The 72,089-nt window shown below is 38.1% G+C and overlaps 2 protein-coding genes across 2 annotated transcripts; both read left to right on the plus strand.

Annotated features, from left to right (window-relative positions):
• Positions 1 to 9,750: 9,750 nt before the first annotated feature.
• Positions 9,751 to 21,853, plus strand: LOC122006909. The gene is made up of 7 exons (XM_042562600.1): positions 9,751 to 9,987; positions 10,070 to 10,741; positions 11,161 to 11,513; positions 20,440 to 20,648; positions 20,777 to 21,033; positions 21,116 to 21,294; positions 21,388 to 21,853. The coding sequence occupies exons 1-7, from the start codon at positions 9,780 to 9,782 to the stop codon at positions 21,469 to 21,471; spliced, it is 1,962 nt and encodes a 653-aa protein (XP_042418534.1). The 5' UTR covers positions 9,751 to 9,779; the 3' UTR covers positions 21,472 to 21,853.
• A 9,352-nt stretch (positions 21,854 to 31,205) lies between these two features.
• On the plus strand, positions 31,206 to 39,201 carry LOC122006910 (glutathione S-transferase TCHQD-like). The gene is made up of 3 exons (XM_042562601.1): positions 31,206 to 31,354; positions 37,916 to 38,132; positions 38,230 to 39,201. Exons 2-3 carry the CDS (start codon positions 37,924 to 37,926, stop codon positions 38,816 to 38,818), a joined length of 798 nt encoding a protein of 265 aa, XP_042418535.1. The 5' UTR covers positions 31,206 to 31,354; positions 37,916 to 37,923; the 3' UTR covers positions 38,819 to 39,201.
• The last annotated feature ends 32,888 nt before the right edge of the window (positions 39,202 to 72,089 follow it).

Genomic DNA, 72,089 nt, shown 5'->3' on the forward strand with positions numbered 1-72,089 from the left:
TCATGCCCCTAGCGAAGATCGAGGAAGAGTTAGGCTTGTCAGTCTTCGACAGATCGATTACACTACCTTATGACGATGCCTTCATGGAGCAAGTCATCACCCAACTGAGAGACACATTAACCCCTCCCCAAAACCTAAAATCTTGGATCCACCCCATGCTACAGTGCAATACCAATTTTTTGTTGAGGGAGGGGATGAATCATGCATGACGATGATTATATGAGAATAGAAAATAGAATATTAATAATGATGGTGAAATAAAAATGTGAAAGATAAGATTAAGGTGTTGGTGCAATATCCCTTAGGTTAAGGTTGACTGTTTTGACCAAGCTTGAGTCTTGGTTATAGTTTCGATGTTTGACAATACATGTAGACACATGGACAATGCAGGTGAAAGTCCTAGTGAGTGAAGCTAGGCAGTATGGAAATCCTGGTGAGTGAAGCCAGGTGAAAGTCCTAGTGAGTGAAGCTAGGCAGATGGAAATCCTGGTGAGTAAAGCCAGGTGAAAGTCCTAGTGAGTGAAGCTAGACAGTATGAAAGTCCTGGTGAGTGAAGCCAGGCGGAAGGAAAATCCTGGTGAGTGAAGCCAGGTGAAAGTCCTAGTGAGTGAAGCTAGGCAGATTGAAAACCCTAGTGAGTGAATCTAGGTGAAAGTCCAAGTAGGTCAAGAGAGTGACCGGATACTTGGCATGAAAGAAAAGTCCAAGTGGGTCAAAGGGATTGACCGGACACTTGGTGAGGGAGTCCTAGCAGGTCAAGGGAGTGACTAGATGCTAGGCATGACGTACCAACAGGTTAAGGTTGACCGGATGTTGGTTTGGGACTTGATTTTGGGCAAAAACCAAGTGCTGGATCGATCAGTGGATCGATCCAGGCTCTGGATCGATTAGTGGATCGATCCAGACCTTTCCCAGCGAACAGAAAGCCTCTGGATCGATCAGTGGATCGATCCAGAGGTCTCAATCGATCAGTGGATCGATTGGGACGCTGCTGCTTCGCGCGATAAGCGCTGGATCGATCCGTGGATCGATCCAGGCGTTTTTCCAGAGCACAGAGGAGCTCTGGATCGATCCGTGGATCGATCCAAAGCCTCCCCGATCGATCCGTGGATCGATCCAAAGCCTCCCCGATCGTTTGGGAAAAATCGAATCGATCGGGATCCGACCGTTGAGTCGTATTTGAGCCGCAGGCGAGCGTTGTCTTCAACACTTCTTCACCGAATCATTTCAGATCTTCACCAGCTCCTCCACAGCTCTTCTCAAGCTCGAGATCGCCAGTTCTTGAAGGTTCTTGGAGGCTCTTCCAAGTCAAGAGGCGGATCAAAGCAAGAAGAAGAAACTAGGGTTAGGATTTGTGCACTCATTGTAAGCTTGTAAGCTTGTATTTCTTTACTATCCTTTCTTCTTCTTATATTGAATCTTGTAGGGCTTCTCCGCCCTTGGTAGTTACCATAAAGGAGAGTTTCATTAGTGGAGGGTGTGTGTGTTGGTGTGGATCCTTGGACTAGTCACCTCTTGTGAGGTGGATACCAAGTAAACCAACCGTGTTAGCGTTGTGTGATTTGTTTCTGTATTTTCCGCTGCACATCTTCGAAGAAACAAGCAACGCCGAACACCGGGCACGCGACGAGCTATTCACCCCCCCTCTAGCTACTTTTGGTCATAACAAGTGGTATCAGAGCGAGGTCGCTCTTCACCGGAATCATCGCCGGAAGGGTCAAGCATAACAAGAAAAGCTAGAGGGTGAAGAAGTTGGAGAAAATTCTTCAAGTTCAAGATTTTATCAAGCTCAACTTCAAGATGCAATTCCAAGATGGACTTGGATTTGATACAAGGGTGGCTCCACCATACACATCCACAAGCTTCGATTCTTGGAAATCAAGAATCGAAAATTTTCTTATGATGGAGATAGAGCAATGATTTGCTCTTATGGAAGGCTTCAAGGCTCCAACAAACTCCAAGGGCAAGCTTCTCAAGAAAAGCAAATGGAGCTCGGAGCAAGTCCAAAGGTGCGAGGCCAATGACAAAGTGACCAAGCTTTTGGAAAATTTATTGCCAAGCACCATCCTTTGCAAAATTGAAGAATTTGAAGATGCAAAGGATTTATGGAGCAAATTGGCCAAGCTTCATGAAGAGATCCCCTCCACTGTACAAGAGCAAGAAGTATCCAGAGAGGGTGACTCTTTGGAGCAAGACCAAGAGGAGGACTCCAAGGTTGAGAGATGCTCAACCTACGAAGAAGAAGTCCAAGAAGAAGCTTCATCCTCAAGGGAATGCATCGAAGGGAACAAGGAGGGAGCATACTCCTTGTTTCATATTTAAGATGATGAAGCCTCCACCTCTAGGATTGAGGGGGAGCGATCCTTGGTGACGCCGGATCAAGAAGAAGGAGAAGCCTCTACATCCGGGTCAAGAGACGAAGAGGAGGAAGAAGATTCTACCTCCACAAGTCAAGAAAAATCAAATGGAGGGGAATCAAGGTCCGATCAAGAGGAAGCTTCCACCTCCGGATCCAAAGGAAAAAATGTCACCCTTACAAGCAAAGGTAAAAATATTTCAATTAATAATAAAAATCATATTATATGCTTTGAATGTAGGGAACATGGGCACTACAAGAGCAAGTGCCCCAAATTGGCCAAGAAAATGGCCAAATGACACAAAAAGGCAAGGAGAAGCTCAAGGAGACCATCCCCGGAACAAAAAAGAGCAAGGAGCACATTGTGTGCTTCCTGTGCAACCAAAAGGGGCATTACCGAAGTCAATGCCCCAAGGGGAAGAAGATGGTCAAGGCTCAAGGAGGCATTAGTCAAGGGGGGAGCCTCCAAGGTAAAGAAGAAGGTAACATTTATTGAGCCTACCCCTTTACATTATGGTAAAAAGCATGATTGGTCTAATTTTTATCATTTTAATGCAATTTACCATAAGAATAGAAAGCATGAGGGCTTTAAGGAAAAGCATGTGACCCTACATGCCAAAACTACCCAACCTAAGGTTAGGAAGGTAGATAGACACTTGGGCGGGAACACTAAGGATAATAGATACATGCCCAAGAACAAAAATGCTCATGGACCAAAACCTAAGGATTTAATGATAGAAAATCAAGTCTTGAGGTCAAGACTTGATAAAATGGAAAAGACCCTAAAAAGGATGGAAAATATTCTACAAGGGCAAAGTGAGCAATACCTAGGGCTAGGAAAATCAAAGCCATCCAATGGCCATAGAGGGTTGGGATACAAACCAAAGGCTAAGAAGGATGTGCCCTCGTACCATAGAGTTCCATATAGTTATGGAACAAACCCTAGGTCCAGTGGTCAAGCCAAGAATACTAGGGAAGTCATCCCTAAGAGTATTTTTGCGATAAATGTGACTAAGACTTCTAAGAAGTCTAAGAAAGTCACTAACAAGGTCACAAGGGAGGGTATCCCTAGAGTTGACCTAGAAAATGTGACCAAAGCTTCTAAGAAGCCCAACAAGGTCACTAGGAAGGTATCTAGGGAAGTAATCCCTAGTGAGTACCTAGAGCATCCAAGGAGCACCAATAGGTGTTGGGTTCCTAGGAGCATCTTCTCTACCCCATAGATGGGTTAGAGAATGTCAACTCCGATTAGAAGGGTAGTTAACCCAACTTTGAGGAAATTGACACTCAAGGAGCATTTTCAAGGTTTTTGTTAACCTTTGAAAATGAAATGGAATTATTATTTACTCTTTGAAAGAGTAAAATGTGCCTAATGGTGGAAAATTTGATTTTATCTTAAATGACATAAATTGAGAAAACCTAGAGAAATACCAAGTTGGGATTTTGGTATGTTCTTAGGAAATTGAAGGCATTTTAAGTCTTAATTTAAAAGTGCTACTCTTGTGGAAAAATGAAATATGCCAACATTTGAGGAATATGTTTAATTTCAATTGGCATAAATTAATCAAGGGAATTAGAAATGTCAATTTAGGTTTTGGCATTTTCTTGAAGCACTTATGGGCAATCTAAAGTTTAATTTTAAGTTAGCTAAGTTTAAGGACACCTAGATAGGTAATCTAGGTATTTTATTAATGCTAAATCTTGTCATGATTGTTTGCTCATTATATGTCATGACATCACATTTGGTTTGTATTTTGCACTCATTCCTTTATTATGAAAAATCCAAAAATACCATGTCATGACATTCATACATCATGTAGTTATAGGATATTTTCTTTTGAAAAATTAGTTCCTTTTGATGTATGTCATAACATTATCATGCATTAAGTTTAATTCCTTGTAATTAAGGACAAATGACATTTAACAACACTTATTAACAAGTGACATCCTAGGTGGATGTCTAATATCTCTAAAATGCCTAGATAGATATGCATGATCCCTAGAATAGGGCAAAACCAAAATCTCACATCTCACAAGACCTATAAGATGACTTGTATGTGTTTTAGTGCACATTATATACAAGTGAGATGTTAGGATGATGAACAAAACTCAATATGTTGATTTAGTGCATTCTTTTGAGTTTTAAGTTCATCAAAACACATAGTTATGTGTTTTCCCATCATTGGGAAAGCTAATGTACAAGTCATGTGCATTAAGCCCAAGGAACATGGTGAGAGATTGTTTTGAAAATGTTTTCAAAATGATTTTGGAAAACCTTGGTGAAGGCTATCTTTTGATAGTAATCACCATTGAATAGTTAGACACAAACTTGAAGAAAACACTAAAGTTTTTGCAAGTTTTCAAGTTTGTGTCAATCTTTGAAAATATGAAGTATTTTCATAGAAAACTATTTTTCCTTGATAGTATATGCCCTAAATAATGCCTACACGAAATTGCATGATTTTTGGATTTTTGTAGAATTTTCTAGGGATTTCTGAAGTTGGCTGATTTTGAAATTCAGCAACTATCAGAGCTCCGATCGATCCATGGATCGATTGGGGTGCCTGAATTGATCCGTGGATCGATTCAGAAGGCAAGTCTCCCGCGAGCAGAAGCTCGCTGGATCGATCAGCTGATCGATCCAGGAAGTCTGAATCGATCAGTGGATCGATTCAAAAAGGTTCAATCGATTGGAACCCAACTCCAATCGATCCAAGTTGCTGATTTTGGCTGGGAAAGCCTGATTTCAGCATCTTTAAACCTATTTTAGTCTTGGTAACCATTCCAAACCCCTCAAAATACATTTGTATACATAAAAAGGGTGTTTTCATGTTGAAAACAAGGATGGATTGGTTAAGGAAGACTATATTGAAGTCTAGGGGTGAGGTTTGTTTCAAATTTTGAATATTTGAACCTCAAAGCTTCTAATTTGGGTTTCCTAAAGGATTAGGGATTCCAAGTCATTGTTGGTGCAATGACAGAAGTTACCACCATGTCTTTAGGGGGAGGGACTCTTTAAAGGCATGAAAATTATTTTTCATAAACCTTGGAAGGTGGTTAACCTTCCGTTAAGTGAATAATGCTCAAGGATGGACATTTGCCTACATTGAGGAAGAATGTAGGGTTAAGGATAAATGAAGGGTATGGGACCTTCATTATCGTGTTGGTCACAACGAGTGAAGTTGTGAACAACGATGAGCAACTCTTCAGGGGGAGAGTTTTCAACAATGGGGCATTTGTTGAAGTATGTCCAAAATTGAGGCACGGGTTTATGTGTGCTCAAAGATGGGTTGATGTGTGTCAATAGGGGGAGAATGTGTGGTTTAAGTTAGGCCTTCATTACCTATGGGGAAGGTTATAGGGGGAGAATGAAGGGAACCAACATTCATACATTGGCATGAATGGAGTTAAGACTATGGGATTAGCTTAACTCAGAATGGTCCAAACTTAAAGGTATTGTCAAACATCAAAAAGGGGGAGATTGTTGGTGCAATATCCCTTAGGTCAAGGTTGACTGTTTTGACCAAGCTTGAGTCTTGGTTATAGTTTCGATGTTTGACAATACATGTAGACACATGGACAATGCAGGTGAAAGTCCTAGTGAGTGAAGCTAGGCAGTATGGAAATCCTGGTGAGTGAAGCCAGGTGAAAGTCCTAGTGAGTGAAGCTAGGCAGATGGAAATCCTGGTGAGTGAAGCCAGGTGAAAGTCCTAGTGAGTGAAGCTAGGTAGATGGAAATCCTGGTGAGTGAAGCCAGGTGAAAGTCCTAGTGAGTGAAGCTAGGCAGTATGGAAGTCCTGGTGAGTGAAGCCAGGCGGAAGGAAAATCCTGGTGAGTGAAGCCAGGTGAAAGTCCTAGTGAGTGAAGCTAGGCAGATTGAAAACCCTAGTGAGTGAAGCTAGGTGAAAGTCCAAGTAGGTTAAGAGAGTGACCGGATACTTGGCATGAAAGAAAAGTCCAAGTGGGTCAAAGGGATTGATCGGACACTTGGTGAGGGAGTCCTAGCAGGTCAAGGGAGTGACTAGATGCTAGGCATGACGTACCAACAGGTTAAGGTTGACTGGATGTTGGTTTGGGAGGTTTGAGACTTGGTTTTGGGAAAAAACCAAGTGCTGGATCGATCAGTGGATCGATCCAGACTTTTCCCAGTGAACAGAAAGCCTCTGGATCGATCAGTGGATCGATCCAGAGGTCTCAATCGATCAGTGGATCGATTGGGACGCTGCTGCTTCGCGCGATAAGCGCTGGATCGATCCGTGGATCGATCCAGACATTTTTCCAGAGCACAGAGGCGCTCTGGATCGATCCGTGGATCGATCCAAAGCCTCCCCGATCGATTGGGAAAAATCGAATCGATCGGGATTCGACCGTTGAGTCGTATTTGAGCCACAGGCGAGCGTTGTCTTCGGCACTTCTTCACCGAATCATTTCAGATCTTCACCAGCTCCTCCACAACTCTTCTCAAGCTCGAGATCGCCAGTTCTTGAAGGTTCTTGGAGGCTCTTCCAAGTCAAGAGGCGGATCAAAGCAAGAAGAAGAAACTAGGGTTAGGGTTTGTGTACTCATTGTAAGCATGTAAGCTTGTATTTCTTTTCTACCCTTTCTTCTTCTTATATTGAGTCTTGTAGGGCTTATCCGCCCTTGGTAGTTACCATAAAGGAGAGTTTCATTAGTGGAGGGTGTGTGTGTTGGTGTGGATCCTTGGACTAGTCACCTCTTGTGAGGTGGATACCAAGTAAACCAACCGTGTTAGCGTTGTGTGATTTGTTTCTGTATTTTCCGCTGCACAACTTCGAAGAAACAATCAACGCCGAACACCGGGCACGCGACGAGCTATTCACCCCCCCTCTAGCTACTTTTGGTCCTAACATAAGGGGGTGTTTGGTTGATGGATTTGAGAATGAGGGAATGAAATAATAGTAAAATATAGTGTTTAAATTATGGGTTTGGGATGATAATTTGGAAATAATTTCTAGATTTATGGGAATAAACCAAACTCATATAACTAGGTGGGTTTCATTTTCATTTTCATTCTCATTCCACCTTACTATCAAACTCATACCCATAGTCATTTCCATCATTTAACCAAACGTCATCTAAAGTTGTAAATGAATCAAACGTTCGTGAATAAGTTTGGTGTTTGGCTTGATAAATGCTTGTTAATATTAGTTCAATATATACAAGATCAATTAAATGAACAAGCTTGAACACATATTTGTTGTCCCCTCGGGACGGTCTAGTGGCTAGCACATAAGGTGTTACCACCATGAGGTTTGGGGTTCAAATCTCGGTAAAGCCTTGGTAAATGCTTCCCTTATGTGCAAGTCACTATTCCAAAAGCTAGTAGTCATCTGTGATTTACCTCCTCCGTGTTGGCCCTGGGACGAGTTGGCGGAGGCGCTGGGGGTGAGCGTATTCGTCTTTTGCCACCGTGAACACATATTTATTCATTTATATTTATAAATTATGTTCATTAATAAAAATCTTATTAATATGTTAAAAGAATAAAAAAAATTTCAAGACAAACAAACAAGTTTGTATTATCAAGTTCAATAATCAATCAAATAAGTTTAAAACCTAAAAGTTTCAAACAATCAAACAAGCTTAAATTGAGAGCTTAATTACATCTAAATGAACTAATCCCAAGTTAAATTTGAATCAAACTCAAGCTTAAAAAAAACCAAACTAAGCTTAAAGAATCATTTCAACGACTTAATTCATTTTACGTACAGTTTGACTTAGTTATCTTATTAAATAAGTTTTAATATCATAAAACTTAACTCAATTGAACTCGTTTAAGATAAAAGCAAGTAGGTGAAGGATGTCTCCTTTAATATCAATTGGTGCAGTATCAAATTTGAAATGTCGAATTAAGAACTAAGTTAACAAAACTAAGAAGGAAATATTTAAAAAAACTTGATGCAAATTAAAAATTGTATTAATTCAAAATTATTAAAATACAAACTTTACACTTCTTTTATATAGAAATAAATATTTTAAATAAAAATAAGTTAATATTAATAGAGATTATAATTATTTCTTATTTATTATCAAATTAAAAATATTAATACTAAATAATAAAATTTAAATCTTTAATTTATTAGAAAAATATTAAATATTTTTAAATTTATTTCGATTTATTATAGATTCGTTAATTTTAAATATTTTTTATTCTCAGATAATTTTAATTTTTTCTTTTTATAAAGCAATTTAAAATTTATCTTTAATTTATTTTGTTTAAAATTATTCTTTCTGTGATATTTATTTCGTTATATAGCATCGCGATAATTTTTTTAATAATATTTTTACCAATAAAAATAAATAATAAGTTATGATAGAAATAAAAAAAAAAAGCCTTTTAAATACAATTGTAATGGGAAGATTTAATTGAATTATGGATGACGAATATAATAAACTGACAAGATTAAATAACCTCTCTCCTCTCTAAGAAAGAATCGGCCGATTCCTAAGGTCTTACTGTTTATATTTAGTGGATTGCTTGTGGTAAAAGGTGAATACGTTCATCCCAGTGCCTCCGTCAATTCGTCCTAAGGTCAATACGGAGGAGGTAAATCACGGACGGCTACTAGTCTTTGGAATAGTGACTAGCACATAAGGGAGGTATTTATCTCGGTTTTGTCGAGATTTTAACCTCAGATCTCATTATGGCAACACCTCATGCGCTAACCACGAGATCCATCCGAGGGGACCATATATATATTTAGTAGACTGATGATACTAAACTAGTTGGGATGAATGATATTGTACTCTAATAAATAAATGAATATATACCTTCACAAGTTAGCATAATTGGTATTAAAATATTTTTATGATTTATCTATATATATTTAGATAGGAATCAGTGATACTGGACCATTTGGATGAGTCTCATAGATAAAAGAATACAAGTTGATACAATTGATATTTATATAAGTATTTACTTAAATAGATTTTTAGAATCAGTTTTTCATAGGTATAAAATATTATATTAGGTGTCTGAATCCATGTAAAATCACTATACTAAATAAAATATTCCTATGATTTATCATGAAATTGACGATAGTCTTAAAAAAATTTAATTATATATATATATATATATATATTATAATAATAATAATAAAATTAATCGTCCACTGCCAAAGATAATATTTTAAAAAAGTTATTTGGATAAGTGTATTTGGGGATCTGATTAGCATCGCGATCAAGGGATCAAGGGACGAAGGCGACGCACCGGCGGGGGAGGAGGGTGTCGGCACGAGTGACTCTGGAAAAAAGACTCGGGCAAAGAAAGTATCGATTAACCCAGCTCGGGTTCAGCCCCGTTTGAACCGTCGGTTCGCTCCAGTCTGTCCGGTCAGTGCCGATTCATCGACCTCCGGACAAGGGTATAAATAATGAGAAGGCAAAAAATTATGATGAGGTGATGGCTCAGTATCGTCAATCGGGCGCGGACCGATTCGGCGTCCGGATCCATGCTGACGCCGCCGACCGGATCCCTCACCGGCCAGCGCGGATCCGACGTCCCAGCAAGTCCCACCGCCGCCTCTCCTTCGTTGCCCTCGTCGTCGCTCTCACCCTCGTCCTCCTCGTCGCCCTCGCTGCCTACAGCCACCTTTCTTCCCCTCGAAAAGGTGCTTGCTGCCTTTCCCCCATCAACACTACTCTCTCCACTCTAGTCCAGCGACCTTTGCCTCAAAGTTACCATATTCGCAGGTTTTGCAAGAGATTCGGGGCAGGATGATGACGGGACGAACGAAACCGAGTTTCGTGTGGCATCCAACCAGTCGAAGCGGCTCAAGTTCGGGCGTGGCTCCGGCAAGATCGGCCGCGATTCGAGGTACTGGGATGGGGACGATAGGAACAGGGGTGGGGGTTTCGGCGGGAACGATTTTCCAGCAGATGAGCAGCAAGCGGCCCAACGAGGTCAATTATTGGAGAGTGGGAAGCGCCGGCGTGGGCATGTATCTGCTCACGATCGCCAGGATAAAGTGAACGAGAAGAGAAGTGCAAAAATTGATGGGGAATTGTACAATGAGGGTGGGCGGGAGGAGCTGGATTCTTACAATGAGGATTATGAAGCTTCTGCCACGGATGAGAGCAAGCTGAAGCAGGGCGACGAGGACAATTTCGATGACGAGTACGACGATGGTATTGATATGCAGCATTATGATGATGAAACTCATGATGCTGATGGAGTCCGGAGGTTGGATGAGGATGATGGAGATGAACCAGAGAAAGATGTATCTATCGACATACACAACAATGATTCTCGGGAGATACAAGGTGGTTCTATTGGTGACTTAAAATCAACGAAGGATCATAAGCTTTCTAGTTCTACAAAGAAGGCTGGCTCAAAAAGAAAATCAAAGCGCCACAGAGTTTCTAGTAAGCTATTAACATTTTTGTTACTCATGTTCTATGCTGTATGTGGTTATCATATTCTCTAACAGTATCTGTGCCTAAAATGAAATAGTGCAAGATACACATGCAATTTTACAAACAGTCATGACAATTGAATGTTGAATATTCTCTACAATGTGAAACTCATGGAGATAGGTTTTATCAGTTTTCTAAAAAAATATGGTGGAAGCAAATTCGTGTCAAATATTAACTTCTCTTCCACTTTTTATACATTTTGTATTAGATTGTACCAGTGAAAGCTTTCAGTAGTTTCACTTATATTGCACTAGGAATCATGAACCTTATGTGCCTAAGACCATAGTATGTGCTTGTCATACAATATTTAGTTATTACTGAGGTCATTTTGCTTGTGTTGATTGGTCTGTATGTTATCCATTGAGCAGGTTCATCCTGTGCAATAAAATTATTGAATTCAACTTCAATTGTTGAACCTTTAAGTGGAAAGAAGTTTGCAAGATTCTCTTTGCGGTATACACTTGGAGAAAAGAAGCCAAATGGATCAGAAACTTGGGAGCCAAAATTTGCTGGCCATCAGACACTGGAGGAAAGGGAGAGATCATTTTATGCCAGTGACCAAACAATGAATTGTGGGTTTATCAAAGGGCCAGGCAATTCCCCAAGTACTGGTTTTGATATTTCCGATGATGACCGAACATTCCTGAACAGTTGCCATATAGCTGTTTCGTCTTGCATCTTTGGAAATTCAGATCGTTTGAGATCACCTTTTAGCAAAACGGTAATAACTTTATCTTACACATCAATAACGATTTCATGCCTTAAGATAACTGTTTACTTCAATCTCATTGGACTTCTACAATTGAATTTGTGGCTGTTAGGATCTTGATTCCGCTGGCTAATTTAGTTTTAAACAACTGTGATATTTATCACTAATCTTATGGCTCTGAGACACTGGCTTTTTGGCTTGTGTTTACCATGAGCAACTGGCTAGGCAATGTAGCATTTTGCTTCTCCTCAACTTGTCATTTAAGAAGTCCAATGGACATCAATGGGATGCAATTTCTTTTCTCAAGTTCAATTAATCTGAGAAGAAGAATCCTATTCAGTAGATAGGACTTTAAGCTTCATATGAAGTCAATACTTTCTTGTTTTGCCATGTATTAACAGCTAAATGTAGAGATATGAAGTGATGTATTATGCTTGCCATATTCACAACCTGGTTCATATACTTTGCACAATTCTATTGCTTGGAATCCATTTAAGTTGCGAGTTATGAGCCGACATGGACTTTGCTGACCTTGACTAGAAACATGCCAGCCTGTTCATTTTCATGGTATATGGGTACAGGAAAAGCAGTGAAGACAGTGAAGGTTGAAGATGGGAAGAAGGATAAATGTGTAGTCAAGGGAGAAAAGCAATTTAGATGTGCAGGAGATTTTGGGATTATCTTACTCTTCTTTCTTGGCTCACTGTTAGTGTGTTGCATATCCCTCTTTTGTTTATGAAGTCATGGAAACCTACAGTAGACAGATATGTAGTCAAGTGCAAAAGCAATTTTGGATGCTGGAGTTTTCCTACTCACTGTAATTTCTTGGCTAGGTGTTAGTATGTTGTATCTCCATTTTTTTGTTGATGAAGGGATGGTAACCTATAGCTAATTACCAAGCAAGTTCTACTTCTGAAGAAATTTCTGGCCCATTAAGTATTATGGTTGCTCCTAATTTTTGTCATTAGTATTAATGTATTTTGCTTATACAAGTTATAAAATAAGACAGCATTTCCTGAGCGGTTGTAAACTAGTAAAAGAGTTATTTTTATCTTGCATAGCCAAAGTTCAATTCGTCTTTGACTATTTGAAATATGAAATTGTAATATTTAAAAGCAGCTAAAAATGAATCAGAAAACTGGGAGCTGGGAGTTGTAGGCCATCAAACACGGGAAGAAAGGGAGACATCACTTTATGCGAAACAATAAACTTAGCTTTATTAAAAGCTCAAAGGATTACCCAAATGGAAAAAAGGGTTGAGATGGTATGAACATGTTAGAATGTGATCAATAGATTTTATAATTAAAAGAGTTCAATCTATTAGAAGGAAAGATATAAGGGATACAGAGAAACTCAAGTAACAGTAGTCAATGTAAATGAAAGAAATTGATTTTAATATTACTAGTGATGTAGTTGTGCATAAACGCATTGGAGGTATAAAATTCATATAGCCCACCCCAAATAAATAGGATAAACACTTGATGACATTTCTGATGACCTAAAATTCACCAGAAGTTACCACAGCTATGCCATCTGGCAATTAATTTAAAACTACTGTGATATCGACTAGTAATCTTTCGGTTGTGTCATTGACTCTTTGACTTGTGTTTGCCATGAGCAACTGGCTACACTGTGAGGTTTGTCACTGTTTCCCATCTCGTTGATCATTCAAGAAGGCCAGTGAACTCTAGCTGAGTGCTCTTAATCTCAATTTACTAACAAGGAAAATTATATTCTGTAACAAGGGTCTTATGACTCGGAAACAACATCTTGAAAAGTAGGGTAAGACTGCATACAATAGACCCTTCCCCAGGACCCGTACTAGCAGGAGCTTCGTGCACCGAGCTGCCTCTTTTTTAACTGTGGTCTTACGTTTCATATCAAATTGATAGTTTCTGATCTTGCTACACATTAACTTCCTGATTTAGTGAATCAAAGTGATCCATTAGCTATCAACTTCGCCATCTAGTTCATCTACGTTCATTATTCTTTGGCTCTGGGCCATTTAAGTTACAACTTGTGAGTTGACAGAATCTGCTGAACTTGACTAATACTTAATTCCATGTAAGCCTATTCAAGTTCACTGGCTTGGCATATGGGGAAAAGAGATGTAGTGAAGAAAGACAAGGTTAAGGCGAAGAAGGTTAAAGATGTAGTTAAGTATGAAAACAAATTGAGATTTGTTGGAGATGGAGTTATCTTACTCTCACTCTATTTCTTTGGCTCCATACCAATACGTTGTATCGCCATTATAGTTTGTTGATAAAGTAATTTGAACTTAGAGTCTACTCACAAAGCAAGTTCTACTTATTGAAAAACCCCTAGCTTATTTGGGCCTTGGAATGGTTCGTAACTTGTGAATAGTATATTTTATAATTTTTTATATGAGGTATAAAATAAAACAATGTATGTGTTCAACAATTGTAAATTAGTTATATATTTTTTTAAAAATTTTGAATAGCTAAAGTGTAATTCTCTTTAGGACAATTTGAAATATTTATTCGTATTTTTATTGCTATTTGAGAATTTTCTTATGTAGTTACTAATGTCATGACCTTACATTGAGTGCATGGCGAGATAAGATCCATGTAGTCAACCATAAATAGTTTGGTCATACAACTTATATCATGTCAAAAGAATGGAGTAGTTGATAGGGATGTTTTACATAAGATACAACTAGGATGATTGAATTGAAGTTTATGATTGTAAGACACCTCTAAAGCTTAAAAGGAAGTTTTATAAAACAATGATAACCTGCTATGTTATATTAAATTGAATCTTGGGTTATGAAGTGAACACACAAACAAAAGATGAGAGTCATGGAGATGAGAATGTTAAGTTGAATATGTGGACATCCAATGGACAAGATAAGAAATGAGAACATAAGCATGAAAGTAGGGGTTATGCCTATCGAGGAAAACTCTAAGAGGTTTGTTTAAGATGATATGGATACGTAACATCCAATAAAAGCCCTAGTTAGGCTATGCGAGAGCATGACAAATACCCACATTAATAAGGGAAGAAGGAGACTAAAGAAGATTTGGTTAGCAAAGATAAATTAGGATAAAACTCATTTAAATATAGAAGATAATATAGTAGGGAATTAAGCTCAATGGTATCGGAGAATTCATATAGCTGACTTCACTTAGTAGGATAAAAGTTTTGGGTATTGTTGTTGTTGTATGATATCATACCATGATTTTCTTTTTTATTTTAATATTAGTCCATATTGCATGTTTGTATTTTGTTTAATATTATATCCCTCAAATCAACATTCATATATGCATATAAATAAAGCTAATGCTAGTAGACTCTTGATCTATTGTCCATGTTGGTCCTTTGGCAGACTACTGCAGTACGATACCTTTTATAGACACTTGGTATGCATCATATGGATTGTCAACTGATGGTTACTTGTTAACCTCTTCATTCCAAGTGTTTGTTTGACTAGTGCAACAATGAAACGGTTAATAAAATTTTTAAGTCAGTATAAAACATAAATGTAATGTGATAACAGTTATCCTGTTTACTTCATTTGCTTTTGTGTTGGATTATTTTAAACTAAACTCACCCAAGCTTAGGAGGAAATGCCCTCAAACTTGGATCTGCAACAAGAATTAAATGTTAGGTCGAGTGAGCTAAAGGCACTTTGAGTGCAACTGCAAAGTAGGATTGGTCTTATTTGGTCTCTTTGTAGGTTGGTGGCTCAGATTCTAGTATTTTGGTTTCTTTACATGTTCTACTTGTATTGACCGCTGTATTGTATGCATGAGTTTTCTCTTGCTTTTACGCTTAACCATAGAAGCATTAAGGTAACTTCCATTTTGAGATGGTTGACTTAATTTCCATACCCCTAGCACTGGTTCTCAGCAAATTGCCCAATTGTCTTCCAATCATGCTCCTATCCTTTCTCATATTTTAAGTTTTTAGATATTTTCAGCCAACTTCTGCTTGAAAGCTAGTTCGATTCTTGGAGAAGTGTTTTTTTGCATTTGTCATGCCAACCACCAATAATTTGTTGCTCAGTGCATATAACACCTCCACTTTGAGCAATATATTGGTCGTGAATTTTTGCCCATGGTTTTGCTCCAAATGTCACCCACGTTACCATGCATGACCAAATCTGTGGCTTACACGTGACGATGAATTTTGGTTAAATTTGGTTGAGAATGGAAACTAACAAAGAACTTTGAGTGAGTTTGGAGTTTGAGATGTTGATCTCTAGGTTGTGACAAATGAGTGAGAATAAAACAAAGAAAAAAAAAGATCCCTTTGTTCGATCAGTACATATGACTCATACTAGGCAGTATGATAGGACCAAAATTTTTTCCTTCTGAACTAATGCTCTTTATCCAAATTCACACTACACAATACTTCGTAAACTTATATGACACTAATTTGTGCAGGCAGTGCTGACCTAGAACTTGGTTGATTGAAAATAATCATTTCAGTTCTAATGCTAGTTCAGCCTCCATTTTGTATTGATTCTTCAAGTTCTGTTCTATTCTGATTACATGTCTGATATCATAATTGATAATATCTTCTAGAACTATGGAACTGTTATTTTCTGAACAATTATTTAAGCCATACCGCTCAAATAAACATTCAGCGTAGTTTATTGTCTAGTGACAGTTTATCCAACAATTCTTGTAATAGTGTCATGATTAATTTGACCAAAATAGCAAACTATTCATTAGAATACTATTCAGGACAATATGGTCATTGATACTATCTTAAATCTTAAACATTAATACTTGGACTTGAAACTGATTTCAATTTTCCTTCAAACACTTATGTTTTGTGTTCTATTCACAATGGCTTTATCATTAACAATTGCTTGGAGATAGGTATTTTTTAATTAGAAATACTTTTTTGTGCAATGATAAAGGGCCTGATTGAAAGTAATTGCATTATGTGTTCATGCTGGCTGCACTTCTCACTTATTCACTTTGTATGCATTCTTCAAGTTTTATTCCATATGTGATTATGAATTCATGATATTTTAGAATGAACTGTTTTCTCTCCCTAATGTTACACTACTCAAAGACAGCGTAGTTTATTGTCCACAGGCATTATATCCACCACATTTCTAGTAGCCGAACGATCACTTATGCAAAATGTTCATTGATGACACTCAATTTTATTGGAACTGTTGTCTGACAATGCTAAGTCTTCAAACAATATGATAAAGTGAGCCACCTTTGTGGTTTTTCATGCTAATCACACCATAACAGGAAATGGTCTGTCCTTAATGTGCTTATTTCTTTATTTTTTTTAGTTATATTGCGTGTTTCTTTCGCTCCATATGGTGTATTTGTAAATTTGAAGCACTAATTGGTTGGAAGGTTAGTGAAAAGATGCTTTAACTTCATTAGGTAGTACGTTGCTAGGTCCTATGCATTTCTTGTCTTTTTGTGTTTACCTTCATTTTCTTCCATTGCCAAGTCCTTTTTGTCGACTCTGTCTCCTACCCTTCTCTTCCTTCAATGGTTTTGTTGTTAGTTCATAATGGCAAATCACCAAATGGACTTTATATTAGTCATTATTTTCCATACAGTGGAAAAAGCACAACTTTTTACAGTAATAAGTTTATAATTGTGGATACATCTTGTGAGCTTTCGTCATTTAAATTCTAGCATTACATTCCAGTCATGCATATGTATTCACATGTGGACGCACATGCAGGTGGAAGTAGATATATGCAAAAGCTAATCAGAGTTTATGATTCTTAATAGTACTAGGATGGTGCTAACTTTGATGTGTTAAAAATAAAGTCTCGATGTGTTATTTGATTCCAAAATGACGAGTCACTTGAGAGAGGACATTCTTGTAATATATAAGCGCAATAAATATTACTTGTTCATGTGGAACTATAGGCATGGAGCATTCTACCTTCAATATGTGCACTTGTCCATGTGAGGCTATTGGCACAGTGCATCATAAATTTAAGAGTTTGGAATATATCTAATAACATTAGGCATTATGTGCTTTATACAAATCACAAGTGAATTCTAACGATGCTCAGTCAAGTATATATATATATATATATATATTTTAAGTAAGCACTAGGTATCCATCTTACGTTGACTAATTTTGTGGGTGATTGACCTGACTCCATGAAAATTTTCCATCGGCCATCAGGGTAAATTGGGAAGCGCTCGCAATAGGCAACCCATTAACTTAGGTCAACCGCCCATTAAGTGAAATTCATCCATTAATTCGTCGAAATTGGATTCGATCCTTAGATGCTTGAGAACTGAGAAGGCATCTGCCGCTGCACCTTGTCCGTGGGCGAAATGAATTTATTATTGAACAATTACAGATATGTTTTTTCAATAAATTGATGCACAAACCATTTGACCAGTTAATTGAAATATTTTTTAGAATAAATGAACTATTTTTCCCATGAGGTCGAGGGAGGTAAGATTTGATCCAATGACCTTGTGGGACACTAATATAGGCTTGCTAATCTATGTTTTAAGTATCTAACTCTAATAATCTATGTATGAAAAGTGTGCACGTATGTGAGCGTGTTTGTGCATGTATGACACATGGCGTCCAAGATAAGCTTGCCAAAAGGCAAGCTTCGCTTGTTGCGCGTGGCTTACAATATTGTCAGAACAAAAACAACAAAATAAACTAACTAAAATGCATACATAAGGAGGAACAACACTAAACTTGACACGAACACTTTAATGATCAACTTGGGGGCTAACAATTTCAGAATGTGAGTACAAATTACTAAGTGGCTAATGTAGAAAGATATGCATGAATTATTATCCTAAATTAAGAAATTAAAGGAATAATAATAATTAAAATTCACATTGAAGAATCTGCATTCTACATATGCTTTCAATTTGCACATTATAAGTATTATTACCTTTTAGGATGATAAACAATATTTATTTATAGTTTTATATGTAGGCAATTGCTAATAATCATTCTATAATTATATCCGCAAGTAATCTTTTTTTACATTTGTTTTTAATAAATAAACCACTAAGAAGTGAATTATTAGAGTTGAACTCTTATAGAGTGAAGTAGTGTGATTTGACAAGTGGATAAAGTCCTCACAAGGATATGGTCAATAATAAATTGTCAAAAATAGAATAAATATTGATCCACGAGTGATTCTTCCTTTCATGTCTCTATGGTCGGGAAAGAGTATGAGCTCTCTGATAAAATGTTAGACTCTTCACTTTTTAATATTTATTTCACCATTTATAATAATTTTGATTCCCTTTTAAGGATGACAGATTTGCTACAATAGGGCAAGATCAATTTCCGACGGGTGAATGCCCTTGGAAAAAAACTCCTCCCACCTTCTAGCTACTTAACTGTCAGCCTATAGCTGACCCCATGATTTACCTCTCTTCACATAACCTGGGAACGAACTATAAGGGGCGCCTGGGGTGAGCGTAATCACCTTTTACTACAATTTATTCCCTTTATGGATTTCATGTTCAAGTATTATTTCACTTTAAATTTACACATTATATAGTAAATGTCTCACTTTAGAGTATATTTAGATTGAGGGATTAACTTATATCACCACTTATTAAAAGTTGCATTATATATATATATATATATATTAGATTGTCTCCAAATAGAGGATTTAGCATAAAAGAAACTTGCAACCATGAACATAAAAATTAATATTGAGCATGGAAGGCAAAACAATATAAAAGATAGGTGTCAAAGATGAATAACTAAAGAATCATGTTATAATTTAAAAGCATTTTCACATATGATCCCACATGATAGCCCACAAGTTGAAAAGCATAGAAAGTTATTATTTACAGCAGCTAACACTTAAATCTTAATAATCTAATTCATTTGAACCCATTGCATTAATCCAACATCATTTTTAACACATTTGAAAAGCATACGAGCAATAACTGTGTAATCCTTAAGGCTCCATTAGCAACTATAGTGAGATGTAAGTGAGAATGAATATTAGTTATGACCCCACTTTATCTAGACAAAAATCATGGTAAGAAGGTTACCTTATGCTCAAACTCCAAGAATAGGGACGATCAAAGCTTTGTCCAACTTCCTAAATCACTGCCTTAAAGAACAAGTGACCTCATATATCTACATAGGATGTTCATTTCCCAATAGAGGAAAGTGTAGCCTAGAACTTGCGGTGGCCAAGGGGGGAAAGGTTCACTCTATAGGGGTTCTCAACAGCAGTTGCATGAGAGAGGAGGCTTTGAGGGTTTCTAGCACTGGGTCCATGTGAGTTTGCTATGTGAAGAGAGGTGAAAGGAGAGGAAGAGTTGAGAGAGATTTACATGGGGAGAAAAGAGGCGCAGGATTAAATAATCCTAAGTAACCCAACACTCCACTAAAACCCAGTAAAATGCGACCCAACTGGTTTATTCCCAATGCAAATTGAGTTAAATCCTAAACTAATCAAAATTAATTCAAATTGAACCCAATTTAAACTACATACTCCTAACCACAAAACAGACTCATTAAAATCAAATTTGGCATCCAATTTAATCAAACCCATTGTGCTTGATTCAACTCTAATAAAAATCAAGCCAACTCAAATTTGATCAAACCCAGAACTAACTTATAATTAAAATCATAATTAATCTACCTCAAATAAATTAAATATAGCCTCAAAATTACCCATTACATCACAGTCATCCTTAATTGCTGTTAATTCCAACAATTTGCCCTTACTAAATTTTAGGGTTATAACAATGTGTGCTTGTTTTGACAATTACAATTATGTGTGTGTGCATATGCATGTGTTTTGACGATCATAATGATGTTACATGATTTTAGCAAAGAATACCATATCCATTTCATCAGTCATCCATCATACATTGACTGCAATACTACCTAGGTCATTATAGCGACTTTGTCAAATGGTTAACAGTATAATTTTATTTCTGATATCAGCTGGGACATTATTTAATCATTGCAGATCACTCATCTCTCAAGGAAAAATGTCTGCTTTGCCATGTTCGTGGATGAAAGCACACTGCAAACTCTGTTATCGGAAGGACAGAAGATGGACAATGGGTCCATTGGATTGTGGAAAATAGTGGTGGTCAAGAACTTACCTTATACAGACATGAGAAGAGTTGGAAAGATTCCAAAGTTTTTGACACACAGGCTCTTCCCTTCTGCCAGGTGAGAATGCAAGATTGCACAAGCTTAAAACCAATCGGTGGTCTTTTTTAATCTTTCCATCTGATGCAAATTCGAACCGTTTGCATTTCATGGAGTCATTGCTATGTTAGTTTTTTTTGCCCAATCAGGTATTCAATCTGGCTAGATAGTAAGTTGAGGCTTCAGAATGATCCTTACCTCATCTTAGAATATTTCCTCTGGCGACGAGGTTTTGAATATGCAATTTCCAATCATTATGATCGACACTGTGTTTGGGAAGAGGTGATGCAAAACAAGAAACTGAACAAATACAACCATACTATCATTGATCAACAATTTCAATTTTACCAGTCTGATGGACTGAGGAGATTTGATCCTTCTGATCCGAAAAAGCTGCTTCCTAGCTGTATGAAATCGATCTTCCTCTCACTCACTAGACTTACATTTTCTTCTGTCAATTTCACATATTTCTTTGTTTTTCCAAACAGATGTCCCAGAAGGCTCTTTCATTGTAAGAGCTCATACGCCAATGTCCAACTTGTTTTCCTGTCTGTGGTTTAATGAAGTCGACCGGTTTACACCCCGTGACCAGTTGAGCTTTGCATATACTTATCTGAAACTTAGAAGAATGAATCCTGGGAAACTGTTTCATTTAAATATGTTCAAGGTACACCGAGTTCATCTTGATTATATCTGAGTACTCCAGTAGATTTGTTCTGCCCTGTTCCATCAATTGATTCTGAACAATCTCCATGGTCAGGACTGCGAGAGGCGATCAATGGCCAAACTGTTCCATCACAGAGCAGAAGAGAAGAGGAACATCCGCACCGACACAGCAAGATGATGAGCCTTACATGAGGATGGACAGAACAAAGAGGACAAGTTTCGAAGAAGCTGCTTATACTATCGCCATGGATTGATGAAAACTGTCAATCGGTGAGAGCGGGTACACAGCATGATCCTGGATGCTGCTTTCCATGATGAATTTCAGTGCGAAGTTTTTGACTGTGCTGATGCCAAGTCCACTGCATCATACCAGACCAGCATTTTGTTTTTAGTTTGCATGGGAAGATTTGGAGAATCTGACCTTGGGACATGTATGTTGTAAATTTTCTACTAATTTTCGGGGAGGGCTAGTCTTTCAATTTAGTCCCTTTTTTTTCCTTTCTATTTGAAATTATTTTTCTGCACATTAAGGCCAAAAGGAGTACTTATTGTTTCCAGCACTTGTTGATTCTTTGGCGCTTAAATCTTCTTTCAATCTTTTCGTAATTATTTATTCTTTTCATTCAGTGTGGAGGAATAGGTTTATCATAGACTCGAAATAATAAGAAATTAGTCATGCCATGGGCTGACCCACACCATTTTGTTTTTGTTTTTAAATATTTAGTATTTTATTTAATTAAAGCTAATTAATGTTATGTCAAAATTTAAAATATATTATATATGTATACAAAATTTAATAGTTATGAAGCGATAATTATTGATTTTTTTTAATTTTTTTTTTTTTGTCTTTTTGATACTCGTAGGGTTCTTTATAGCAGCTGTGTAAAATTAGATTATTCAATTCCGTTAGAAAAATATATACTTTTATATCAAAAACTTCTTTATAAATTTTGTCAGAATTAGAAAATTTAATTAAAAGTGATTTTAAATGGTTAAAATTATTATAAAATTATTATAATAGGTGGTTTGTTATAATTGTTGTAGTCATAGGCTCATAGCGGCTAAAACAATTATAATAGTTATTTAAAGTGATTATATTTTTTTTACCATGATTTTTATTTTTTAAAAAATGATTTTGCTTGAAATTAATTAATAACGATCAAATTAGTATTTTTTTTAAATATAAAAGTGCACTATATATATTATTTTTTTGTATAAACAAAATAAAATAATAATTTAATTTTCCACTTTGTAGTAATTATGCTACTTTAAAAATAAAAGTGCTATTCTGATATTTTAAAAAAGAGAAATAATCTTCTGATGATTTTGATTTTTGCCTTATAAGAAAACTGGTCGAACTTCAAATTGACTTTTATTTTTATACTTGGTCAATTCAAATCGATTCGGAGAAAAATTTAAATTAAATAAAATAAAAATGAGAGAGAGTCAATATTATTATTAATTATTTCACCAAATAAAAAAACCTTCGTTTTTTCTCAACCAGAAGATATTCCTCGTATCATAGTAAATATTGAAATTATAATTTTAGATAAATTATGCTTGAAATAGCTGTTCCTAAATCATTGACGATACCCGGACACGCGTCCTGTGGATCAACAGAATTGCCAATAATGTTATATGAAATTACACATATGCACCTACGCTACCAAAAAGATACCTTTCTTTTACATCCGCCCTAAAGAAATCAGTATTCCACATAGACCCGACCCCGGGCCGGGCCCGTAACCGGGTCAACGGGCCGGTTGCCCATTGACCCGGTTCGCCGGGTCGAACCGGAACCGGCCCGGCAAGTTGCTGGGCCGGTTCCGGTTCATTGGGTGTAAAAACCGGCGAACCACCGGTTAACCGGCGGGTTGAACCGGCGGTTCAGCCGCAATTTTTTTTTTTTAAAACGGCTTGAACCGCCGGTTAACCGGCGGTTCATAGCCGTTGGGAGGGTTTTTTAGGTATTTTTTTTCAACGGTTAGGATCATTTGACCGTTTTTTGATCAATGACTATGATTTAGTGTCCGTTACTATCAAAACTCTATAAATAGAGAGTTTATTTCATCATTTTTCACACACATCTTCTCTACTCTTAATCTCATTTTCGTATTCTCTAATCTCTACACGCTTTCGTTTTCAATTTTCAATTACAATGGAAGGAGGCCGCGGAGGTGCATCATCTCGAGCTCGGAAGGGAAAGAAAATAATGAATCCGCGGGAGGAGGACCCCAACATTCAATCCACCGATGATGAGATCGAGCATCTTCCGAATCCGACACCCGACACATAAGGAAGTACCGATGCAATTACTTCTAAGGTTCGGGAACTTCCTCCTCTAAAGTCTTCTATTTTTACTAAACATTTTGAGAAGGTCACTCTTCCGTCGGGAGAAATGCGTGCAAAATGTAAGCACTGCAATGCTTCCTACAAATTCCAAGCCGGCGGCGACTATGGGTCGTTGAAACGACATGTAGAAACGAAGCACCCGACGGAATATGGACTCGACCGTTCTCAAACACAATTATCAAGATTTTCTTCAACTAGCGGTAGTACCGATTCCGGTTTATTTTTATATTCGGATAATAAATTAAGAGAATCATTAGCTAAATTTGTTTCCGTAGAACATCTTTCTTTTAGTTTTGGATCTAAATGTACATTTGAAGATTTTTGTAAAGAATCTCTTAATCCATGTGCTAAACGTGTTCCTAGGACTACACTTACTCGTACAATTAAAAAATTAGTAAAACAAGGAAAAAAGAATTTAATTGATGAATTTAGTAAATTAGATAATAAAGTTTCTTTATGTTCCGATATTTGGAGTGATCATTGGCAAACACATTCGTATACGGGTGTGACTTGCCATTGGATCGATAATTCTTGGAACCTCCAAAAAAGATTATTAACTTATAGAGTTTTTGATAAATCACATAATGCTCATAATATCGCACAATTATTATGTTTAATTTTAGAAGAATATGGTTTAACTCATAAAATATTTTCAATATCATTAGATAATGCTAGTTCTAATACCGCTTGTATAGATGATCTAAAATTTGTTTGTCAACCTATTATTGGAGGTTTATTTTTTCATATTCGTTGTGTATGCCATGTTTTAAATTTATGTGTTCAAGATGGTTTAAAAATTTTAGAAAGTTATATTAAACCAATTAGAATTGTAATTTCTTATTTATGGTCTTATCCATCTATAATGAAACAATGAGGTAGGTTTTGTAAAATTAATGGAACGAGACCTAAAAAATTTCCACGTGATGTATCAACACGTTGGAATTCAACATACCAATTATTACAAGATTCATTCCAATATAAAGAATTATTATGTTCATTTTTTGCACAAAACACGAATACTAATATATATTTATTTTCACAACAATGGAATATTTGTAGTAGTATTTGTGAAATTTTAAAAGTATTTAATGATGCAACCGAACAACTTTCCGGTATTTATTATCCCACTGCTCAATTAGTTTTAGAAATTTTTTCTAATATAGTATTAGTTTTAAATGAACATATTAATAATGAATCTTTATCTCCTTGCATCTTAGCTATGAAAACTAAATGGGAAAAATATTTTTATTTAATTCCTGAAATTTATTTAATTGCATTTGCTTTAGATCCTAGATTTAAATTAGAAGTTTTACAAGAAATGTTAACTTTATATTATGATGCTTTAATTCCAATTAAAGATTCTTCTTTCCCTGATCCAGCTAATATTATATATAATGTTAGAATTTATTTATATGATATTTATAATCAATATTATGCAAAATATGAAACACAAATTAATATTTCTGAAATTCAACAAACTACTAGTAGTAATTTAAAACTTACAAAAGCACAACTCTTATTAAAAGAACGGACAAAACGTCCACGGGGATCCTCAAGTTCCACACATGAACTTGAGAATTATTTTACGACTTCTTTTGATTTTAATGAAGCAGATAGCGAAAACTTCGATATCTTAAAGTGGTGGTCACAGAAGGCTCAAAGCTTTCCCGTTCTCTCCGTGATCGCAAAAGAAATTTTAGCTTGTCTAGTGTCAACTGTTGCTGTGGAGCAGACATTCAGTGCCGACGGCAACATATTAGATGAACGACGATCAACTTTGTCTCCCGACTCATTGGAAGCCCAAGCATTACTGGACGATTGGACCAGAGCGGAGAAAAGAATCCAAGGAATGCAACTTTCAGATGACGAAGTTGAAGATTTTGATACTGAAGGAACAAATACGACAGGAACAGGAAATGGAAGTGAATGAAAATGTAAAAGGATAAAAATGTAAAAGAACTACGTGAGCTTTGATTCCCCTAAAGGGATACGTAGGCAACTTAAATAAGTGCAAGCCTTTTTTTAATAAATTTTAATTTCTAATTTTTAATGTTTAATGTTTAATGTTTAATTTTTAATTTTTATTTTTTTTAACATATTAATCTTGAACCGTGAACCGAACCGTGAACCGGCGGTTCTGAACCGTGAACCGTAACCGTCTTGGGCGGTTAAGGTTAAGGGTCGACCTGCTTGGAATCGTCAAACCGGCGGTTCCGAACCGTCGAACCGTCGGTTCTGAACCGTGGTCATGTCTAATTCCACATACCTACGGACGCCCGGACAATACGAGGGTCACTCAGAAGAAGTATGCATCGAATAGATGTGCAAAATATATACACTATAACTGCACTGTGGCACCCAACATAGCTCAATTTTTTATTTTATTTTATTTTTATTTGCAGGTTATCCCAATCAAAATTTATCTTTAGAATTTAGACGTTTAGTTATAATATTAAATTAAAAAAAATTAGATGCTTTGTGCGACGAATAAGGGATGTGGCATATCCAAACACGTATAATAATAATAATAATAATAATAATAATAATAATAATAATAATCAAGTCTTATCCTACTAGGTAGGGTCGGATATATGAATCATTTTACTCCATTAAGCTCTATCACCTACTATATCATCATTTATACTTAAATAAATTTTATCTTATTTTATTATTGCTAACTAAGTCTTCTTTGATCTTATTCTTTCTCGTTTGATATGTATGTTTGTCATAGTTTCACATCACTTAACTGAAGCATTTATTAGTCATCTAAGTATATGTCTATACCATTTTAAACGTGTCTCTCAGAACTTTCCCTTAATAGATGTAACTCCGACTTTCTGTCTAATGCTCTCATTTCTTATTTTGCTCATCCTCGTATGTCCTCATATCCACCTTATCATCCTCACATCTATCTTAATATTCTCATCTTTGTAACTCTCATATTCTGCTCACGTGCTCGAGTCATAGCCCGACATTCAACTTTATATAACATAACAGGTTTAATAGCGGTTTTATAGAACTTTCCTTTAAGTTTTAGAGGTACTTTACGGTCACATAAAACACCTAACGATTTCCCTCCATTTCATTCATCCTAATTATATTCTATGTAAGACATCTTTCCCAATCCCTCAATCGTTTTGTAAAAATAATACTAAATATTTAAAGTTTTAGGTTCCGGACAACTCATCATCTCCTATCTTAACAATTGTCTCATTATGTCTGATATTGCTAAACTTAAATTTTATATATTCTGTCTTTATTCTATTAAACCTAAAATCTTTTCCTTTTAGTGTTTCCTGCCAAAATTTTAGTTTAGCATTTACTCCTTCACGTGTTTTATCTACCAAAATAATATCATCTGTAGGGCTGTAAACAAGCCGAGCTGAGCTTTAGGGTGTTCAAGCTTATTTGATAAGGTAACCAAGCCGAGCCGAGCCGAGCTTAAAATGAACCAAGATTTTGAAATGAGTGTTCAAGCTTGACTTGATTTATTTTTTATGAGCTTGAGTTTGTTTGAAGCTTGGCTTGAGGTTGGTTCATTTAGATGTTATCAAGCTCTCACTTCAACCTTGGATTGAGCTTGATTTGAGCTTGGTTCATTTAGATGCTATCAAGCTCTCAATTCAAGTTTGCTGGATTGTTTGAAACTTTTAGTTGTTTGATTGGTTATTGAACTTAATAATTTAAATTTATTTATTTTATATTATTTTATATTATTGTTTATTTAACATATTGGAAAAAGTTTTATTAATGAATTTGGTTCGTGAACATTGTTCAACGAACATTGTTCATGAACGTTAACGAGTTGAACACATATGTGTTCAAGTTTGTTTATTTAGCTTAACGAGCTGTTCAAGCTTGTTTGTTTAATTAATCTGATGTATATTGAACGAACATAAATAAACTCTTATCAAGCTGAACACCAAGCTTGTTCACAAACGCTTGGTTTATTTACATCCCTAATCATCTGCAAATAACATGCACTACTATAATGTGTCTTGAATGTGTGTAGTGAGTTCATCCATAATTAGTGTAAAAAGATAAGGACTTAGAGCTGATCCTTGATGTAATCCTATCTTTATTGGAAATGCTTTAGTACTCCATCTGAAGTCTTTACTCTAATGTCTACATCCTCGTACATATCCTTAATTAGTTCAATATATGTTACGCTAACACCTCTCTTTCCTAGAATTTTTCATATAATTTCTCTTGGGACTCTATCATAAATTTTTTCTAAGTCAATGAATACTATGTGTAGATCTTGTTTTTACTCCCAATATTTTTCAATTAGTTGTTTAAGAAGATGTAAAACTTCTATTGTCGACTTTTCAGACATAAACCCAAATTGATTTTCATTCACTGTAGTCTCAAAGTTTCATGGTATGACTCATTAGTTTAATATCCCTATAGTTTGCATAATTTTGTACGTCTCCCTTATTGTTATATAAAAAAATTAGAATATTTATCCTCCATTGATCAGACATTTTTTTTCGTTTTCAATATCATGTTAAATAATTTTATAAGTCATTCAATATCTTGTTTCCCTAGGCACTTTTATACCTTTATCAGAATATCATTTGGTGCAACGGTTTTTCCATTGTCCATACTATTTAAAGCTTGTTCTACTTCTTAAATTTGAATTTTACGAGAAAAATTTAAATTTCTATACTCATTTGACCTACTTAAATTACTTAAGTTAAGTTGATCACCTAAACCTTTATTAAAAAGTTGATAAAAATACTTCTTCCACTGCTCTATCATTTCTCCATATTTACTAGTACCCTATTACATTCATTTTTAATACATTTTATTAGGATAAGATTTATTGTCTTCCTTTCTTTCACTTTAATTATTCTATAAATGTCTCTTTCTTTTTTTTATTCAATTTTTGATATAATCATTTAAAAGTTTAATTTTTTTCTTCATTCACTACTTTCTTGGCTATTATATATATTTTTAAAATTTTTCTCGTTCTTATAAATAAATAATTAATTATAAGATATTTGTTTTTTTCCTTTCAATTTCTCTTGTACTTTCTTATTCCATCACCAAGATTTCTTATTTAGTGGTGCATGCCCCTCTGACTCACCGAGTACACTCTTAGCTACATTTTCAACTTCGATACCATCTTATCCCATGTCATATTAAAATCATTTCATTTTACAGAATATTTTATAATACTACATCTAACTCGTCCTAAAACCTTGATTTGGTAGTTTCATCTAATTTTACTTGCGGTGCATATACACTAATTATGTTCATAGTTTTTTTCGCCACTATTATTTTAAGGGCTATAATTCGATTTGCTTTTCTAACTACTCCTGCAACTTCATCTTTTAACAAGCTATCTATAACAATACTCATACTATTTATTGTTTTACTCTTCCCGTGTATCATAACTTACGTGTATCATAACTTAAAAGTTGAGTTCTTTATCATCTTTGTCTTCTCGCCTACCCATTTTGTCTCTTGTACACATAATACTAAATTTTCTTCTAGTCATCGTATCTACTATCTCTATTGATTTTACTAGTGGGCGTTGCTACGTCTATGTTCCAAATTTTAGACTATTAATTTTCCTATCATATTTAATCTTATCCAACCTATGGTGTGAGAACTCTTGTCTATTTAAAACTACACTCAAGTTCTCATGAAGATGTAGCGGTTCTTGCTGATATATTACAGTCGGATCCTGAAGCATGAACTCTTGCATATTTAGTACTACACTCGAGTTTTGGAGATGTAACGGTTCTTGCCGAAATGCTACAGTAGCACCCTATAAAATATTCTTTTCGGGAAACAACTTAACATATTAATATAATACTTTAATGGATTCATTCATTGAATATTTATTATACTTTTAATCATAACTGATAACTTAATATAATCCTTCTTTTTTTATTTAGACTTGGGACCGACGATTTATTATGAACAAAATTTATATCAGGCATGCACATCCATGTTGGACAACTAGTGTGTATATATCTTACTATTTTATTAAAAATCTTTCCCCTTTACTAACTAACTTTGGTGAAGCCTAAAATGCATTTACGTTAATGTCCTTTTTTCTATTCATACTAAAAATAATTCCAAGGTTTATTAGTAATCTCATAAGCGAAACAATCAGTGATCTAGAGTTCGAGACTCAGCTACAGCATATTATTATGAATTTTTCTCATCATTAATTTTCTCTGGTTGTTTTATATAAAAATATATAGTTCTCTTTAGTTCCATATCTTAGAATTGACAACACTATGGTCAAAGAAGTTTCTATAAATATTTTAGGCCGACGATGTTAAAAAAATATACTTTTCTTAGTTTTTTTTACTAAGACAAGTATAATATTAAATTAAAATAATTTTTTTCATAAGAAAGCATGTTACAATAGCTATTGCATGGGTTTGACGAATCTTACCCAAATAATTAATTCTTGGTTCATAAGGGTGACACTAGAAAATCCAAATAATTCTGATTTTCAAAGACCCAAATAATTTATATATTATTATATTACACACGCAACGCGTGTGCACTATCACACTTGTATATTAAAAGTTTTTTTAATCTAATCCAAATATTATAACATATACACACTTAAAAAATAACTTTTTAAAAATTATTTTTTATTAAATTATTTTATATTATAGTAATTTTGAATTAAATATAAATATACCTGATAGTAGTTTTGAATAAAATTACTTTAGATGATAGAACTAAAACTACATATAATTTTAGTTAAAATCACTTTACTAGAGCAATTTGGATCAAATTTGTTAGAATATTTTTAATATGAAATTCTGACTATGTCAAAATAATTTTATCAATATTAGAGTAATTTAATTAAAATTACTTAAAATAAAATTGCTCTGCCTCATAATTATTTGACAGAAACAATTTTATTTTTTTATTATTTTATTTTATATTAATTTTAAATAAATTATTATAATAATATTGAAATAAGAATATTTTGAAAATAAAAATAAAATTATATCCTTGTAATATTTTTACATATTAAACTATATTTTGTGCATGAATTTCTTCATTATTTATCTTCTCTCAGATAATATGATCAACAGATAGACAGGTTACCTCGGGTTATGATACAGTGGAAAAGTGATAAATTATTATTCAGATAGATACTATTTAATGTTTAATTATGATATATTTTTAGATTTTTTTTTAAATAGGACTCGCAACTAAGTGAGTACTTCATAATTTATTTTATTTTGATAATGGATGAAATTTTTTTTTATAAAATTGGGTTAATCATGAGAAGGGTTGACAGCTCCATTTTGTTTTTTCCTCCAATATTAGACTATGTTGAAAATAAAGAATGCTTTATTGTTATTTTATTTCTGGTCTTATTTTTGTTCAAATGAAACAATAAGGAAATTTGATATTTTTTCGGGGTAATATGCATATCTGCAATTTTATTAAGTTCGGTGAGTATGTTTCCGTGAATCTTTCAAATATTAGGGGCATTTCAGTAAAATCACGAGGTCAGGTCGCTGCCACGCACGCAGACCGGAAAGTGGCGAGAAAGGGTAACCGAAAGCGATCGGAAGAGGAAGAAGAAGAAGATAAAAGAGAAACCTTCCAACTATAAATAAATTTATTCTCAGTTCAACACTCAAAAGGCGATTCCGCCGGCCGATTCTTCTTCATTAGTTCGCACGCTACTTTCTTTTCTTCCGATCCTCCTCGCCTTCAAGGTCCGCTCCTTCTCTATCCTGTTCTCCCTTTTCACGTTTTTTCTGTTCTAACTGCTGTTTCTGTTTCTAATGCTTAGTAGATTTAGGATTTTGTTTCTCCTAACCCCTTGATTTTTTGTTTGTTTGTTATCATCTTGTAGTTTATTAAGGCGTTCTTCTGCTAGATAGAAATTTTATCTGTTTGTTACATATCCGTTTTCTCGCTTTATGGAGTGAAAGTTGTCAAGTTGCGGTGGTTTTTGAGAAAAGAAGAGGTTACTATGCGCCTCTGTTTCTCTGATTTAATTTAATTTAGTGTGGTTTAAGGAAGAACAAAACGCTTGTTGCATGGGTTTCATCGGTTCTTCGGTTTTCTCATTTGATATATATTAAAGCTATAGACTTTATCATCAATACTGATTTAGGAATCTCCTCAAAAATCTGAGGGGCAATTTCATTATCTTCAGGGTTTTACTTTGCTTTTTCAAAATGCCCCGTCACCCCCTCCAAAAGTTTTTATATTATCAAAACACCCTTCGAGGTTGAAAACTTATGATTTATATCTCGACCACTGACTCCGTGAAGTTACTTATCGAAATGACGGTGTGATGAACATGTGGATTCATTTCACTAGCTTCTATGCCATCATTCTATTAAGTCACTTAACGGTGTTAGTAGGCGGGATTGAAATAACAAGACTGAGGCATTTTAACAATTTTAAAACCTTAGGAGACATTTTGAAAAGGCAAATAAAATAAACCTTGGAGGCTAAAACAACATTTATCAACAGGACATACGCTGAGATAACTTAAGTGAAAATTGACCTCTATCAAAATTGGAGGAAAGAACTATGCTACTGATGAATGATCCTGGGAAATTCTTTTTTTTTTTTTAATACTGTCAACAAACATAAGGGAAGATCATTCATTACTGTGATTCCCATTTTAGAGCTTCAATCTTGTTTTTGTAGAACAATCCGTCATTCAATACAACAACAATAACAACTAAGCCCTAAACCCTAAACCTGAAACCTATCATTCAATATAAAGATAGTAAAATGTATTAATGCATAAGAAGAAATGTACTACTAGTTAGGATACCATAAATCTAAATACATGCGTTCGGATCTTAATGAGCATCCGAGTAAGATTTGACACCCACCTCAAAATTACATGGATTTCTAGTGAACCATATGAGATACACCATACAAGACATAGCTAATACCCTTGCCTTAGTGACCATATATTGCCCCTAAACTCTCTCTTGAAAACTCATAGCATTCTTCTTGCCGTGTCCATCTCTTGCCGCACACCTAGCTAGACACACATCTTGGCCCACAATTGCTGATTGCACATCTAAAGAAAACATAATCCTGTGTCCTATCCGTCATCTGACATGGTGGGCACATCTTACCTTTTACATGGGGCAGTCGATCTTTGGTTTGCAGCCACCCATGAGCCAACATGCAGAGAATAAAGATATATCTGGGCATGATGCCTGCCCACTTGACTGTACAAGCCCAAGCCTGTTGTTCACCCCTCGGTTTGAAGTAATCATATGCTTGCGAAGTGCCATGCCAACCCTTCACATGCCAGGGGTGAAATAAGGAAGTAACCTGCTCCACCATGCCTGATCTGCTCAAGATGGTGACCCAAACCTAGAGTAGACGCTTGACAAGGGGAGAATTTGTGGCCTCTACCTGCCATAGCCAAAGATTAGCATGACCCGGGTATGTATGGTGGATCCATTGTACCCAAAGGATGTCTTTCTTTTGTTGGATGTTCCACAAGACACGTGAAAGCAGTGCTGAGTTCTATGCCCGAAGATCCCTCAAGCCATATCCCCTTCCTTCTTTGGAAGGCACATAGCAACCTGTGAGATAGGATGATGTTTCAATGTCCAAACAAAGGATATGCAGATAGAATATACCTTGTCCAATATTCCATTGGGGATCAACATGATGGAAAGCCAAAAACACTCAATGCCTTACCGGCCTAGCTTTCCAACATAGGACAAGGTGTGTCTCGGCCGGGAAGTGAGACGTCCAACCATCGCATAGTCCGTTGTATGCAACCGCTCTGCCGCTAGAGGTATGCCTAAGTATCTAAAGGGGAATGTCCCAAGTTGGAAGCATGACATCTCTAGTAATTTGTCTTTGGTGAGTTTATTAACCCTTGCCATATAGATGCTAGACTTCTGCAACTTTTCAGGCCTGTTGAATTCCCAAATATTCATAGGCAGTTTTTTTATGTGGGTGACAGTGGACTCATCTTCGTGTCCGAAAACTAGTAGATCATCAACATATGCTAGACGTGTGACTCTAGTCCCTGCGCACATATGATGTAGGTGAAATCTTGCCTGCATGGATACTTGTTACAATAGCTTGGACAATATCTCAAGATAGATACCAAAAAGGAACGACGATAGTGGATCGCCCTGTCTTAAGACTCACTCCATGGAAATATTCATGTATCTCTCCATTAATGGCCATTGAACATGAGGTAGTGGTGACATACTCAATGATCCAATCTATATGCTTAGTTTAAGGAAGCTAAAATTCTCCAATGCAGTTCTATCTTGAGAAAGTGCTAGTCCATTATGTCAAAAGCCTTTTGGAGATTTACCTTGAGAACACACCGCGTTTAGATTCGCTCTCTAGCATACTTCCTTAGCAGCGAGATGAATGTTATTTGTAATAGACCTCCCCTCAACAAATGTTGTCTTGGCTGGGTCTAGTATGTTGCCTATAACTCCTTCCATTCTCACCGCCAAAATCTTCTAGATGACCTTGTAGATATTGTTACTACATGATTTATATTTTTTTGACTTTAGTCGTTGTGCATTCAATATCTCATATTTTAGGAAATATATATTATCAAATGAATCAGCGAAAACTACTATGGATTTTGTTCCAAACAAACTATCCTCACTTCTAGGATTTACTCAATTAACTTTCACATTGAACATTCCTGAATTATATTGGTTAATGAAAAAAAATGATATAGAATAATGAGAAGAGAGAAGGAAACAAAATTATAAATCACAGAAAATTTTATTTTATTCTTAGATTCTTCAAGCCTTTCAACCATAAAATATGCCATCTCATTTCATTAAAATGTCATCGTATAACTACAAATATACATAGAAACACAAAGGCAACTTAATTATGTTGCCAAATCCCAATGTTCCCCTTTATATTACTGATAAGCTATTCCTACACTTCCACTCAAATCTCCCTCAAGCCTGTGTCTTTTAGTTATACCTATACCATAAGTAATTTCTTTAGGATTTTTCAGATTCCCTTTTGATTCAAATGGTCAAATCATATTTGAGGGGCATAGTGTCATAGGCCCTTAGAATATTTAGTATATTTAGTCTTAAAATCAACTTTACTAATGCTATTTAGTATATTTCTTATGTCTGAGAAATGGTTGAAGGTGATAATTCATTATTATTTATTACCGGTGAATTATTTCCAAATAAAAATTGGAGCCATGCCTGGTAGTAGAACATGAGGAAAATCTACCATAGAAAAAACTCATAGAAAAAGGGAAATATTTTCCATCTGCTTGTTCTCTTGGAGGGTAGGAACTAAATAGGCAAATTAATGCCAACTCAAGCTAGACTGATTTTGCTTGGATCACCCCAAAAGCCCACATTCCATGATGAAACCCAATTGAGAGATAAAGTGGGTGAAAGAAGCAAAATCGAGGAAACATAGGGAGAGGTGGTTGGCCACTCACAAGTCAAAAGGCATTTTTCCTCTTAGAAGCAAGTATTTTGTTTCAACTACCTAGTTTAATCCAAGTTCGTTTCTTTGTTTTATGAACCTTAGACTATCTTCTTTTCCTCTATAGAAACTGTAACCTAAGAGAGACAATTCCTTGGCAATAGAAATTTTGTTCTTTTCCTGAATCATGTGTGTCTTGGGTGTGTGAGTGATTCCCACACTTAGTGGCAGGACTACTTAAATGTAGCCCTCAGTTCATGGAATTACCAAACCGCATAATGGTTGGATGTTTTTCCTGAATAAGTTCCAGGATGGAAGAATGTTGAGAGAGAGCTATTTTTTTTTCAAAAGATTGCACCTCGCCATACTTGGGGGAAGCGAAACTGGTGAGGTATTGTTTGGGAGGAGGTTAGTCGCATGGAGTTTGATAGTTATAGGTAGATTCCCTTCTGAACATCTAGTCTGCATCAGTATCAGTATTATCTATTTTTATTTTACAGCCAACTGCAAATATATATGCATAAAATTGGTAAATTGGGCACTTCATGAATGCTGTCTGAAGAAGGGAGGCGAAGTGGCACTAGTGGTTTGTAGGGATGGGCATGATTTAGTTTATCGGTTTTGTGAAAGTGAAAACAAAGTTCAAAAAATCTAATTCAAGCCTGAACTTAAAAGGGTTTTGATTCTGTTTCAAACTGAATTGACATGTTTAATTTGATTTCAGTTTGGTTTCAAATTATAAATTGATAAATAAATATTTATTAATCAACAACTAGTTTTCAAGCTAGATTTCTATTGGAATAACAATAAAACTTATTCTAATTTATGAATTATATTGATTACTGAAGGGAACAAGTAAATAAAAATAAAAACAGATACTAATTAACATACTAATTTATCTAATGATACATACATATATATTATAACAACCTTAATGGATAACAATTTGTATAATCTCAAACTGAAACCAAATCGAAACCGATAATTTTGCCTAATTTGTAGAAACCAAACTAATAAACCATTAAACTAAATTATTAGGGTTTTGGTTTATTCTTCTAAGTTATAGATCTCAGGTGGTTTATTTTTGAATGTCATTTGGGGAAGCAATGGATAATGAACTAAAGGGGATGACTTGGGGAGGTCCTTTATCTCTTATGATGAGGCCCTAGGGCAAGTTGGCTGGTTGAGGAAGTTCTTGTTACATTGAAAACAATTAGACTTCTAAATAACATTTATTGTTTATTTGGTGTTATCACCAAATTATTCTCTACATGGCAAACAATATCATAAATTCAACCTCAACAAATGTATAATGGGAAAAACACTTAGTGGCATACATTAGCACATAGATACAAATAGCCTTCCATATATATCCCTTAACTCCTAGGCACTGAGGTGGCCTTGTTCAATGGAATTTCAGAACCCTAATTTTTCCCATCTTTGTTAAACACACTTTGAGTTTAATGCATATAACCATTCCATCCTCTTCAAGAAGTTGATTTGTCCCAACTATTTGAGGTTGTATGCATGAATCTTATCCATCATGTTCCTCCTTTTTGAAACTAAGACAGCTTACCACTTATGATTGTTAAATATGATTAAATGACTAATCCCGACAAGCATGATCTGCCGTGGAAGAAGTTAATCTATTTTTTGATATTCTGCATCGACCATTGAAATGCTAAACTAGAATCTCGGTGGGAAAACTAGAAGAGAAATGTTTTATGCTTAGTAGAATAAAGACAAAATATATGGAATTTAAGTTTTAGCAATATTAGACGTAATGAGACAATTGTTAAAATAAGAGATGATGAGTTGTCCAGAACCGAGAGTTTTAAATATTTAGGATCATTTTTGCAAAACGATGGAGGGATTTTGAGAGATGTCTTACATAGAATACAAGCAGGATGGTTGAAATGGAGGAGAGCGTCGAGTGTTTTATGTGACCGTAAAGTACCTCTAAAACTTAAAGGAAAGTTCTACAAAACTGCAGTTTGACATGCCATGTTAAATGGAACTGAATATTGAGCTACGACCCAAGCACATGAGCAGAAGATAAGAGTTGTAGAGATGAGATTGTTAAGATGGATGTGTGGACATACGAGGATGGATAGAATAAGAAATGAGAATATTAGAAAGAAAGTCGGATTTGCATCTATTGACGAAAAACTTCGAGAGACACGTTTAAAATGGTATGGGCATGTACTTAGACGGCGATGTGAAACTATGTCAAACACGCATATCAAACGAGGAAGAGGAAAACCAAAAAAGACTTGGTTAACAACAATAAAACAAGATAAAATTTATTTAAGTATGATGATGATATAGTAGGAGATAGAGCTCAATGGCGTAAAATGATCCATATAGCCGACCCTACCTAGTGCGATAAGACTTGGTTGTTGTTGTTGTGCATTGACCATTGAAATAAGAAAATTGGAGCAGATCGACTCAATCCCATATTTGAACTGACTTAACTAGGGTTATGCTTTATTTGAAATACTTATACTAGAGATTCAAACATAGGACTGTGTATTCTAAGTAGTTCATTGGCTTGAAAAAGAGGTGTTACTTGTTAGTTTCCTGGTGGAGGTAGGTAATATGACCTAAACTGTTGTAGCTTATAATTGAATTTGCACAAAACTTTGTAACTTTGTCCTAAAGCATTTACATCACTGAAGGGACAGTATTTTGCACCATCTCTTCTGTCTATATTCCACTTCAGTATACAAGCTGATCATAATTTTTGAATCTAATAGATTTTAGATTTGTCATTGAGTAGTGATACAATAGCTAGCTTGTTTTGTGTGGCACATCAATTAAACTACTCAGTGAAATTGATTGGATTTGTTTAGGTCTATTCATGCAGCTCTATCATCATCCTTACTCAATGGACAGTCAGAAAGTGAGGTTAGCACTGGAAGAGAAAGGGATTGATTACACATCTTATCATGTTAATCCTTTAACTGGGAAGAACATGGATGTCTTGTTCTTTCGCATGAATCAATCTGCAAAACTTCCTGTCTTCCAAAATGGTTCCCATATCATTTTCCAAGCCATTGATATTATCCAGTAAGTTTCATGTCTTGATACTTAAAGATGTTTTATTTACTTTATATCATTATTAATGGAAATAAATTCTCATATAGCAACACCTGATTGACATAAGGTACATAGAGAAGCTCTCTGTGTCTCTGAACGGGGAGGACAATCCCATTAACACAAAGGTCACAGAATGGGTGGAGAGAATTGATCTATGGAGTCCCAAAATATTCACTCTGGCTCATGTCCCAGAAAAGTATCGACTATTTGTTTCCAAATTTGTTCGCCGTGTAGTGATTGCTCGGATGGTCCAAGCTCCAGATCTAGCTAGTGTTTACCACTTAAAACTTCGAGAAGCCTATGATACAGATGAGAAGTTGAAGAACCCTGAAAATCTGAAACAAAGTGAGGAAAAACTCTGTCATCTTCTTGATGATGCAGAAATACAGTTGGGCATTACAAAGTATCTTGCTGGAGAAGATTATACCATGGCTGACTCCATGTTTATTCCTGTTTTGGCACGAATAGTTCTACTGGATCTTAAAGAGGAATACATCACTTGCAGGCCCAATGTATCAGCTTATTATAACATGGTTAAGCGGAGGCCAAGCTTCAAAAAGGTAATTGGGAAGTACTTCCAAGGTTGGAGGAAGTACAAAACACTTCTCAGAACATGGTGCTTTCTTCACATAAGAGACTTGTTCAGAAGGTACTAGGGAACCAACACTATTAAAGGTCAAATGGATCAGATAAATTGTGCATGCTACAATAATATGCATAATGTGGAATAAATGGAAGCGATTTTAGGGCTTCAATAATGGTGCAAGGTTATATTTTCTTACAGAATCTTCTAAAAGAACTTATATAGAGTTTTCATAAGGAAAATGATAGATTGTATAGAGTTTTGTTAGATTGTATATATATATATTTTTCTCTACTTTGTTTTTTAGACTTATAACCAATATCACTGTGCAGTGATGAGTTCTCCTTAAAGCTCCATTTCCATAAGTTTTTTATATTAAGCTTCTTTGGCTATTTTGTAATATTATCTCTCTGTGTACATACTTGAAGTGTGAAAGGATTATATAATTTCGCACTATGACAAACTTGTGATAATATTTCATTGTGGTATTATCTGTTTGATGCCATCAATTTCATTTCCTCAACAATTTTTAAGTAGTTAGATTATATATATATATATATATATTTTCTCTACTTTGTTTTTTTTAACCTTATAACCAATATTACTGTGCAGTGATGAGTTTTCCTTAAAGCTTCATCTCCATAAGTTTTTTATATTTTATTTGGCTATTTTGTAATATTATCTCTCTGTGTACATACTTGAAGTGTGAAAGGATTCTATAATTTCGCACTACGACAAACTTGTGATGATACTTCATTATGGTATTATCTGTTTGATGTCATTAATTTCATTTCCTCAACAATTTTTCACATTCAAGTCTTGTGGATCACCATTGCTCAAAATTTATATCACTTGCAGTGTTCCACTTATTCTTAGGATTTGCTTTTTGTGTGGCGAAAGTAAAAGAGAAAATGTTGTTGGGTTGAACAACCATTGTTTAGGAATAGTTAACTTTTGATCAAATTTAGGAACAATATTACATTGCACCAGCCCTTACTCGGCGATTGATCATTTAAAATTTTGCCCTATCAACTTTTGTTAGTAAGATAGTTGTTAAAGTTGATTGACTAGTCAGTTGACAGAATAGCCCAATTTTATATATTTATATTCTCAATAATTGCCTACCATGATCGAGATGGATAACGGAGGTATAGTAATAGTCAACTGTATTATTGGTAGGACCATGGGTGCAAGTCACATAATTCCTTAAGTGGTGCTTTGAAGGTGGAACAGGAAGCTATCAGCCATGCCTAGGTCCTCTGGCTATAGCTCTCCTGACAGAAACTAATAATTTTTTTTTTCTACTTCTCGTCGCATCTCAGCAGGCAAGCAGGTGTCTACTTCAACAATATTGTGTTCATTAACAGAACAGGTAAAATTTTCTCTGAGTGACGAGGAATGCCAATTATAACTCAAACATGTTCATGTCTGCAGGTTCAGTACATTTTAACAGTGAATTATTGCAGTGCAACTACTCAAAATGGCCGGCTTCCAGAACTCTGACATCAAGAATCCACAGCTCGGTTGTCACCTGTCGTCTGCTTTCTCAGGTACGAAATTCGATGGTGAACTCTCAACTCAAAGTGCAGACATTTTGGTTAAATTAGATGTTGGGCTGGTTCAATCGAAAATAAGATTCTGTCGTTACAGTCTTGAAAAGCATTGTTTCAGCATCAGTACTGAGTTTGTTCAACAAAGATTCTAACACAATTGTTTGCTGGTTAGGGACGAGACAAAGAAAGATGGAAGTGTACAGGATTGATATTTGTTTAGCAGCTGAAATTAGGGTATGTTCAAGAGAGCTACAAATTCCAGCTATGGGGAAATATGTTTACACTTTGGTGAGTTTGGTATTCAACTAATCCATATTCTATTAAAACCCCATATGCTACAAGGTGTTATGACAAGTAGAACACTCAGATCCACTCAACTGGTTTCACTTGTTTGATTTGTTGTATCCATTAATTCATCTTGCCCATCCAACCCATATGGTGTGATCTACTCAATCATCTTGATTTGCTTGATCCACCCAGTTCATTTGATCCATAACTTTGGTCATTGCCTGGTCTAGTTTGTCCCCTCGCTCAACTCGTGTGGGTTATCTAACCAGTTCAATCTATATGACCCAATCAGTCCTACTTTGGCAAACCACGTGAGTTATGTATGCCAAGTGGGTGGAGTAGATTGGACAAATGAAACTAAGTAGCTTGGGTGAATATTGATAACGCTCACGTAAAGCGTCCCTCATCGGCGGTGCCACGATGAGATAAAGGGAGGCAAATTAAGTATTGATAGAGCCCTTGCCCATTGATGGAAGTCTACTATTTGGGAGGGTTATTCGTCACAACCGTGATTTGAGCCCGTGCCCATTGATGGAAGTCTACTATTTGGGTATCAATTCAACTATATTCTAGGACAACCTGGGTGAATATGATCACACATTCTATCGACCTAATGCACCAAGACAATTTGGCTCACTAAAATCAATTGGTTTGCCAAAGATGCTTGAACGTTGGGTCTATCTATATTGCTTGGCCTTTCTAGCTCTCTAACATCTAGCCCTTCCTTGTATTGTTAGATTTTAAATGGCAAATAATACTATAATAAAAAAGATGAAATGTATCGTGCAACGAGTCATTACTTGAAATTATAGTTTCATCTTCATTATCCATTTAATCATCAAAATAACATTATAGCCCCCGTGGTTATAGTGCATCAGAAAAATGTTAAGTTGTCACCTAGACATTTACGATTCGATTTTTATCTGTGGTGCATTTATAGAGATTTTTTCTCTAAATGAAATGTGTAATTTCGGGATAGTGGGTTTTGGGCCGTTTTTTGATTTATCTTGACGGTTGGTGAAGATTTTTATCAAAATAAAATGATAAAGAAGGTATTTTTTTATTCCACCCAGAAGAAGAAAAAAAAAGCTTGTGGATGTACTTAATTGTTATTTTTTACTATATAAAAATAATTTAAAATAAAAAATAAAAATGTTCTTAATCTTAATAACAATTATTTTCAATGAGAAAAATTTATTATTAAAAATTTGAAAAATAAAAATAAGGTCACCACATGTGATTGAGTCTACAACTATATGGTACCAACCATATATTATCTCTTGACTTCAGTGAAATGCATCGGCCATCTGATCCCTATAGGTAAAGTTTTTCTTAATATACCTCTCTTCCAGATCGCATGAGACGGTCTTGGAAGGTCCTTGGGGCGAAGGTTATCACCTTGCTGTAATTGCTACCCCACTTGTTATACCACAAACTACCTCAGATATGCAATTCAATTGGTGGTTATAGAAATTCTGAAAATTGTGTTGTGTAAGGACAGCTGCTCGTGCAGTGACTGACGCAATGCATGAATCACGCGATGGCAGTGACGGAAAGAACAAAGGGCATGAGATCTCTCCTCCTCATTTATGACAAACTAATTGCTTCTTGATTATGAGGTCCTAGATCTTACCTGTTTTTTGGGGATGCATCTAGATGATACATAGACCTTTTGCGACTTCCCTTTCACGGGAATAACACCACAAGCGAGCTTCATGGTTCTAGTCACACTTAGCATTAAAAATCTAAGACAACTGATCATTCTTAGTGCCAATGTGTATCTTTTATCAACAACATTCCTCTTTATTATTGTTTGTGAATTGTGAAACACGGACGTCCCAACCAACTCAGCAGAAGAGCCAACTAGATTTGATGCGGCAGTTACATCATCTAGTTAATATTCCTATTATGACTCAAACGACCTCTGAGAACATCCTGACAAGGAATATCTCTAGTACCATCTATACACTCTCTATGAGAACATTGTTGATTGAGAACATCCTCACTATGTTCATATGCTACCTCTAGGAGTATCCTCGATCGGAACATTCCCGCCACGCTTATACACCATCTCTGGGAACATCCCGATCGGAAACATCCTTGCCATGCATACACTCTACCATACTTTGAAGATATATATATATTTTTTCGTTTGTCCTTATTATTTTGAACGTGACCTTTTTTTGCACCTTGACGGAACTTTTTTTGAGGTATTTTATATTTGTCTTTCCTACATGTCAACGAAAATTAAGAAGCTGAATTCGATTTTGAACCCAGCTTCTTATATCTAGTCCTTTTGTAGTGGGGCCACCAAAAATCCTACTTACCCAAAGCGTTGGAGATGCCTAATGTTTCTCTGTGTCTGACATTTTAACAAACACTTTGCGTGCTTCGTATCTGCGTCTCTCGTCGCATTCATTATTCATTATTCATTATTCATTATTCATTCCAAGCCAGTGCGGTGTGACGCGTAGCGTGGTCTGGCGAGTATGTGTGTGTATAATAATATAACAGGACAAGGCACATTAGGGTATGAAATAGAAAAAAAAAAAAAAAAACTTAGTGAAATATCATACTTAATTTTGTTTTTCCAATCATCAAGGGCTATTGTTGGTCTATTTATAGCCTCCGTGCCTACTAAGAGGTCAAAAGAGTTATCCGTCTCAGTCTTATTTTCTTATGGATCCATAATTTTGAAAAAAAAATTATTATATAGTAATATAAATTGACCCAATATAATTCCTTTCATTCTAATCCTTTTCACAAATGGAATTTTTTTTTTCTCTACTTTCTCTTTTCAGATACGTTGATAGAATCATTTTTTTAATAGTTGGAAGGTTTGATTTCTTCTTCTCTTATTTTTTTTATTATTAGTTTAGAATATCTTTTTTCCAAAAGTAATATTAAATTCATGACTTGCTGGATAGATGAAATGAAATTTGTGTATATTCTTTGAAATCTTGAATTGAAGCGAAAAAAAATTACGACTCCTTTAATTTTATAGACCGTAGCCTAATCAAAGAAGACAGAGTGAGCTTTTAATTTGAATCTTTGTTATTTTTACTACTGTATGATAATACTAGGTGATTCTATCCGATAGTCGAGGTAACGGAAACAGGAGACGTGGTGTTTCGATTGACTGTATGTTGACTTCTCAAGACCCTGTAATCACAGCTGTGTCAGTGTCGAGCCAGGGAAGGGATTCCCGACGATGACCCTCCGACGTTCAAGTCAGTCACTGGTGATGTGTGGAAGCATAACAAAGTAGCGAATAGTAACAACAACAGTAAATTATCGCATACTTCCGCTGAAGCTTAGACCCCCCCTTTATATAGGGCTTCTGTAGAGCGTGCACACTTCTTGAAACTTTCCCTGAAAAGATGTATCAGTAAAATGACCCTGACACAATACTTTAACGAGACGAGCATATCTCTGAAGTGACAGTGAAAGCTTTTGTCGTACGATCTTCTGTTTGAACCAGCTACCGACCATGCCGCTTGTCAACGGCACATGTTCCCCAAAAAATAATATCCAGCTAGTAGTGTCTTTTACTGGGCCGAACGGGATAACCATTCGGTTCGGATGAGTGTGTTATCTGGTCGAGCGGGGAGGCCGCTCGATCGACACTTCTGCTGTCTTGAGAAAGTTGCTCGGCTGCCCTTCTATTTCTGCATAGCTCGATCGTAAATCCGCTCTATTCTTGTTGCTTTATATAAGGCCGAGCGAGGAAGCCGCTCGGCGTGCTCTTGTAGATACCTAGCAGTCTTTCTGAGCGTCGGAAGCTCGGAACCTCGCCGAGCTGTTATGATTTCGGATCAGGTCTTCCTTATCCTGATCGGGCAAGCGTGCTACCCAATCGACCAGTGGTCTAGGGGCGTTTGGCCGCTTTGACTGGCCCCCACCATGGCACTGACCTCCACCATGGCAACGAGGTGGGGCCTTCCCCCTTATCACCGCATCACAAGCCTCCCCTTAAAGTCTAGTCGAAGGAGGTTGCAGTCCGACTGATTGGACCAGTGTGCGTCAATGCGCCGATTTCTTCCCGATCAACTTTCATCATTGTATAGACTCCAGTCAGGCTATACATGATCCTCGCCGATCGACCTTCTGAAAGTAGTCGCTCGACCGAGCATCATGCTTCTTTGATCCGATCGAAAGAACAAAGGTTTACCCTTGTAGAATTTTTCCTCTGGCTGTCTTAGGCGAGCGGGGGCTCGGCTGACGTCACCTGAATATCTTGGAATTCGTGCAAATCTTTTTTCATTAAGGCAAAGCAGGTTCCCATGCCGCTCTTAATTGCTGCCCAGTGATAGCGCGTCGCGTGTCAGACCCGCAGCCGCCGCACGCCTGACGTGACAGGCATTGATGGCGGTGTTTGGGGGTTTAAATTCAATGGTCGGATCTTCGCATAGGTTTTCGTGACCTAGATCAGATGGCTCTGGTCGGCCGAGCCCTGGGTATATGAGCTTGCCGCCTCACCGCCTTCTTCACCTTCGTGCTCTTGCGCTTGTGTTCTCCGATGATTCTGTGTGCGTTCTCCGATGGCCTTCTGCGCGTTGTCGCCCACTTCTCCATTTCTGCTCCGACAATCCTCGTCTCGTAAGCTTCCTTCTCTTATTCTCTTTCGGTCTCCGACCTCTCCTTGTTCCTGGTGCCTTTTCAATGATCTTTTTGCTTCTTCATTCACATTTCCTCCACTATTTTTGCTTTCTATCGCAATGGCGAGCTCTTCTCAGTCGTCGGACCCCCTCCCGGAATCTGGTACACCACCATGGAGACCAGGTTTAATGAGGGCGACATTGAGAGTCTTAAGAACGCTTTTGAGATTCCCCCTGATCACGAGATCATTTTAGCTTCCTTATCCGATCGACCAAATGAACTGTCGACTGGTACCATCTGTCTATTTCGGGACCAATTTGTGGTCGGTCTCCGCTTCCCTATCCATCCCTTCATCATTGAAGTTTATAATTATTTCTGTGTTCCCCTTCCATAACTTGTACCAAATTCCTTTCGCCTTCTGTGCGGCGTCATTGTTTTGTTCCGGCTGCACGACATCCCTTTGACTCCTCGATCCTTCCACTACTTCTATTACCCCAAACAGTCCGAACTAGGTACCTTTTTGTTTCAGTCTCGAATCGGGTTGATTTTCTTTGACAAAATGCCGACTTCCAATAAACATTGGAAGGAATATTTCTTTTTTATGCGCCTCCCCGAACGACTGAGCTTCCGGACCCGCTGGCAGGTCGGCCTACCACCTCAACCCGACTTGAAGAAATACAAGAGCCGCTCGGACTACCTTCACGCCGCATCCATGCTGGCCGACCAGATGTATGTGGTGTTGTCCTTTTTCACATGTCACGTGGCACATCAAAATTAATAAAGATTGGAACTCATTTAAACTAAAGAATAGAGTTGTAGTAAGGAGTCCCAAGTCGTATTTTTCCAAGGATAACTAATAAGTATGTGTGAATCCTAAAATTGGTTCCAATCAAAATCTAATTTCAACTAGGTCAAGAATAACATCAAATAAAGATAACTCTCATCTAAACATGATCCACTTCCTTCTAACCAAATGAGCCTCAATTAAATTCGAGATCTAATGCATCATTTAATTATTTGAATCAATTTCTATCTCTACAATTCACAACCACAGTAACAATTATATTCAAGAACTCAATACAATTATAATCCGAAATTAACACTCCATTCACCATCACAATCAAATTAAACACTCAAGCATAAAGACTTCAATTCTCAAACACATTCAACAATGTTTAATAAAGTTAAACTATGAAGAGCTCGAATGATTCATTCAATATCTTAATTAAATGGCAGTCATAACAATCCCAATTCACAGAACAAAGGTAGCAAGTATCAATTGAACTCGAAATCTCAAACAACTTGTAAAATCGAAGTATCATCCAATTATCAATTACACTTAATTCATCAATTGAAATCAAATACCTCATCGCAGCAACATTGAAAAGAAATATATAACCAGAAACATCAAGTTAAGCATTCAACAATTTAAGCATGTTAACAACCACAACTAAATCCAATGAATCAAATAAGAGTTTTCGAAATTCATTAATTGAAACTAACTCTAACTTATAGAAACCGAAACAAAGAATTCCAAGTAAAAAGGAAAATTGCAAACTAAGTTAGTAGCTAAACATTGCTGTAATTGCAAAAATTTTAAGGAATCAGAATTTCAAATTGGAAATCAGAACTGGGTTTGCAGCAAAGAAATTTAGAAAAGGAACTGTAGTAAACTGAAACAAGAAGAAATGAAAAGGAAAACGAATCAGATCTGATGATCTGAGCAATGTAATGGAAAATTCAAACTAATTGCAAAAAGGGTAAAACGTTCACAAACACAGATCAAGAAACTAAGCTTCTTCTCACTGCCGTCACACAATGCCTCCTCTGGGAACGCCTCTTGGGAAATCTCCGGAAATCAGCCAAGCTCACAGCTAACACAGACAAATTGCGCAGCTCCTGGGAACGCCTCTCAAGCTTGCAATCGCTTGGCAACTCAATGCGTGAAGAACAGAGATGCTGAGTTCTGGAATTTGCAGACTCGAATCAATTGATTGGATCGATTCGGATGTCGCGGATGGACTGGCAATCGGAGGAAGATTGGAGCTACTGGGAACGCCTCTCGAGCTCCAGTGATGGTGGAAATCGTGGACTGGGAATGCCTCTGTCGGATTGCGAAATGGACAGAACATCAACCGCGGACTGGGAACGCCTCTGCCTCTCTCTGTGCCCTAGGACGCTGGTCGCCACTCACTCAGAAATCACCGACGATGAAGAATTCTAGCTCTCAGATCTGGAAACGTGAACGGGAACTGCGACTGTCCCGCGAAGAAGATGGTGAACAGTTGGGAAATCACGAGGAACCGAGCTCAGGGAAGCACTGTAGCTTCTCGGGCGATTTAAACCCCTTCCAATCTGATCCAACGGTCCAGATCAATTTGGACTTGATCAATGGCTGAATGAACTCAGATCTGGATCAAAATCTCTGGATCTTCATCAACAGACGAGATCTTCTCCACATTAGGTCGGATGGTCCAGATCCTTGACGGATGGCTCAGATCTCTCTGATCTTCAATGGACAGTCCAAATCGCTCTAAGACTTGATCGCCTCGTTTAGCCCTAGATTTAATCCCAAGTATGGTCTGATCTGATCGGGTCCATGATCCTTTTGATGCCTATAAAATAATTATCGAATATTAGCATCAAATACCATAATAATTTGCTAATTTGTAATTAGGTCCAAGATCACATGCAATTTGCAAAATGTAATGTAAATGTGAGTTTAAATTATGAATAGACCAATAAAAACATGCATTATGAATTAAAATAATGTAACAAAATCATGGTTATCAGTATGACATCCACAAGTTGCTACTTGAGGGTGTGTTGTACATCTTCGGCCTGAGTCCAATTCGTACCGGGCTCTCGACCAACTTAGGTAAGAGGTTTCATGTACGTTTTCCCTTTGATTCTAACTGATTTTTCTGCTTCTTTTGCATTCAAAGTCATGCTACGTGCTCGGATGTCCGGCCTTGCGAAGCTTCAGAACGCCGAGATCGAGGCAGTTGCCATTGAGGAATTGGCGAACCGCGGCCTACAGCCGGTCGACTCTCAAGATGAGAGCGCAGTGACTCCCTCCTTGGCGAGTGGGGGGGGGGGGGGGGGGGGGGAGCCAAGCCCCCAGTGTCAAGGTTGTTGGCGGCTCAAAGCAACCATCCGAGCAAGTGCCCATCGTCCGCTCGGAGAGTTCGGATTTCTCCGGCGAGCCGTTGCTAAGGCATAAAAGGCGGCGCACAGAGTCTTCGCGCTCTGCTGCCTCGGCGGTGGGATCTGCTTCTCTGACGAGGTCGGCACCTCGAATCCCTCCGCGGTTCCTAAGACTACGCTCGAGATATCCTCCGACCGGACTCCTTCAGTGGACGAGCTGTCGCAAGAGCCTATCTCCACGGAGCCCTTGTCTTCTATGCTACCATGGCGGCCATCGAGGGTTTGGCGATCGGCCATCCTCCCGGCATCTGCGTCCCGGGCGGCTAGCCAAGCAGCCTCGGCCCACTCGGCTCCGAGCGGCTGACGATCCGTCACGACGATCCTTCACCTGCCAACGGAGGAGTACAACGAGCTGAGCGCCCGGTCGAGTACTCCTGAGCATCAAGTCATCATACGGGACTTGCTCACCCAAGTCTGGGAAGAAGCACGAGCCGGAGCGGAGATGATGCCCCCGGGTGCGCTCGCTAACGGTCATACCCAAATGACAACTAGGGTAAGCTCCTTGTGATTACCTTTCCTCCGATCGACTCTAATCCTTTTACCTGTTTGTAGTATTGGGTGGAGAGTCTGGCCATGTGCCACAGGATAGCTCATATGGAGGATGAGTTCTGGAAGCTCCAAGTCTCTAGTAGCCAACCTACCGCCGATCCAAGGGAGATCGCCAAGATGAAGGCCGACCTGGAGAAGGCGACCAAGCTCCTGGATGCCGAACGGGCTAAAACCTCCGGCCAAGAGGAGATGCTAGGCCGACTCAAAAAGCAAGTCAACACTTTTGATAAGAAGATTGAGTCGGCCACCGCTAGGAAGAACCGGACCATCGAGGACCTGGAACTGAAGAACAAGGAGGCTAGAGATCTCGCCAGCAAGCTCAAAGATACTGAAGATTTTATGGTGACCCAGCGAGCGAGCCGATCGGCGTGGAAAACCAAGCTCTAGGGCCAGCTTTGTGATAAGGATGCATCACTGAAGTTGGCCCAGGATGAGCTAGGGAAGGTGAAGGCTGAGCTAGAGGGCTCCCGAGCGGCGATGAAGATTTATCAGGACGTCGAGCCGAGTCGGTTTGCAACACTGAGACAAAACTACATCCGCTCGGACGCCTTCAATGATAAAGTCGTCTCTCGTTATCTTCGACTCTGCAACCTCGCAATAGATGAAACGATCAGCCAGCTCAAGGCGGGCGACCACCTTCCCGAGACTTTGAAGGACAACGTTATCCGTCCGGATAAGATGACCGAATCACTACCCGACGATGCTCTGGACTACCTTGAGTGAGGCTGAACGCTATAAATTTTTGAGTCTCAATGTAAGCTCGCCTGTTCGGCCAAGCTTTTGTTTTTATCCTTCAATTGTGATCTTAAAAATTTTGGTTTTAATATATGTGTGTCGGTTCGACGAAGCATTTCCTTTCGTAGCTTTTCTTATCTTTGCCTGTAAATGCCCCTGATCTCATATCTGCGACTAATCGCTTGACCATAGGGGCAGACTCAGATTTAAGGTCACTGCTCGACCGTTAGTGAGGACACATTTTTTAACGTCGCCGCTCGATGATTTGGTGAAGATTGGGATTTAACGTCGTCTCTCGACGATTTGGTACGACAATTGGGGAAGACTTGGGTTTAAGGTCACCGCTTGACCGTTGGGGAAGACTCGAGTTTAAGGACACTGCTCGACCGTTGGTGAAGACACGCGTTTAACATCGCTGTTCGATGATTTGGTGAAGATTCGGTTTTAACGTCGCCGCTCGACGATTTGGTGTAGACACGCATTTAATGTCGTCGCTCGACGATCTAATGTAGACACGTGTTTAACGTCGCCGCTCGATGATTTGGTGAGGACTTGGGTTTAAGGTCGCCGCTCGATAGTTGGTGTAGACTAGGATTTAACGTCGTCGCTCGACTGTTGGTGAAGACACGCGTTTAACATCGCCACTCGACGATTTGGTGAAGACTCGGGTTTAACGTCGCCGCTTGACGGTTTGGTGCAGACACGCGTTTAATGTCGCCGCTCGACGATCTGATGTAGACAAGCGTTTAACATTATCGCTTGACGATTTGGTGAGGACTTGGGTTTAAGGTCGTCGCTCGACCGTTAGTGTAGACTGGGGTTTAAGGTCGCCGCTCGATCGTTGGTGTAGATGAGAGTTTAACATCACCGCTCGATGATTTGATGAAGACTAGAGTTTAACGTCGCCACTTGACGGTTTAGTGGAGACTAGGGTTTAACATCGTCGTTCGACGGTTGGTGTAGACTAGGATTTAAGGTCGCCGCTTGATGATTTGATGAAGACTAGAGTTTAACATCGTCATTCGACGGTTTGGTGAAGACTAGGGTTTAACGTCGCCGCTCAACGGTTTGATGTAGACACGCGTTAATCGTCGCCGCTCGATGGTTTGGTGAAGACTAGGGTTTAACGTCGCCGCTCGACGGTTTGGTGTAGTCGTTCGGCATGTAACTTAGAAACCTTTTATTTTGACCCTACATTCAGAGAGGACGTACAAAAATGTATAAATACACTTCTACACTTGCGTTCCTCTCATCCGACCCGATAGGGTTGGAGATGATTTGCGCTCCATGGTCGTTCGAGCCTCCTCCCCGTCTCATCCTCCGGATAATAAGCACCCGAGAGGAGCTTCTCCACGACCTTGAAAGGCCCTGCCCATGGAGCTTCTAGCTTGGTGACGTCTCCAGCTGGCTTGACTTTCTTCCAAAAAATGTCGCTGAGATGGAAGGACCTCGGGATCACCCTTCGGTTGTAGGTTTGCTTCATTCGGTGTCAGTATGCCATAAGCCGAACGGCTGCTTTGGCGCATGCTTCGTCTACCAAGTCCAGCTCTAAAAGCCTCTGCTCGGCGTTGCCTTCATCATAATGTCGCACCCGATCGGACTCTAATCCGACCTCCACGGGGACGACCACTTCTCCTCCATTCACTAGGTGGAATGGGGTCAGATCGGTCCCTTCCTTCGGCGTTGTGCGGAGGGCCCACAGCACGCTTAGGAGCTCATCGACCCAGCTACCTCCCATATGGTCGAGACGAGCGCGCAAGACTCGGAGGATTTCCCGATTAGTGACTTCTGCTTGCATGTTGCTCTACAGATAGGCCACAGAAGTGAAGGATTGCTGGATACCATATCCTTCGCACCACTCCCTGAGCCTTTGATCGACAAATTATCTTCCATTATCCGAGATGAACCGGCGGATGATGTTCTGCCACACAAACTTCATGACCATCTACTCGGATATCTTAGCTAGGGGCTCGACTTTGACCCATTTGGAGAAGTAGTTCACCGCGACGAACAGAAACTTCCGCTGACTGGTTGCCATAAGGAAAGGTCCCACGATATCCATGTGCTACCGTAGATGCTTTCATTTCCTCAGTTGGTCGGTGTGGCATGTGGTAGTATTTCTGGCAAGATAACCAGGTGGCCACCGTCCGAGCGGTGTCCTCCTGGAGGGTCGGCCAGAAGTATCCGGCCAACAGTATTTTCTGGGCCAACGCGCGGTTGCCCGGGTGACCTCGCAAGTGCCTTGGTGTATCTCCTTCAGGATGTAATCGATGTCTTCTGGTCTGACGCATTTGAGTAGGGGTCGAGCGAAGACTTTATTGTACAATTAGTCTCTGATTAAAGTGAATCACCCGGACCTTTTTCTCAATAACCGGGTTTCCTCTTGATCGGACGGTGTCGTTCCTGACCGCAAGAATTCTATCAGTGCTGCCCTCCAGTCGTTCGGGAAAGTGAGTCCTTCCATTCGATCGATGTGTGCCACCAAAGGGACTTGCTTGATCGGCTGGCCTATGACGATCGATGTTAACGAGCTAGCTAACTTGGCCAACTCATCTGCAGCCTGACTTTTTGATCGGGGGATCTTCTGTACGACAACCTCTTGAAAGTTGGACTTCAATTTTTCAAAGGCCTCTGCGTAGAGCCTGAGTCGGACGTTGCTTATCTCGAACGCTCCGGACAGTTGCTGAGCGGCCAACTGAGAATCTAAATGGATTAGGACTTTGACTGCCCCGACGTGCCGAGCGGCTTGTAAGCCGACTATTAGCGCCTCGTACTAGGCCTCGTTGTTGGTGGCCCTGTAGTCTAGTCGAATGACCAACTGCATTCGATCTTCTTGCGGGGAGATGAGTAGTATACCGATGCCGCTCCCCTGTCGAGTGGACGAACCATCCACATATATTCTCCACACGACTTCTGGCTCTGGGCTCTATACCTCGGTGACAAAATCCGCCAAGGACTGTGCTTTAATGGCAGTTCAGGGTTGATATTAGATGTCGAACTTGCTGAGCTCTGTTGTTCATTTGATCAGCCATCCAGACGCCTCAGGATTGAGACGTACTCTCCCCAAGGGACTGTTGGTCATCACGATTATAGAGTGAGCGAGGAAGTACGGGCGAAGCCTTCTAGCGGCGAGCATTAAAGCATAAGCCAAGTTCTCAAGACCAGTGTAGCGAGACTCAACATCTTTTAATATGTGGCTTAAAAAGTACACCGGCTGTTCCTCGCCGCTCTACCTAACTAATGCCGAGCCGATCGCATGCTCTGTAGACAACAGGTAGATCAGGAGCGGCTCGCCAACACATGGCTTGGCTAGGACAGACAGGGAATTGAGGTATTCTTTGAGCTCTTTGAATGCCTTGTCACACTCCTCATCCCATTGAAATTTCATCGTCCGGCGTAGTGTTTTGAAGAATGGCAAGCTCCGATCGGTTGTCTTGGAGATGAATCTGGATATCGTTGTGATCCGACCGGTCAATCGTTGGGCCTCCTTCAGGTTGTGGGGCAGGGGCATATCTTGCAATGCTTTTACTTTGATTGGGTTCACCTCGATGCCCCACTCGATTACGATGTAGCCAAGGAAGCACCCACTCTTTGCGGCGAACAGATACTTACTTGGGTTCAACTTTATCCCATAAGTCATGAGTGTCCGGTAGGTCTCCTCAATATCTGCACATAGGTCAACCGCTCGGAGGGATTTTATCAAGATATCATCTACGTATACCTCAATGTTACGGTCGATCTATCGTTGGAACACTTTATTCATCAATCTTTGATAAGTGGTCCCGACATTCTTAAGTCCGAACGACATGACATTGTAGCAGTACGTACCATCGGTCATAATGAAGCTGACCTTTTCTTGATCTTCACGGGCGAGCGACACTTGATGATAACCTTGGTAGGCATCCAGCATGCAAATCAGTTCGCATCCCGCAGTGGAGTCCACCATCTGGTCGATCTGAGGCAACAAGTAGAAGTCCTTCGGGCATGCTTTGTTCAGGTCACAGAAGTCAATACAGACTCACCACCTGTTGCTCGGTTTGGAGACGAGGACAACATTCGCCAGCCAGTGAGGAAATTGAACTTCCCTCATGTGTCCGACTTGCAACAGCTTTTCTACCTCCTCTTAGATGATCAGGTTTTGCTCACCACTGAAATTCATTTTTCGCTGCTTTACCAGACGAGCGTCCGGTCGGACATGTAGCTCATGCTAAGCTATGCTTGGAGAGATGTCAGACAGCTCTTGTGTTGACCATGCAAACACATCATCATTTTGTTGGAGACAGGCGATCAACTCCGCCTTCTACTTGGCTTCCAGATCCGCAGCTATGAAAGTAGTTGCTCCCGCTCGGCAAGGATGGATTTGGACTTCCTCTCTCTCTTCATAGACTAGGGCAGGAGGTTTTTCAGTAACAGTATTTACCTCTAGCCGTAGAGTCTTCCGGGCGAACCTAGCTTCGGTTTTGACCATCTCGACGTAACAGCGCCGAGCAGCTAGTTGATCGCTCTTGACCTCTCCTACCCGGTAGTCTACCGAGAACTTGATATTTTGACAGTAGATAGAGACTACTGCCCGGAACTCATTGAGGGTCGGTCGACCCAGGAAGACGTTATAAGCTGAGGGGGCGTCCACCACGATGAAGTTCGTGGTTCGGGTCCTCCTGAGCGGTTCTTCTCTGAGTGAAATGGCCAATCTTGTTTGGCCGATTGGCAATACTTCATTGCCGATGAACCCGTACAACGGGGTTGTCATAGGCAATAGCTCGGCCCGATCGATCTGCAGCTGATCGAACACCTTCTTGAAAATAATGTTCACCGAACTTGCTGTGTCAACAAAGATACGGTGAATGGTATAATTAGTGATCACCACGCAGATAAGCAAGGCGTCGTCGTGAGGGATCTCAACTCCCTCCAAGTCTCAGGGTCCGACGCTGATCTCGAGCTCGTTCACCTTTTCCTGGCTGCATCCCACCACATGTATCTCTAGTCGCCGTGCGTACGACTTCCGGGTTCGATTGGAATCGTTGTTGGTCGGACCGTCAGCGATAATGTTTATCTCCCCGGGCGGCATTGCTTCGATTATCTTCCTTTCGAGCAGAGGGCCTGCTTCGGTTGTCCCGACCCCGGGTGGGCTCAACATGCTCTCTTCGTTGGTGTTGTCGCTCGGGCGATCTTCCCATGTCTCGTTGCCTAGCGGATTGATGTCTATGTTGTCGATCAGAAGAGAGGGATCGACGGAGGTAGTTTCGTTGAGTTGGTTGACTGACGATGGGTGTCAATCCTCGGTAATTGCGTGTGTTGTGCGACGCAGACTGGTGGAAAGAGCAAAACATAGGTGTCAATACCTTGCCCTTTGATGCTTTCGACCGACCGAAAGCGACATGTTGCACGACACGCGTCCTTGTCTCATGTGGCTGCCCTCCTTCGGCTCTTGGCATCTTAGGCGGCTGGTGGTTGCTCATCGGTCGGCGTTCGGTCAACGTTGAGTGTTCGGCTAGCGTCTCCTTCCTATTAGCCGCTTGTGCTTCCTCCACGTTGATGTACTCGTTGGCCTTTTTGAGCATGTGATCATAATCTCTGGGCGGCTTCCTTATGAGTGATCAGAAGAAGTCTCCCTCGACGAGCCCTTGAGTGAATGCATTCATCATGGTCTCGGATGAGACCGAAGATATATCCATCACCACCTGATTGAAGTGCTGAATATAGGCTCGTAGAGCTTCTCTCGACCCTTAGTTTAAGGAAAATAGCTTGTCTTTTGATAGCTTCTGCTACTCGCGAAATGGTGTAAGAAGGCCGTTCGAAAATCTTTGAAGCTTCGTATGGATCGTCCGACAGCCTTTTGAACCAGTATTGCGCTGAACCGGAAAGCGTGGTAAGGAAGACTCGTTATTTCACTCCATCCGTGTACTAGTGGAGTGTGACCTCGTTATCGAACCTATCCAGATGATCATCTGGATGGGTCGAACCATTGTAGGACCCGATCGCCAGCGGGGTGTAGTGCTTAGGGAGAGGATCTCGCAATATGTCCTTAGAGAACTGGCGGTTGATCCGCTTGGGAGAAGTGTTGCCCAGAGGCGCCTTGCCCTTTCATGTGTCCTGAATGGACACTTCGTCCGAAGAAGACCCTCTCTCTTGGTTGGCTTTCGTGTGTCCTAACCATGCGTGCTGGTCGACAGCCTATTCTGCCCCCAGATAGAGAGTTGCTTCGGGCGATCCTCCTGTGCTGCTCGGTCTCCTGTTGCGGACGTTACTTACTGCGCTTGATGGTCGGCTAGTGCCTTCTGTTGTTGCTGCTCCACTATTTTCTGTGCTCGGGCTTGCACGAGTAGGTCGAGTTCTTCTTGGGTGAGCGTCATTATGTGAAGTCATCCAGCGTCTTCCATCCTCTCAGCTCGGATGCAGGTTGCGTTCTCACAGACGGCGCCAAATTTGATCCTGTCCGATAGTCGAGGTGACGGAAGCTGGGGAGGTGGCACTCCGGTTGACCGTGTGTTGACTCTTCGAGACCCTGCAACCACAGCTACGTTAGTGCCGAGTCAGGGAAGGGGTCCCCGGCGATGGTCCTCTGACGCTCAAGTCAGTCACCGACGATGTGTGGAAGCAGAGCAAAGTAGCGAATAGTAGCATCAACAGTAGATTATCGCAACCTCCGCTGAAGCTTGGATCTCCCTTTATATAGGGCTCCTGTAGCATGCGTGCACACTTCCCAAGGCATGCACACTTCTCGAAGCTTTCCTTGAAAAGATGTATCAGTAAAGTGTCTCTGACACAATACCTTAACGAGCTGAGCATATCTCTGAAGTGACAGTGGAACTTCTGCCGTACGATTTTCTGTTTGAACCAGCCGTCGACCATGCCGCTTGTCAGTGGTACATGCTCCCAAAAAAATAATATCCAGCTAGCAGTGTCTTTTACTGGGCCGAGCGAGATAGTCGCTCAGCTCGGATGAGTGTGTTATCTGGCCGAATGGGGAGGCCGCTCGACCGACGCTTCCGCTGTCTTGAGAAAGTCGCTCGACTGCCCTTCTATTTCTGCACAACTCGGCCGTAAATCCGCTCTGTTCTTGTAGCTCTATATAAGGCCGAGCGGGGAAGCAGCTCGGCGTGCTCTTGTAGATACCTAGCAGTCTTTTTGAGCATCGGAAGCTCGGAACCTCGTCAAGGTGTTATGATTTCGGATCGAGTCTTCCTTTTCCCGATCGAGCGAACGTGCTACCCGATCGGTCAGTGGTCTAGGAGCGTTTGACCACCTTGACTGGCCCCCACCATGACACTGATCTCCACCATGACAACGGGGTAGGGTCTTCCCCCCTATCACCGCATCACTAGGAATTACATTAATTTATGATAAAAAAATCTTCATTCAGGTGAGATACGAATTCATATGCTTACTAAATAGTTGAATAAATGTCTCACAAAATTGCAACATAAGCAAGAGTATATGTGATATTCGTTTGAATTGTTTGTTGAATTCTTATATTAACTATACGTCCTAAGTACATGTAGGGATCTCAAGAAGTCCCCTCGGGGCGGTGCGATGATTAAAATATGGGGTGTTATCACATGAGGTTTTGGAGTCGAAATTCGGCGTGACCGAGCATAACCTCTCCTATGTCTTGACCATTTACATTAATGGCTAGTAGTCACCCGTAATTTACCTCCTCCGTGTTGACCTAGAGATGGGTTGATGGAGGCGCTAGGACGAACGAATCACCTTTTGCCATATGTAGGGATCTCAAGAAAAGAAAAGAAAGCTAAGATTAAAGAAATAATTCAAAGTCAAATGGAGATATCAATAAATACTTTGTTTCAAATAAAAAAAATAGTTACACGTGGTTGATAATTCAATTAGTGGAAAATAAGATAATGAATTGGATGAGAATGAGATTGATTATTGAAGAAGTCCTTGAATATGTCAATGTGGATGGATTGAATGATAATGAGAAAGAAGATGAATATGTTCAACATAAGAACTCGCATAAGGAGACTTACTCTGATGATTAGGAGAAATGAGACAACATTGATTAAAAAGTTAAAGACTTTTAGTAGAAAGAGGTCCAAAAAGAGATATTCATAATGTGTTTCTAAAGACAGTGCTAACAAACATTTCAATACATCACATTATAAGAGAATTCTACAAAATGGGGAGGAAAGTGATAGAATATGACTACTATATCTAGTTTCTCCTCACAAGATTTTTTACTTTTTTCTATAAGGTATTCAAGAAGCAAGTAACCAAGACTGGATGTGGTTAATTAACTAATGAAGGATACAATGATTAACATAATTTGAGTCACTGTCTTGCAAATCATAAAGCGAGTAAGGAGCATATGGAGTGTATCACGAATTGACTTGAATTGGAAAGAAGATTAAAAACCAATAAAGTGATTGATGCAAGCACACAAGTACAACTTAATAAAGAAAGAAAATATTGGGAACAAGTGTTATAAAAGATAATCACAGTTGTTCAATGATTAACGAAAAATAACTTAACATTTCGAGGAAGTTGTGAAAAACTTTATGTTGAAAATAATGATTTGTTCCTACAAATGATTGTAAAATTTGATCCACTAATGAAAGAGCATCTCCAACGGATTAAAGACCATGAGACTTATACTATATATCTCGATTGTAGAATTCAAAATGAGTTGATACAAATGTTAACAAATGAGGTAAAAAAACACTAACAAATGTTAGACAAGCAAAATAAATTTCAATCATATTAGATTATACTCTTGATATTAGTCACAAGGAGCAAATGTCCATTGTCATACGATGTTTGGATGATTCAGAAAGTTCCACAAAAGTAGAAGAATATTAGGTGCAATTTTTAGAGGTTGATGATACTTTAGGACTTGGACTTTTTATGCATCTTAAAAATGCTTTAGTCAATTTTGAGGTTGATATTGATGATATTAGAGGTAAATGATATGATAATGGACCTAATATAAAAGAAAGACATAAAGGTGTAAAGAAAAAGTTACTTGAAATGAATCTCAGAGCTTTTTATACTCCTTGTGATTATCATAGTCTTAATTTAACTTTGTGTGATATAATAAATTGTTGTCCTAAGGCTATATCATTTTTTGGAGTGATACAACAGATCTCTACATTATTCTACTCTTCTACCAAGCGATGGAAGATTTTTCAAAAATCATGTGAAGGGTTTAACAATTAATTCATTATCACAAACACGCTAGAAAAGTCATGTTAAGAGTGTTAAAAATTATAAAGAAGCAAACTACACAAATAAGAGATACTTTGTATAACTTGACAAATGATAACGAAGATTCCAAAATAAAGAGTGAAACCGAATCCTTAGTGTTATATAAACTTGAGAATTTTGAATTCTTTCTTAGTGTGATAATTTAGTATAAGTTGCATGCTATCAATAATGTGAGCAAATTTCTTCAATATGAAAAATATGGATATTGATATTGTTGTCTAACTTTTACAGAAATTATTTTATTTCTAGAAGAATTTAGAGAAGATGGTTATGATAAGATCATAGTTGAAGTTAAAGAAATGGCATGTGAGATGAGCATTGAAGCTGTATTTCGAGAGAAATGTGTTGTTCGAAGAAAGAAGTAATTTAGTGAAAGTAATAATGAAGAAGTGACATAGTCAGCTAAAGAATATTTTCGAATGAATTTCTTTATCTTTATAGGATCAAACTCATTCTTATATGAAAATTTGATTTGAACAGTATCAAAAATACAAAGAAACATTTGATTTTTTTGTTTAATCTAGAGATGTTACATCGTGCAGATGATGAAGTCTTATTGAGGTCTACGAGAATTTTAAAATTCTTTGACCCATAGGAGTTATTTTGATATTAATGGGAATGCTTTATTTTCCGAGTTGACATCCTTGAAGTGCTCATTACCAAGAGAAGCAAAATCGGCAATTGATGTAGTAAATTACTCGAAGAAAATGGATGGATGTTTTCCAAATGTTCACATTATTTATAAACTCTTGTTGGCTATCTCATTTACATTAGCAACTAGCAAGTGTAAAACAAAGTTCTCAAAGTTAAAACGATCATCAAAAATTTTCTCCTATCAATAATGTCACAGGAAAAAATTGAATAGCTTATCTATATTATCAATTGAGAAAGAAATTACTAAACAACTTGATTATACAAACTTGATTAATATTTTTAGCTCTAAAATTATAAGGCAGATTATTTTTTAGTGATCATTTTAGATATGTTCATCTTATTATTCAATTATAATAAAAATATTTTGACTATTATGTATGGTTTATTATTTTTTTTATTGTCTTTAATATAGTGATTACTTCAAAGAAGTTGTTATGGAACTAAAAGTTTATGAATGCGCACATTATGATTTAGAGGTCTCTTTTTGAAAGTTAGACTATTCCCAAAAATTGTTAGGATTGGCCCTGCCTCAACAAAGGGTATCCGTAGTCATAAATTTTTTAAAGAACTTTATGCTCTGCCACATCATTGTCACATCAAAAATTAAAAATCTTACTTCTTTTAAAAATCACTCTCTATTATCATAAAACCTCTCTCTTTTAAAAATTTCATTTTTTTTAAAAAATTCTCTCTTTATCCTCTCTCCACTAATTTTTTTTATAAACCTGGTTCCAAGATTTTGATACAGGTTTATAAATAAAACTATAAACTCCACCTATGAGTTTATATTGAGAGATTTATAGTATAAATTACATGTTATAAATCTCCCAATGCAGATGCCTTAAATCACTTCTTGACGATTTCTGATCGTCTTAGCCTTTAATTTGTTAATGGATCTCTACGTTCACTTGACTTGACACTGATCAATTGTTCTCCCAAGCAACAACTATTTAAGCAAATTGATGCTAACTTAAGTTGGCTGCCCAACTTTATCGCATACATCATTTGATAATTATAACTTTTCTTTACCCGATCAATGGTCATCTATCTTGATACAGTATCAGAGATTTATTAGATTGCCTACTCACCTCAACTCTTCGACTACTCAGTTGGTTGAGTTTAAAATTATTGGAAGATTATTAGTGCAATCGTTTCGGGTCAAAATTGACTAGTTTAACTAAGCTCGAATGGATTCGAGCTTGAGTTTTGATGTTTAGATAATATATTTGGAAAATATCTAGAAAAAGTCAAATAGATTAAGGTTGACTGGATATTTGACGATATGTGAGAGGAGAGTCAAATAGGTCATGGAGGACTGAATATTTGACTAACAAAGTCTTAACTCGAGGGTTAGGTAAGGGTAAAGTCTTAACTGGAGGTTAGACAATGTAAAGTCCTAACTAGAGGTTAGGCAAAGGCAAGTCCTAACTCGGAGGTTAGGCAAGACAAAGTCCAAGTGGGTCTAGGAGGACCGTACGTTAACAAAGGAAAGTCTTAACTGCGGTTAAACAAAGAAAAATCCAAGTGCATCAAGGAGGACCATATGTTGGTAAAGGGAAGTCCTAACTATGGTTAGGCAAAGGAAAGTCCAAGTGGGTCAAGGAGGACCGCACATTGGCAAGAGGAAAGTCCTGATTACAGTTAGGCAAGAGAAAAATTCAATTGAGTTAAGGAGGACCGCACTTGGTGATCAGAAGTCCAACGGGCAGTTAGTACGATATGGAAAGTCCAAGTAGGTCAAAAGTTGACTAAATACTTGGTGAAAAAGTCCCAACATGTCACAGTTGACCGGATGTTGGGTAAGGGAACCCTAGACTCTGGTTAAGTGAGTTAGGGTTAGACAATCGATTGGGTAAACGATTGGACTAAAGCCAATTGATTAGGTGATTATTGGGGGTTGTTCTCACGAGAACAGAGATATGCTGAATTAATTGGCTAATCGATTCAGCCCTCTTCAATCGATTGCGTAATCGATTGAAGTGGGGTTTTTCGCGAAGCATGGTATTTTGTTGTGCTTAATCAATTGGGAAAGTGTTTAATAGATTGGGAGAAGCTCGCGACAAACATTGAGCTTCTGAATCGATCAGATGATTGATTGAGCCACGTGAATCAATCAGGTGACCGATTGGGAGAAGTTCGCGTGACAAACAATGGGCTTCCAAATCGATTGGGTGATCGATTAAGAAGCCTAGTAATCGATTGACTAATTGATTGAGAGAAGAAGAAAAACACCATTGCGAGATTTAGACAGCTGGATTGCTTGGATCTAACATGGCAATCGACTGGGGATAAGGTCAATCGATTAAGAACCTTAATCCGCGGGATATAAAGGTGTTCGAAGATTCAAATCACCACTTCTTCTCCACACTTTATCGTTGGTTCTTGGACGATTCAGGACGAAGTATTACTGCACTTCCGTGTCTACAAGAGACATTTTCAATCAAAAAGAAAGCAAGTAAGGTTCTCATTATATTTGTGTATTAATTTCCCTGTTCTTGTTATATTTTTCTTACTGTGAGTCTATACGAGGTTTCTCCACCTCCGGATTGTTTCAAAAAAGAAGTGATTTTCATAGTGGAGTATGTGCACTGTATGAATCTTTGGATTAGTCACCTCAAGGAGGTGAATACTAAGTAAATCCAAGCGTTAGCATTGTTTCGAGTTTTTTCTGCTACAACAAATCAATAACACGAAGAGATTGGAGCTAATCATCCCTATTCTAGCTCCTGGAGTGTCCTAACACAAATAAAAATATTATGTTGTGAGTTATCCAACGTTAGTTGACTTTGTAGTCAATTCACCAATCGACTGGAAACACCTTCTAGTCGACTAGATCGTCAACTCCAACCAATCTAATGGTCGATTCTTCACCTAAGTCAAAAGATATGCTAAAAACTCTCATAATTCACTTAAGAGTTTACCTTTATATCTAAACTTTTACCACCAATGTCATCTTTGGTAAGATTGTAAGTCCTTTGGATACACCAAGCATTAAATCATTCCATATGTCATCTTTCACTAAATACATATGTAGTTCACCTTCTTTCAATTGCCACCAATGTTGTCACCTCAATGCTCCTCAGTCTGAGGTCCTTTGGATGTCTCATTCCATTTTTCTCTGATCCCTAACCAGCCTCAAGCTATCGAGCCAACAAACTTTGTTGCGCCAAGTCAAGCTCCATTAACCTCCCTAGTCTCACTCAATACTTCTTATTTCATAGTCTCTTGGATGCTTCATATATCCTTTTTCTACTCCAACAAGCCACCAAATCATTAAGCATACCAACTTAGCCATGACGGGTTATAATCCACAACTCAACCTCATCAAGCCATAGTTTTATGAGATTTTTGTGCATCTTGCTATGCCCTACACAACTTAATGCATACATCAAATATATAAGTAAATTTAACTTAAACCCATTGTTTAATATATCAAAACACATGGTTGAACATGACTTCTAAGGAAACGATTGCGTTAACAAAACTCTAGAATGTGATTCTTGTTGGACGTTGAGGAGACAAAGGGGAGTCACTTCCCCTTCGTCTCCCTCATTGCTGCAAATGCCAAGGAGACGAAGGGGTGTCTCTTCCCCTTCGTCTTCCTCACTCAGCTTATATATTGATGCGTCCAAGAGCAATCGGGGATGATTGGAGAGTGCACAGTGGACGCGATGGTGGGCAAAGAGAACATGCTATTGGGATTTGATTTGTGAAAAATCTGAGGAGGTTCCAAACGGTGATCTTCTTGGCGACAACAATAGCATCTTCGCCGACGTCTTCTTCGATTTCTTCTCAGAAGGTCAATGTGAGTGACTTATAGTTTTATCTTGTGTTTCATGTATCTTAGAGGTAACAATGGTATCAGAGCGATGACTAAGCATGAAACTTGTGTCTTCGTCGAAAAGAAATGTCTCTTCCGCCGTCACCAGCCTAGATCGGTCACGATTTGCCGCAGTTGTCGAACCCGAGAGATTGCTGGCTATTGGCTTCCGTGGTCGGAGAGTGTCGGCGACTGCATCGGGAGGCTAATGATGCAACCGCGTTTGTCGCGGTGGAAGAAGTGAGCGTCGTGGTCACGACAGAGAAGAGAAGAAAAAGTTTAATTGATTAACTAATCGATTAAAATAATTTTAATCGATTCAAAAATCTACGTAATCGATTAAACTGACGAAGCATAGTAAATTTATGATTTATGTAATCGATTAGTTTAATTAATTAAATTAATCAATTACACAGAATTTAATCGATTCAATTCAAGACATTTTAATCGATTAAATTTTTAATTGATTAAATCAATCGATTTAAATGAAATAAGAATCGTGAAGAATAGTAAATTATGATGCATGTATGTGAATAGTAAATCATGCATAGTTGTTTGTTTATTTAAATAAATGATTGATATCTATTCACTAATTTGTCAATCTCCTATTAGAGAGATGCATTATTAGCTACGACCTATATACTTAACAAAGTGCCTTCAAAGTCAGTTCTATCTACCCCATATGAACGTTGGATAGACAGGAAGCCAGATTTGAGTAATCTGAGACCTTAGGGGTCAACTGCCTACGTTCATGATAAGACTCATAAATATGAAAAATTATGACCTAGAAGTAAAAAGTATATCTTTATAAGGTATTCTGATACTTCTAAGAGTTATGCCTTCATTGGTGAGCGATAAGATGGAACCATCTCTGAAATAGAATCAAGAGATGCTACTTTTCTTGAAACTGAATTGCCAACACGAGGTGAAGTTGATAAGACTATTCCTCTATATGAGATAGAGGAGGAAGATAATGTTCCTTTATCAACAAATTAGGAGATGTCTGAATCTAGTCAACCTAGTGAGTAATTTGCCACTAAATGAGTCAGTTTCTCAACAGTTTAACCTATGAAAAAGTAGTCGTCAGATTATTCCTCGAAGAATGTTTGACATTGAGAATGAGGCATTGATGATCCTCCCAGTTGAAGATGAGGAACCTCAGACAATTGAGGAAGCTTTGAGAAGTTCAGTAAAAGAAAAATGAAATATTGTAATAGATGAGGAGATGGAGTCAATGAGAAATAATCGAATTTGAGATTTAGTCGATCTTCCTCCGGGCCAAAGACTATTGGGAATAAGTATATTCTTAAAGTAAAGAGGAAAACAGGTGGATCGATTAATCGATATAAGGCTTGTTTAGTTGCAAAAGGATATACCCAAATGGAGTGTATTGATTTTGAAGAGACATTCTCCCCAGTTATGAAGTTTGTGTCAATACGTGTCATCCTAACTATAGTAGCACAATTTGACATGGAATTACATCAAATGTATTGCTCCCTTAGTGATCGACTAGAAGGGGGGTTGAATAGCCCTACACAAGATAAAAGAGATACCCTTCTCGGACTTTAAAATAACACTTGCATAAATAATTAAAGAAATGAACTAAAGGACGAGGCTCACAGTTTTTACTTGGTTACAATCGGAGAGGTTGTTAATCCAAGGAAGTTAATGCACTAGCGATCTTCTTCAAGCAGAGAAGCCTCTTACAGCAGTGACATCACAGAAAATGAGAAGTTAAACTAACAATGAAGAGCGCACAAGTGTTGTATTACAAAATGCTTGTTGTTGTAAAGCTTCTGGACCAAGGCTGTATTTATAGCCTTGGTCGGGGTGCCTCGAAGGGTTCCAAATGCCTGGAAGAGGATAAAACTTTATCTACTTCGCAACGGGCAACATCCACGTCGACTGTGGATAAAACTAGGTTCCGGGCGCCCGGAATCGGTCTGGGCGCTCGGACTGGTCCGGGCGCCCGAACTGTTAAAGTCAACAGGGTTGACTTTTTTAATCCGGGCTCTCTGCTCCGGTGCTGCTCACCTAGGTCTGGGTCTTCCACTCCGACTCCGCTCACTTGAGTGATTTCGGCCAACCGAAATAAGGCTCACCTGAACCCAATTTCGACCATCTCCTCGAGCAGGCTTTCGCTCTGGCTTCTCGTCCCTCGAACATCGCGCACGTTCTTCTCGTCCACCGGTGTACTCTTCCGCAGCTCTTACGTCCCTCAGATGCTCTGAGCCTGTCGACTCCCTTCCCATGTCATCCTTCTCGCTAGTTGCGTCTTCCGCTCGACTTACTGTACTCCTAAGCTCCTGCACACTTAGACACAGGAATCAAAAACCAACAGGACCTAACTTAACTTGTTTGATCACATCAAAACAACCTTGGAGTTCCAACAATCTCCCCCTTTTTGATGTGAGCAATCCAAGTTAAGATAGGGTAAACATACATAAAGTTAAAACAATAAATTCTGCAATAAAGTGCAAAAAGATAAAAAAAAAATATTAATTTGAAAATCAACCTCCCCCTAAACTTAATCTTTTCCTTCTCCCCCTTTGATCACACAAAAATGGGGTACCAAGAAACATCTAAGGGTAATAACTTTGAAAAAACTTTGAAATAATTTGAAAATTATTTGATATAAAAAAAATTCTAAGTAAATTTTTTTTAAAAAAAAAAATCTAAGTTTAAAAATGAGAAATTTTCAAGTAAAAAATTTTTTTAAGTAAATTCTGAGTTTGGAAATATTGAGAACAATTTTGATAACTCTAAAAATCTAAGAATTTTAGAAAAATTTTCTAAATGAAAATTTTTCTCAGTTAAACAAATTTTCAAGAATTAATTTTTGTAGAAATTTTGGTAAAGTAAATCTGAAAAAAAACTTTAAGTAAAAAATTTCTAAGTAAAAAAATTCTAAGTATTTTTTTTTTAAATTTAAATTTGTGCAACATGTAAAATACATTTTGGTAAAGCACAAGTAAAAAAACTTTAAGTTAAACAGATTAGAATTTTAAAAAAAATGAATAACTATTTAAAGCATTATCTAATTTTAATTTTTTTAATACTTTATCAGTAGTCAATTAAACATTTTATTTCAATATTTGACTTCCAGATTATGACGAGGCACTAAACCTTCTTGGTTATTAGATCATTAACCACTTCTAGATAAAGCCGCATAAGGAAATTAAATGTTTAATTTTCTCGCTGAAAGCTCAAAGTCTAAATAAGGTTCAGGTTAGGTAAGACTTGAGAACCCAATATATGTTCCGACCAACTGGATTGATTTGGTATTTCTTAGAGACATATTTCTTTGAAATATTTCTAATTTATCCTCTGTGATATCTAAAATACCAATTTAGATTATTGAATTTTCTAAAACTTGTGTTATGTGAGCATGCATTATTTCCTTTTGCAAAATTTCATTTTCTATCTTTATTTTGTCAAATTCCTCTAATGAGCAAGATTTTGCTAGAATTAATTTTTAATTTTTAATTTCTTTTTCGAGTTTGCAACAATCTTTGGTTAATAATTTTACAAACTTAAACAACTTGTCAGGTGGAAGAGGTCGTACCTGACTTACCTTGTCGATCTCGTTGTCCGTGGCTCCCCCTGAACTGCTGCTTTCTCCCGATGATGCTCCCTCTTCATCGATGCTCTCGATGCTCATTTTGGAAGAGCTTTCTTCATATTCGTCTTGATGACTTGCCATTAATGCAAGTTCGGAGAAAGCCTCAACTTCTGATTCGGACGACGTATCGTCCCACGTTGCCTTTAAAGTCTTGTACTTGTTCTTTTGGACAGGATTCTTTCCTTTGTCCTTGTCCTTGTTCCTTAGCTTGGGGCATTGGTCTTTGACGTGCCCTTCTTCGTTGCAGTGGTAGCATCTGATCGTCCTTTTCTTTCAACCCTGCGAATGATTAGTTTTTCTAGATTTAATTAATTTCTTAAATCGCCTTACCGTGAATGTCATTTCTTCATCCTCAAGGGATGATTCCGAGTCTTGTTCGTCCATCCTTGCCTTAAAGGTAATATTGTGTGTTGACTCCTTCTTCATATCTACACATCTCGACTCATGGACTTCAAAAGTCGAAAATAATTCTTCTAAGGTAACAATTTCTAGATCCTTAGAGATATAGAAGACATCTACTAGTGATGTCCATTTTGTATTCCTAGGGAATGCATTAAGAGTGTACCTTAGCAAATCTCGGTTGCTTATCGTTTCTCCGAGATTTGAAAGTCCGGTGATGAGCTCCTTAATCCTCGAGTGAAGTTGTGCAATCGTTTCCCCTTCTCCAAATCGGAGGTTGCTGATCTGGTTATGAAGTAAGTCCCGTCTCGTAAGTTTTGCCTCCGAGATTCCTTCATGAAGTTCCAGGAATTTTTCCCAGAGCTCCTTGGCGGACCCGTAAGCTCCGATCCGATTGACTTCTTGTGGCGGGAGGATCCTTAGCAGATGAAACTCTGCTTTGCCATTTTCCATGAAGTCATCTTGTTCCTTCTTCGTCCATTGATATTTTTGCTTGCCTTCGAGTGCTTCAAAATCGAATTCCATTATTTATAATAAATTGAAGTATGTTTTAAAAAATACCTCCAATCTCTTCTTCCAGCTGGTAAATTCCCCCTCAAACTTTGGTGGGACGATGTTTGGTCCGACCATTTCGTGTGCTTCGTTCGACGGTTAGTCTTCCTGAAGCGACCTTGCTCTAATACCACTTGTTGGTCCCTTGGTAGCCGGCTAGAAGGGGGTTGAATAGCCCTGCACAAAATAAAAGAGATACTCTTCTCGGACTTTAAAATAACACTTGCATAAATAATTAAAGAAATGAACTAAAGGACGAGGCTCACAGTTTTTACTTAGTTACAACCAGGGAAGTTGTTAATCCAAGGAAGTTAATGCACTAACAATCTCCTTCAAGCGGAGAAACCTCTTACAGCAGTGACAACACAGAAAATGAGAAGCTAAGCTAACAATGAAGAGCGCACAAGTGTTGTATTACAAAATGCTTGTTGTTGTAAAGCTTCTGGACCAAGGCTGTATTTATAGTCTTAGTCGAGGCGCCTGGAAGGGGATAAAATTTTATCTCATTCGTAACGGTCAACATCCACGTCGACCGTGGATAAAACTAGGTTCCAGCGCCCGGAATCGCTCCGGGCGCCCGAACCCTTAAAGTCAGCAGGGTTGACTTTTTCGATTCGGGCTCTCTGCTCTGGTGCTGCTCGCCTCGGTCCGGGTCTTCCGCTCCGGCTCCGCTCGCTTGGGTGATTTCGGCCAATCGAAAAAAGGCTCACACGAATCCAATTTTGGCCTTCTCCTCGAGCAGGCTTCCACTTCGGCTTCTCGTCCCTCGAACGTCGCGCACATTCTTCTCGTCTACCAGTGTACTCTTTCGCAGCTCTTCCGTCCCTCGGATACACTGAGCCTGTCGACTCCCTTCCCGTGCCATCCTTCTTGTTAGCCGCGTCTTTCGCTTGACTTCCTATGCCCTAAGCTCCTGCACACTTAGACACAGGGATCAAAACATGACCTAACTTAACTTGTTTGATCACATCAAAATAACCTTGGGGTTCCAACAAAATAGATATAAAAATAGCTTTCCTTAATGGTAATCTTGATGAAGAAATCTATATGGCACGATCAAAAGGTTACATTGCTAAAGGCCAGGAAAATAGAGCATGTAGGGTTAAGAAGTCTATATATGGATAAAAGCGAGTGTCAAGACAATGGAATATAAGATCTAATGAAGTCATTTTGTCTTGTGGTTTTGAAATGATCAATGAGGATCATTGTATTTACCTAAGAAAGGAAAAAAAAAGAAAGTTTGTCATTTTATCATTATATGTTAATAATATGCTAATAGTTGGAAGTGACATAAAGTGTTTAATAGAAGTCAAATTCTGACTTTCATCACAATTTGACATAATAGATATGGGAGAAACACATTACATCTTAGGAGTGAATATCATTAGAGATCGATCAAAAAAACTTTTGGGTTAGTTTCAAGAAGTTTATATCACTAAGATGCTACAATACTTCAATATGTCAGATTGCAACATTGAACAGATACCTATAGCGAGAGGTACTATTTTGAGCAAAAGTATATATCCCAAGACTCCTGAGGAAATAGTCGAAATGAAGAAAAAGTCATATACCAGTGTTATTGGTAGTTTAATGTACACTATGTTGTGTACTAATCCTGATATAAGCTATGTTGTTGGCTTAGTTAGTCGTTTCTAGTCAAACCCAGGATCAAGATACTAAAAAGAGGTGAAGAGGATATTTAAATATCTCAAAGGAACAGTAGATTATTACCTCTATTTTCAAGGATTAGATATGAGCCTGAGTAGCTACACAGATGCAGATTGAGCAGGGGACCTTGATGACAGAAAATCCACATCTGGCTATACTTTTTTGCTGAATGGTGGCGTTATCTCATGGAACAACAAGAAGCAGGCTTGTGTAGCCTTATCGGCAATGGAAGGTGAGTATGCGCCTTATGCAATAGTTGTGCAAGAGGTTGTCTGGCTAAGAAGGTTCCTGAAGCATCTAAAAATTGATGAGGACAATGGGAGTCCTATCACAGTGTACTGTGACAATCAAGATGTTATAGCTTTTTCCAAGGATCTCAAATAGTACAACAAAGACAAGTATATAGAAATTAAGTATAATTTTATAAGGGATATTGTCGACAAAAAAAATATAATTCTTGAGTACATCCCTACACGTGATATTCTTACTGATTCATTTACTAAGCCATTGACTAAAGAGTCATTTCAAGGACATCTGAAGTCTTTGGGACTTCGAAGAATGTAACTTATTGTAAAGACATTTTAATAAATAAAAATGTCATGATCTATTCAGTGTAAATGTCTTTGTTACATTCGAATAAAAGTCTCGATAAGCATGTTTGTAGATTGAGATTGGTCCACTCACATGGGCAATCATCTCTGTTTGTTAAGTATAAATAGACGTAAGATCATTGCTTATGGGACATCTTATGTAGCTGTGAATAGAGACATACTCATAAGTTAAGGTCGCCTTGATAATTGTATCAATATGAGATCATTTATGTAATGATCAGAGTAAATGAACTCACTATTTAGTAAATCTGCTTAATGCCAGATTGGAATTCATATATTGAATTCAGGATTAGACATTAGGTATGTCTAGATCAAAATCTGTACGATGTTAAATTTTAGAAAAAACATGTGCTCTTTTTAGTAAAGAGAATAATATCATAGAATGTGATTCATACCACATATGCTATAGTGACAAGAAGGGTAGTAAGAGAATGGATCCCTGCTTCTCTACTATGTGAGACCATTGAGATTATAAGTTAATCTCAATCTTACCCTAAGTGACTATTTAACTTTCTACTTGAAGTTCTGATCAATGTCTGCTAATTTATCATGTTTTCTATTGGCTATGAGTGATTTGGTCTATGGAGCATAACTAGGAAAGCGACTGATTAGAATAAATAGATTCTAGCTAAAAAGAAATATTAAGATTGATTTACATCGATATCTGTGACATTTATTCACCTGTATCAGTTACATTTTTAGTTCAGTACATAAAATGTAATTATGAATAATTGTATTGATTGGCTATGGTTACATTTTTAGTTCAGTACATTTTTAGTTCCCTTACCCAACATCTAGTCAATCGTGACCTGTTACAACTTCTTTACCAAGTGTCCAGTCAACTTTTGACCCACTTGGACTTTACATCTCGTGCCAACTTTCTGTTAGACTTCTGATCACCAAGTACAATCCTCCTTGACCCACTTGGATTTTCCTATTGCCTAACTGCAGTTAGAACTTCCCTTTGCCAACGTGATGTCTTGGTTAACTTGCTTGGACTTTCCTTTGTCAATGTGCGGTCCTCCTTGACCCACTTGGACTTTCATTTACCAACGTACGATCCTCCTTGACTCACTTGGCCTTTCCTTTACCTAATCACAGTTAGGACTTTACCCTTGCCTAACTCTTGAGTTAAGACTTTCCAGTTAAATATCTAGCCCTCCATGACCTACTTGACTCACGTTTAACATATTGTTAAATATTTGGTTAACCTCGACCTATTTGACCTCTTCTTACATATTGTCCCACATATTGTCCAAACATCGAAACTCATTCGAGTTTAGTCAAACTGATCAACTTTGACCCGAAGACGATTGCACCAATAATCTTCTAACAATATCCTCTTTTTTGATGTTTGACAATATATTTAAGTTAGACTAACTCATTAGCCCAACTTCATCCCATGTCTAAGCATGAATGAAAGTTTTTAACTTAAATCTTACATTCTTTTTAATCGATTAGACTAATCGATTCTTCCTTCTCGAGACAAAACACTCTTGGATCGTAGAAGTCGCTAGAGGGGGGGAGGGGTTGAATAGCGATCGAAAATTCGTTATTGAAAATAGAGTAAGCAACGGAAAGGAAAGACAAAACACAACGCTAACACGAACCAGTTTTACTTGGTTCGGAGTCTTCGTTGACTCCTACTCCAAGGTCCGCACTCATTGAGTGCTTTCGTTGGGCAATTCACTAGTAGTTTGAAAATTGATTACAAAGTTAAGTACAAGAATAAAATACCGACAATAGAAAAACAATAAGCTCGAATCGTAGGTTGTCGGAGTAGCCTCGCAGCAACGCAGGAGCAGTGTGCAATGGAGCAGTCGTAGGAAGAAGTTGTTGTATTTTGATGCTATGTGGAAGCCTTC

This window comes from Zingiber officinale, chromosome 7B (genome assembly GCF_018446385.1).
Source record: "Zingiber officinale cultivar Zhangliang chromosome 7B, Zo_v1.1, whole genome shotgun sequence".
Lineage (NCBI taxonomy): Eukaryota > Viridiplantae > Streptophyta > Magnoliopsida > Zingiberales > Zingiberaceae > Zingiber > Zingiber officinale.

What these genes read in the sequence shown, in the direction of transcription:
- LOC122006909 (XM_042562600.1), top strand. Translation starts at nt 9,780, where the DNA reads ATGGCTCAGTATCGTCAATCGGGCGCGGACCGATTCGGCGTCCGGATC. An exon ending in GATCACCTTTTAGCAAAACG is followed by an intron (nt 11,514 to 20,439) that starts GTAATAACTTTA and finishes TAATCATTGCAG; the next exon opens with ATCACTCATCTCTCAAGGAA. An exon ending in GAAAAAGCTGCTTCCTAGCT is followed by an intron (nt 21,034 to 21,115) that starts GTATGAAATCGA and finishes TTTTCCAAACAG; the next exon opens with ATGTCCCAGAAGGCTCTTTC.
- LOC122006910 (XM_042562601.1), top strand. Translation starts at nt 37,924, where the DNA reads ATGCAGCTCTATCATCATCCTTACTCAATGGACAGTCAGAAAGTGAGG. An exon ending in CAAGCCATTGATATTATCCA is followed by an intron (nt 38,133 to 38,229) that starts GTAAGTTTCATG and finishes GATTGACATAAG; the next exon opens with GTACATAGAGAAGCTCTCTG.